This window comes from Electrona antarctica, assembly GCF_951216825.1.
Source record: "Electrona antarctica genome assembly, chromosome: 21".
NCBI classification, from domain to species: domain Eukaryota; kingdom Metazoa; phylum Chordata; class Actinopteri; order Myctophiformes; family Myctophidae; genus Electrona; species Electrona antarctica.
Genome location: NC_136802.1, coordinates 16,443,840 through 16,515,928, shown reverse-complemented (window position 1 = coordinate 16,515,928; position 72,089 = coordinate 16,443,840). Strand labels below are relative to the sequence as shown.

Below are 72,089 nucleotides of genomic sequence, written 5' to 3'. Positions count from 1 at the left end.
CTCTCTCTCCAACCCCCCCCCTCTCTCTCTCTCTTCTCTCTCTCTCTCTCTCTCTCTCTCTCTCTCAAGGTAACAACAGACATGTTAACTCGTGGAGGGAAGGACATTGCGTTTGCAGACTACAGTCCACTGTGGAAGTCTCACCGTAGGCTGGTGCACAACTCCTTCCATCTGTTCGGAGAGGGAACCAGCAAACTGCAGGACATTGGTACAACACATGCACGCACGCAATAGCAAACCCTCTACTCCACTCAGTGATGCTCAAGCCTTTCTAATTTATTTCAAGGACCCCCAATTTGACAAGCATAGACGGCTGTTTCTCAAGTGGTCAAGTGGTGTGTGTGTGTGTGTGTGTGTGTGTGTGTGTGTGTGTGTGTGTGTGTGTGTGTGTGTGTGTGTGTGTGTGTGTGTGTGTGTGTGTGTGTGTTCACGTGCACGCGTGCGGGCGTGCATGTCTCAGTGTTATCAGCAGTGGACAGTCTGTGCAGTGACCTCCTGACCTCCAGGGGGCGTGCTATAGACCCCGCCGCCGCGGTGATGCGGGCCGTCACCAACGTCATCTGCACGCTGGTGTTCAGTTCCACCTATCGCCATGACGACCCCGAGCTGCAGGAGGTGATGCGATACAACGACGGCATCGTGGAAACCATCGCTAGGGGAGGACTGGTGGACATCTACCCCTGGCTCAAAGTATCTATTATTATTATTATTATTATTATTATTAAACCATCGCTAGGGGAGGACTGGTGGACATCTACCCCTGGCTCAAAGTATCTATTATTAGTGAGGTTGCCCAAAGGGCCCAAAGTATCTATTATTAGTGAGGTTGCCCAAAGGGCCCAAAGTATCTATTATTAGTGAGGTTGCCCAAAGGGCCCAAAGTATCTATTATTAGTGAGATTGCCCAAAGGGCCCAAAGGGCCCAAAGTATCTATTATTAGTGAGGTTGCCCAAAGGGCCCAAAGTATCAATTATTAGTGAGGTTGCCCAAAGGGCCCAAAGTATCTATTATTAGTGAGGTTGCCCAAAGGGCCCAAAGTATCTATTATTAGTGAGGTTGCCCAAAGGGCCCAAAGGGCCCAAAGTATCTATTATTAGTGAGGTTGCCCAAAGGGCCCAAAGTATCTATTATTAGTGAGGTTGCCCAAAGGGCCCAAAGTATCTATTATTAGTGAGGTTGCCCAAAGGGCCCAAAGGGCCCAAAGTATCTATTATTAGTGAGGTTGCCCAAAGGGCCCAAAGGGCAACCAACCAGACTATTGTTATTGTGACACTTTTGTTTTCCTCCGGAGTAATCGAATAATCGAACTTCCGCTGTGATTGGCCTTGCTTTGCATAACGTTTGTAGCAGCTATAATTGGCTGTTGTTGGTTACGTAACCAATCTAGTTTTACAATGGTTTAGTAATCTAACTTCCGCTGTGACTGGCCGAGCTTTGCATAACGTTTGTAGTAGCTAATTGGCTATTCCGGAGTAATCTAACTTCCGCTGTGATTGGCCGAGGTTACGTAACCAATCTATGTTTTACAATCGTTTATAAAGACATGAATTCCCTTGAAGGGCAAACTATTCAAGCGTTATAGAAAATTTCAAATTAGTGAGGGCCTATGTAAGCGACTGTGGCAACCACACTTTGCAATTTTTCAAAATTGCGACTTTTCTAGTTATTATTATTGAGCGAAATGTAATTAAAACCGAGGAGCGTCAGACCAATCTCCACAGGGATTTTCTTTTTCCTGTGGCAGATCCGTCTGGTTTCCAGGCTAACTCTGAGTCTCTCTCGTGTGACTGAACTTCTATAGGAGAGTGTGAGGAAACTAATTTCGGCCGCTTGTATCCGCGACATTATTCTTTCGATCATGACCCACACTTCATGACCATAGGTTAATACATTAATTAAAACGCTTTATATGAGGTATGTTTTCAGAAGACATTCTCTCTCTCTCTCTCTCCCTCTCCCAGGTGTTTCCCAGCAGTTCTATGAGGAGATTAAAGGAATGCATCGCAGTGAGAGACAAACTGCTGACCCGCAAGCTAGAGGAACACAAGGTACACCGCACTCACACACACACACACACACACACACACACACACACACACACACACACACACACACACACACACACACACACACACACACACACACACACACACACACACACACACACACACACACACACACACACACACACACAGAGATCAAGTTCAACATCACAAACAGAGCTACCGCTTCAGTCTTGACCTTTCACACCGCACAGGCCTCCCTGAGTGACAGCGGTGCCCCCCGTGACCTTCTGGACGCCCTGCTGCAGGGTCAGAGGTCACAGAGGTCACCACAGGGGTCCGAGGGGGAGGAGCTAACGGATGACCACGTGCTGATGACATCAGCGGAGGCCTTCGGCGCCGGCGTGGAAACCACTTCCACCACGTTGCTATGGATACTGGCCTACCTGCTGCACCACCCTGAGGTACAGTGTGCGTGCATGCGTGCGTGTGTGCGTGTGTGCGTGCGTGTGTGCGTGTGTGTGTGTGCGTGGGCTTGTAGATTGTAGATTGTATTTTTACAATATTTATACTGAATGTGGAACCAATATATCTATGGTGCTTATATGGTGCGAGAATGCAGTATTTCTATATTGTAGTATCGCTACTTTTAGTAACGTTAAAAACGTGAGTATCTCTTCCACCACTGGGTGTCCCTGGTCAAGTGGGGATCGCCTCTTGAAAAGAGCTGTATTTGGCAAGTTTAATGTTTGTCTTTAGTTCAATGTTTGTTTTGTAAACGCCATTGACAATGAAGGGAAAATGTACGTCATAATGTGCCTCATTACGTCATATTGTCTCTTTACTGTTAATGGCGTATAATGTTTGAGTTGGCACCGTTTGTTTTACATCACCATTACATCACCTAATCAACATGAGTTAGACTTTAATATATTAGTGCCCCTCACTTCACACAGGTGTGATTTTTTTTGCAACATGACGTGATTTCCAAAAGCCAGCCGTTGGAGGCAAAGATCTAAGGATTGCAGTTTTACTGACCGTGAATAGTACTAATAATAATATGAATGACCATATATGGTGACGTGTTCCTGGTGCAGGTGCAGGAGCGCGTGCAGAAGGAGCTGGATGAGTGTGTGTGTGGGGGCAGGAGCGTGCACGTGTCGGACCGCGCACACCTACCCTACCTGGAGTGTGTGCTGAACGAAGGCATGAGAATACGACCTGTCAGCCCTGTGCTCATACCCCACACTGCCCTGACGCACAGCAGGTACACACACACACACACACACACACACACACACACACACACACACACACACACACACACACACACACACACACACACACACACACACACACACACACACACACACACACACACACACACACACACACACACACACACTTTAATAATTGAGTTAATTTGCATGTCATACTCAAGTATTCATTGTTTGTCATGTTGAGTTATGAAAGCGAATGAAAACAGACTGCACCCCCCACAATCCCCCATGTTATTATTAAGCCACTGAAAGACAAGTTAACCTGGATATGCAAGGCTTGATTTGGTTTCATGAAAGCAATGCCACACTATTGGAAACCATACCAATACCATGGAAACTAATGCTGTGGACTTTAGCCTGCTCCGGACCAGGCTAACAGCCAGATTTAACCTAATCCTGATGTCTTTACTTTACTGTTCATTAAGCAGTCTGTTGACTGTCAATCTGATCACAAACCAATGATTCTTTCACACACAATTCAATTATTATGGGTTTATATTGCCTTATTTGTATTAGTCTGCATTAAAACATCATATACTGTAGGTACACATTGCCATTAAAGGACTCATTTAAGCCCTATATACAAAATCAAAGAACCAAAATATATTGGCTGCATATCCTCATCATGACAGCTTGTGAGCTTGTAGATCAGATACTTTTGGTGAATGTTCCCCCAGAATTGGTTTGCTGTGGTGCAAGTTGTTAAGAAGAATCAAATACATCCCGTTTTTTTGTAAAAGTGAAAACATTACTAAATGTTACCATTACTCATTGTTATACAACATATTACCATTGTAACATTTCACCCACCAACAGCCAAGAAGTGCATCGCCCCAAGCCAGGATTGAACCCATGACCCACGGTTCACCAGTCTGGGCAACAACCCCTTCACAAAAGGCAGCTCCCTCAGAGGAGGGAGTTATGGCCAAATATCCCAATGCTACAATATCATTATGCCTACAATATTTAGAATTCTGTTACATTTATTATGATGATTTCATTATGAAGTTTTAAGTTAAGAGTAGTGGTAAAATGTAGACTATATTTTTGGGGTAGTTAATCATTCAGTCTATCCACTATTGAGAGTATTTTCTCTATTTTATTACAGCAGCAGTATTTCTTTTAGAAGCTTAAGTCCTTATATCAGTAAGTCTGGAATAGATTAGTAAATATACTGAGATATACAGAAGGGGGCATTAATGCAACTATTAAGGATGCCAACTACCATAATACCCCACAAAGAAGAAGGATCAGTAAATCTGTGTTCCACCGAATGGGTCTAGTGAGGAAAAGCCAGGCTCTGCATTCAGTCAGGCTTTATGATCCTGGCTCGATAAATCCGCACATTCTAAGCCTCGCTTGACTTTAGTGGAACGGAATAAACCAGGCTACGGACCAGGATTAACAAGCCTGGTTTTGGCTTAAATCAGAGTTATTAAGCTATTGAAAACAAACTACAAAACCCAGAATCTTCCTTGTGCACCCGTAGTCACAGCTTCCATAATTGAGCAGTTGAGACGAACAGTCTAAGTCCATAATTTATTCTGACCCCTCCCCGAAAAGGCCTAGCAGTCCTGACCCCTTATCCATAATTTATACGGATATGGATAATTAGTGTGGACTTAGACTGTTATTCGTCTCAACTGTTAACGGTCAGTGTCATTGCAATCACAAGCATTAGTCACCACTGTTGCCATAGCGACCACCTCCACAAGACAGCTTCTTCTACAACTGGTATACCCATGATCTGTTCTGCGGTACAGACAGACAAACAGACAGACAGACAGAGAAGGGGGGAGGGGGGTGTGAGAGAGCAAAACAAATGCTATTCATACCTAAACAGAGACTAAGGGGTATACATCTTGTGCCAACCCTACCCCTTATGCCTAAACATATTTGCCATGTTTTACTATTTTGAAAAAACCTTTTAAAATAGTTGACATTTGAAAATGTTTTTCAAAATATGGCAAATAAGGGGTAAGGAAGGGGTGGCGCAAGATAGGGCCCTCCGTCTGAGATCAGAAAGATTAGGACGTATCCTAATCATCCTGACAGGTTTCATAGTACCTCATATCAAGAACAGATGGTGAGTGATTGGACGCTGTTAACCTTCTAGCTCTGCTATTCACGGCCATTCTCGGCTCTGTGCAACACCATCACGCAGCGGAGCATATCATTTAGCCTTCACTGGGAGGTATAGTATAGCGTGTGCCGTGGAGTGGTCGTTATAGCAATAGTCTCTCAATAAGCCTCCTGAATGCTACATAGAGTCTGGAACTACATCTCCTGAATGCTACATAGAGTCTGGAACTACATCTCCTGAATGCTACATAGAGTCTGGAACTACATCTCCTGGAATGCTACATATGTAGAGTCTGGAACTACATCTCCTGAATGCTACATAGAGTCTGGAACTACACCTCCTGAATGCTACATAGAGTCTGGAACTACACCTCCTGAATGCAAGTACATAGACGGCGGCTGTGGCTCAGGAGGTAGAGCAGGTCGTCCAATGATCCATGGGTCGGCGGTTCGAATCCCGGCTCCTCCTGTCTACATGTCGAAGTGTCCTTGGGCAAGACACTGAACCCCAAATTGCTCCCGATGTGCTGGTTGGTACCTTGCATGGCTTCCGCTGCAATCGGTGTATGAATGTGTGTGTGAATGGGTGAATGTAATGCACAATCTATGTAAAGCGCCTTGGATAAAGGTGCTATATAAATGCACCATTTACCATTTACACCTCCTGAATGCTACATAGAGTCTGGAACTACACCTCCTGAATACTACAATATTGTAACTACACCTCCTGAATGCTACATAGAGTATGTAACTACACCTCCTGAATGCTACATAGAGTCTGGAACTACACCTCCTGAATGCTACATAGAGTCTGGAACTACACCTCCTGAATGCTACATAGAGTCTGGAACTACACCTCCTGAATACTACAATATTGTAAACTACACCTCCTGAATGCTACATAGAGTAGGTAACTACACCTCCTGAATGCTCCATAGTCTGGAACTACACCTCCTGAATGCTACATAGAGTAGGTAACTACACCTCCTGAATGCTCCATAGTCTGGAACTACACCACCAATTATTTACCAATCGTAAATAATGCTGTGGGGAGCACGTTTGCCAAACTGCCACTCAAAGTGACTACTGGGTTGGGTTGCTGGATGCAAAGGGGTTGGCTCTGTATGTCTGGCAGGCTGCCTTGAAGGCTGATATCCCCCGCGTGCGCCCAGTGACAGCTAGGGGAAATAACAAAATGTCCAATAAATTTGAAAAATGACTCTTGTAGTCTCTCTCTCTCTCTCTCTCTCTCTCTCTCTCTGTCTCTACTTATGGATTTCCGGCAGGCTGGATGCCTTGCGGCAACCACAGGTTTGGTGTCTATCAGTATAGGCCTACCTCATTTGGTGTAATTAAATAAGTGCCCCACCAGTGTTCCCTAACCCGTTCACAATAAAGTCCCTCTATGACCCAGACCCAGCGGTTTGAGTTGGCGCAAATCCTTCCCTCAACAATTTATCCAGGTCCTCTCCACTTATGCAAAAATGTACTGCCGGAGCAGACAACCCGCAGCACTCCAGGTTAGAATGAAATCCTTCATGGTGCAAGGCTCGAAGATACAGAATGAAATCAAGAAAATGCCAGCACTCAAAATGACCTTTTCACGTGCATTTATTTATCTCTGACGAGAGTGGACAACGTACGCGTTTCGGCCTTGTTGGCCTTCCTCAGCCTTCCTCTCCACTTATGTCCTCTATCTCGAGGAATCACCTTGCTGCGTCCAAAATCATCATGAGCAGTTTATCACCATGGCGATTAACGCCAAAAACTGCCTCTTGTCCATACAAATGGTTTGCTCCTCTCTCTTCGTCGTTTCCTCCGTTTCTCTTTTTCCAGCCGGCCCTTCATTTCCTTCTCCCTCCATTCTCTTCACTGCTTCTGCATAACTGATGCGATTTTCTACTTTAATCCTATTCACAGTTTCTTCCCTTCTTCTTTTTGGACACTGTCTTGACCCTGAGTAGTGATTTCCTTTGCATTGCATGCACGTCGGTTCCCTCTCCTCACAAGCCCCAGTGCAACTCTCTTCCCCACATCTCCTGCATTTCGTAGCTCCGCAGCATGCCCATATGCATGGCAGCAGAAACACCTGAGAGGACCTCTCTCAAATGGTCTCACTTTGTTGGTGACATACTTCAGGTATATTCTCTCTGGTAAATGTCCATTGAACGTGATGCACACTGCTTGGCTATCCTCTCTTTCACCGTCTCTGAAATGTTTCAGTCTCCTGACTTGACTTACTCCCTCCAGCTCTAGAAATGGGTCCAACTCCATTGAGAGTGGCACGCCACTTACAGTATAACGCCCATCATCTTTGCTCTTTGCCCCAGCTCAAAACACTCCACATGGCAACCATCACATTTCTTTATGCTTCTTATTGCTTTCTTCTTCTGCTCCTCTGATATGCACTCTATCACTACTATCCCACTCCTTGCAATCCGGAACGATTTCACCTGCCCTCCTTTCTTTCCAACAAACAGGGCAACTCTATGCCAATCCTTAAATATCCCGTCTACTTTCAAGACCACTCTTACTTCAACCACATAGTTCTCTTACACTCTTTCCTCGCTTGATTCACTGGTTCCAAAACTTCCAATCCTCCTTTTCTTTTCTTTTCCTCTTGAGTCCTCCTCTTGTTTGCATTTCGTGCATTTCATCCTCGTCTGCCATCCTTCCACTGTCCTCCCTCTCTCTCTTTCTCTCTTTCTCTCTCTCTCTCTCTCTCTCTCTCTCTCTCTCTCTCTCTCGTATCTCAATTTTTTAACATTTTATACTTTGACATTGATAAATGTATATGCTCCTGTGAATCCAGGGGAAAATTAGCAAGTGCATTATCAGGGTGTGCTTCAACAGAGCTGGTATACATTGGTGGGGACAATAATTGTACAGCTGAAGACCTGGACCGCAATCATTTAGAACCCAATGCACAATCTAGGAAAAATATTGAATCGCATTATTGAGACATTTGAACATGCAGATGTGTGGCGCTCAAAACATGGAAACACTAGACAGTATTCATGGGCCCATACTAGAGAAAACTACATCTCATTAGCCAGGCTGGATAGATTTTATGTTTTTGAGCATCAGTTACAAAGTTTTAAATCTTGTTTGTTGTGTCCGGTAGGGTTTTCAGATCACTGCTTGCTAATAGGGAATGTGTTTATAAGTGGGGTGAAACCCAAGAGCGCATAATTGGCATTTCAATACTGTTTTGCTAAACGATGGTCACATTAGAAAATGTATAGATTTTTTCTGGAAACAATGGAAGTTGAAGAAGTGTGAGTTTAGCTCTGTACAGCAATGGCGGAATGTGGGAAAAATACAGATTCAACAATTTTGTAATCAATACAATTTCAATGTCACTAGAGAGCTCACACAATCAATGAAAGATCTAGAGACTGATATAGTGGAACTTGAATGTTTAAGCAGTTCTACAGGAAGTCAAGGCCATATTCAGGCACTTAAAGCTAAAAAAAAAAAACGGCGTTGGCTGATCTGCTGGGGATTAGAGCGCAAGGGGTGCTAGTTCGCTCACGCTTCCAAAATATCAAAGATATGGATGCTCCATCTAAATTATTTTTTAACTAAGAGAAACAGAATGGTCAAAATCAGCTTATTCATTGCATTCGCTCAGCTGACGGAAACGAGCTCACAGAGTCAACTGAGATAAGGAAAAGGCCGGTGGAGTTCTACTCAGAGCTACATAATGCAAGTTCATACAGCACTTCTTAGACTTATATAGCATTTGAAACAGACTTATAGCATGTCATGTAGACAGCACAATAAGTGCATTGTATGTAGTCATAGCACTTCATAGTAAATATGTACAGCATAGTATAGCATATATGTATAGTTTATATGTATAGTGTCATTATATAGATATGTTCTAGTTATAGTTTATATGTATAGTGTCATTATATAGATATGTTCTAGTCACGTTCTTAGCTTACGCATGTTTCGCGATAAATGCATTTTACATATGTGATGTATTCCCATGCTTTTTGTTCTTGCTTAATGTAAGTCGCTCTGGATTAAGAGCGTCTGCTAAATGCCTACATTGTAAATTGTAAATTGCAAGTGAATATAGAGAGGATCCGCAGACGTTCTTGAGTAACTTGCCACAAGTTTCAGCACAAGACAACACAGATTTAGAGCGCCCACTGACACTGCAGGAACTGCAGGAGGCACTGATGAGCATGGAAAATGGAAAATCACCAGGAATAGATGGCCTCCCTGTGGATTTTTACAAATCCTTGTGGTCCACGATAGGGGAGGACCTGCTTGAAGTGATGGGAGGGAAATTACCTCTCAGCTGTCGGAGAGTAGTCATCACTCATCTGCCCCAAGATCTTAGGCTTCGTACACACATATCAGACGAACATGTTCTGTGCTGTCCGTGTTTCATGGCCGCCTCAATGCTTTTCCAATGGAAGTCACGTGGTTTGACCAAACAGTTGTGTGTGATGGGGGGAGGGGGGGCAATCAAACACAAGTGTTTGGTCAAACCATGTGACTTCCATTGGAAAAGCATTGGGGCGGCCATGAAACACAGGCAGAGCACAGCACAGTTGTTCTTTATGTGTGTACGAAGCCTATGTGAATTCAAAAACTGGAGACCAGTGAGTCTGTTGTGTGCTGACTATAAAATCCTCTCAAAAGTATTGGCAAACAAGTTGAGAAAAGTGATGGAGCATATCGTACATGTTGATCAATCTTACTGTATCCCTGGCAGATCAATTGGGGATAATATTTCCCTTGTTCGAGATTATTTGGAAGTCTCTAGTTCATTAGACGAAGAAGATTTGGTCTGATTTCGCTGGACCAACAAAAAGCTTTCGCCCGGGTGGAACAACAATACCTATGGAAGACGTTTGAGGCTTTTGGTTTTTCCTCTGCGTTTGTAAGCATGATTTAGAACTCTCTATGTTGAAATTGAAAGTGTATTGAAGGTTAATGGTGGTTAAGTGCTCCTTCAATCAAGGGTTTGTAATCAAGAGGGGGATTCGGCAAGGTTGTGCTATGTCAGGGATGCTTTATTCGATAGCCTGTGAACCACTGCTACAGTATGTCAGAGGTCCTATTGTAGTTTGTAACTGATTTTTAAAGAATGTAAACAATTTCAAGAATAAAGAAGTTGTTAAAAGTCAAAAGTCTCTCTCTCTCTCATTTTATTAAAATTTCAAAGTAACTGTATTGGCTAAGACATGGAGCATACAGTATGTCGATTAATGGCACATAGCAATGTTTCCATCAAAAGTATTATGTAAATAATTGGTTTTCTCTCTCTCTCTCTCTCTCTCTCTCTCTCTCTCTCTCACTCACTCTCTCTCAGTATTGGAGGTCACTCTATCCGTTGTGGTACCCGGGTGTTGGTCAACATGTGGTCCATCCACCATGACCCAAAGCTCTGGGACAAACCTGACCTCTTTAAACCTGGTAATACACGCACGCACAGCACGCAAACACATTTAATGTGCTTGAATTCATACCAAATTATATGTTTTACTTGTAAACAATTGACTTGCGCTTGTAAGTTGGTTTGTGGTGGTACTTTAAAACATTTTTTTTTGTTTTACTTATGGGTTGGGTTTGTATGCTTGCATGCATGTTGAAGCTGTAAACATGGTTCATTACATTACTTTTACGAGTTAACATTACCTTCTCCATCTTTATTTATTAATTGATGTATCCCAATTACAGTTAAACGGCACTCGCAAGCGTGTCTTATTTGCTAGTTTAAGAAGATGGTTGCTGCCGCTACGCGTTGGAAACCACCTCACACATTAACATTTTGCTAATGGGCTCTAACCTTTTTTGATATTGTCTATCTATTGTCAACCGCAAGGTTACATAGAGCAAAAGAGGAAAATGTTAATATTTGGTCTAACATTGCAGATATAATTCGTTTTTTTCTCATATTACACAGTGGTAAGGAACTTGGCACAGGTATGCTTTTTGTGACATCGTTGGTCCTGGGAGGGAGGGGTCGTTGCAGGGTGGTTTTGTTTGTTTGTTTTTATGTTTCTTATTTTTCTTTTACTATGTAGCCATATACATATTACATATATCCTGTTTTTGTGTTGTTTTCTTTATTCATTCATAATGCCAGTATACTTAATTGTACTGTTTGTGTCATGAATAAAAAACAATTGATAACAAAAAATAATTTGTGAACATAAAGAAATATGACAATTCAGACAATTCACCATCTGCCCACGTACTGATTTTTTTTTCTTCCCCGATTCCGGATGAGAGTCAATGAGATTTTAAGGGATAGTTCACCCACAAAATGACTTATTTCCCTATCAATTACTCACCCCATGGAGCTTTGAATTCATAGAGATTTTAGTTTTTGTCGCATTCCTAAGCCCATAATGTGATGACTGGTAGGAGATTCAATGGAGATGTTTGTTTGTCCTGATTGATTGATTGAAATATGTATTAACAGTTTGCAGAATTACAGTACATTTCAAGCACAAACTCAATACAAAGACTGTTAACTGTGAGTGGACGACCCAATTAAGCATTACACTTGTTTACAAGAGGGTCCACCATGTTCAATTCCTCACACACCTCTTAATCTTTCCCCATCCTTCTACAGAGCGTTTCCTTGACGACCAGGGACGGCGCTTCACCCCTTCCTATTTCCTGCCCTTTGGGGCTGGGCCTCGCGTCTGCGTCGGTGAATCACTGGCCAGGATGGAGCTCTTTCTCTTCCTGTCCTCCCTGCTGCAGCGAATGAGCTTCCGGCTGCCACAGGGAGCTCCGCCCCCGGACCTGCAGGGTCGCCTGGGGGTGGTGCTGCAGCCACTTCCTTATAAGGTGGTGGTTTCCCCTAGGGAGGGGTGGGAGGGGCCCAGAGAATGAGTTTTGAGTTTATTGAAGTACAAATACAAACTGCAATATAGAAATGCTCTGTTACAAGTAAAAGTCCGGAATTAAAAATGTACTTGAGTTGAGGTACAAAAGCATTAATAGCATAAAAATTGAACTACTAAAAGTAAAAGTACTCGTTGTGCAGAATGTCCCATTTCACAAGTTTTCAAATGTATAAAAATCTACAAGAGCTTGAAGATCATCTATTTTCAAACAGCCAAAATGTATAGGTCTGAAGTGGTTTCTGTATGTTTTGTAATAAGAATCCAAATCTACAAAGTAACTAGTAACTAAAGTTTTCAAATAAATGTATAGTGGAGTAATATTTGGATCCGAGATGTAGTGGAGTAGACATACAAATATTGAAAATTGGAAGTACTCAAGTAAAGTGCAAATAGCCTACCTCAAAATTGTACTGAAGTAGGCCTACTTCGTTAGGCTACTTTACATCACTGGCTTTAAGTGAGACGTGAGAGTCAGAAGAGTGATGACATGAAAATAAAAATGCAGGCAAAATTTGGTGACCCACATGGAAATGTATTTTCTGTTTTCTAAAGAGAAGGAGAGACAGGGAGATCGACACCGGCTGTTACTGAACAATCACACCAACGTCTTCAACGTTTTGCAGGCCAATGACCCCTTAACTGAGAGAGAGCTAGATGAAGTAGGGACCCCACACATGTACTACTACACTTGTATATAGACTTCATGGACTTGTTTGACACAATCTAACGGTTGCAACAAATAACTGAAGAACCAATTATAGGTAAATCAATAATCCACAAATGGAAATAAAGTGCTCTTTATCCAGTGGTAGATATCCAATAAGATCTGAATAAGAATATAGCAAGAATATAAGAAAGAATTCCTCTTGCTCCTCAGTCTCTCTCTGTGTTCACCTCCACTGTGGCCTGACAGAGTCACACTCCCCAGGTGCAGGCACAAACATTCTGATTGCCCATCACTCAATCAGGCTAGGTGAGCCTCGACATACTAAATCCAACACAGGTTGTGCTTATAACCACACCCCCGGGCAAGTTAAATTTACTGAGGTTAGGGTTAGGTTTCTGGTTTAAGGACTTCAGTGTTCTGTACCATACAACAACAAATAATGTTTGCTTTCGCCATCTTTGTTGAAGAAGAGTCTGGGAAATTATGTTTTTTAATCTAGTCACCTCATGAGGTTACTGGAGGTCAACTGCTTAATGTGTGATTACCTTTGAGGGGATTAAGCATGTTTATCTACAGTCTACACCCATTGGTGTCAAACCCATTAGTGTCAATATCAGACGATCAGCAGTGATGGTCCATCCATCCATCCATCCATCCAGGCATCCATCCATCCATTCATTCATCCATCCATCCATCCATCCATCCATCCATCCATCCATCCATCCATCCATCCATTCATATTAACAGTTCCAACTACAGTTGAGTTACTATCAGTTTATCGAGTAGAAATGGCACATGGTAACCATGGAGATAGATTTTAGTTCAAGTAAACAAAAAGCATAAATAAACACACCGTCAACCACAACATCAACAAACAACATCGACCACTTCAACTTTCACCTTTGACCTTTGTTTTGTGCCCCGAAGGTTCAAGTCATTAACTCATGTCTAAGAGTGTGTAAAGAACCATTTAAACAATTAAACTTTATTGGAGCACTCACCCCAAAAGTATTGTTTCCCTTAGCAATTACTCAATCCATGAAGCATTGATTTCATGGATAATCGTTTCGTTTTTGTTGCATTCCTCACTGAAGAATCCACAAATGAAGGGTTTTTCTCATATTAATCTTTGGACCCCTATTTCGTTCAATTCACTGCCAAATATTCTTCATGTGTACCTTCATTCAGGAAGGTGACAAAAACTTCTTTACGTGGTGGGTAAATGATAGGGGGTATAGTCATTTTGGGGTGAAATACTCCTTCAACTCAAGTCCTAAAACCAACTGTGTGTGACACTGTTTAACTTTACCTTAAGGCCTTCATTGTTCACACTGCAGGCAAATCTGATTTGTTTCTCAGATCTCAACTTTAGGACTGACTGTCCACACTGTTATTTGCAAGCAATGAGAGTGGAATTGTGTATACAGACAATATAGCTGATCTACAGGCTCACAACTAATCGCAATGATGCATCGTTGTGAGCTTGTAGATCAGTTATTTGGGGCGAGTGACACCAACATACGACAGAGTATAAGACAGGAGTCAGTGTGCGAGTGGCCACACTTAGACCCAAAATTACAAGTCAGATTTTAATCATATTTCTAACCAACTAGGATTAGAAATGCGGTTCTAATCTGACTGACGAAAAACAACAACAATCTGATACCAATCTGGGTAGGCCAAAAAAACCTGACTTGGGCTCACAGTTTGAACACATACCAAACTAAACTGTGTTTCCTTCGTACTGTGGAACAAACCCCAGCCTGGATTTACTGATTTACAAGACTTTTTTCAGATTTGAATTTTGGTTAGTTAGAAAAAACTAAAACAAAACAAAAGGCATTAGGATCACCAATCTGTCATCATAGAATCATCTCTGCTTAATGCAGTTAAAGTCATACTGTGTAACTTTTTTTTCAATTATTTTGATATATAATTTCACAATAACCATTCGACATAAATGTGTTTTTTTGACAACTTCTCTAAACACTATTTATCGCGCCGACACTCATGCCACAACGACACAGGCACTGGAAATGCATTTATTTATGTATTTTTAACATTGCTTTCAAAAAATAACCTGCCATTAAAGATCCTGCAGCATTTGTCTTGGAGCAGTACTTCCATGGTTTTGTTTTGAACTTTTGAATAGCAGTTCTAACATACGTACCATATAAACAGATGAATGGCATGGAGGCGGAGCTATACCAGAGATGTCGCTAAAAAAGGCTACTAAAATTAATGTTACACAGTATGATTTTAACTGCTCGACAGAAAATATGTTTTTGTTTGTTCACTTATAAACTGTCACCAATGCATTTGAAGTGTAAACAGACTCCATGTCATGGCTGTTGGGTGGCAACCTTGTCTGTCCCAACAAGCTGTTACTTTTCAGAAAATCCAGTTAATTAGTCAATGCTCTTGTTAATACTTTGCATTGGTTCAATATGTATACAATTAAAACCCCCACAGACACGCTTATAACCACTTTCCTTTTAAAATGTGTTCAGAATTAGCTAAAATAGCTTCAAACTCAAAAAGCGCCACGTGAGTTTGCAGAGCGGCTATTTTTGCTACTTTTGAGCGACAGTACGACGAAGTTGGGCATTCATTTACAAGAAAAAAACATGAGAAGTTGAAACATGGAGATACAACGTTAATTCTGCCTGACAGCGACGATATGTTTTGTCTTTGTTCAGTTCAGTACATATCAAACACTGTTCAACAAAAATAACACTTTGTGCCACTCAAAAGTTCATCCACAGACTAAAAATAAAAACCTTTGAATGTTAACATCTTTGCGAAAATCTGTCATCACACGTTCGTTCCTATAGCAACTGATGGCTGGAGCGCACTAGCCTCGCGTAGCCAGACAATAGGCTATCACTGCGTGGATATTAGTAATGTATCTTCCCAATCAGAGCAGCGAACAAGTCTCTTACAACGTACGTCACAAGTGATAAGCCCGCCCCATATTTGCATACTGGGCCCTGGTTGGTTATAACCTGGTTCCAGACGAATTTGGTTGGTTCCTCACTACTGCGGAAATAACGCACAATATTGAGCGATGCCAGACGTAATCTGCCTGGGGCAATTTGTTTTACAATGGCAGATTCGTCTGGCTACCCGCGGCTAGGAGTGCACAGCATTGGGGAAGTGACTACAGTGACTCTACATTGGAAATAAACCCTGGTGTCTGCGAGGGGAGACGAGATAAGCTGAAACTAGAAAAAAAAAAAAAAAAAAAGTAGCTAACTGCAATGAAGCTACTTTAAAAAAAATCCCTTCTAAGGTCCTTACACGAAGAACAACAATCCAAAAAATGCATCTGTGAATATGTATATTTATTTATTATATCAGATTATTCATACTAAACCGGTGCCCGGCTGTAGAGCTTGTCTGTCGAGATTTCTGTATCTGTGTCCCTTTATTCCTATGGAGTTCTGTGTCAGGCATGCCCAAATATGGAGTGTTGTGATGTCAGAACAGGCCAGCTCCATATATGGAGCCTGGGCAGGGGCCCTGACCAGAGCCCGGGCAGAGGCCTTTTGTGGCGGTTCTGGACAACCGTGGGTCCGACCGACTCAACACCGGGCACAGCACTCCCTGGAAGTGTGTGGAACGCGTGTGTCAAATTTGAAGGTGGTGGGCGAACGGTTCTCGGGTTGTGTGGATTACAGACGTACTGTATGTACAGAGACTTGGTGCATTTATAGATAGATGGGTGAGGCCTCATTCATACAAATTGAAGCTTTTATTCCCAGTGAAAAATCGACCCAGTTGCGGGAAACAAAATGTGCTTTATGTCATTTCTCTATCGCCATGTATTAGTCACATTCTTTGTGGACAAAGAAGAGTTAAAAAAAATGTTTTGTGAATTAATCACACAAAAAGCACTCCCTGTCACTCTGTAAGGACCTTAATTGTTAAAAAAAGGACATTATTAAAAGTATCATATATGAATTCATGCAGTATTTTACTGCCATTGTATAACCGTTACAAAGTTTGCCGTTTTGTTTGGGGGGCGGGGTGGGGTAACCTACATAGATATTTGCTAGAAATAATAATACCTATTTAAAAGCTGTAGTTTAACTTCCACACTCTAAACTGAAGTTAAACTACTCCCCAACACTGGCCCTCCAACCCATCAATCATCACAAATCAAACATTTTAATCCGTGTCCTCCATTGTTACGAAGCCACAATGTGCCTTCCCATCTCCCATCAGTCTTCCTTCAGTGAGGTCCAACAGACGTTTGTCCTTCTCAAGCACCCATACTGTACACACGTTAAGTACAGTATATGCGACTACTTTGTGTTGGCAAAGATTTACCCACAGTCCCTTGGGGCGAACGGGTTCATAAGAGTGCTTGTATTTTCCATGTTAGTCTGTTAGATAGTATACTGTTTCTCAACGTTGGGCTCGATGACCACCAAGGGTCCAAATAGGTCCTTTTGTGGGTCTGTAACTCTGAGGCCCCTTTTACACCAGAGTTGAACCGGCCCGGTTCTTAGTCCATGAGCCAGAGCTCCAAAAAATTGTGGGCAAAAACATACCTATATTAAATTGTTTATAGGATCAATATAAGTAAATTAATATACTGTATGATAACCCTTCCACAGTATTTTCCTATATAATGCCTAATTTGCATATTTAAATGTACAATTTCAGAAAACTTGTAATACAATAAATCATTGTCTTCGTGTAAGTAATCACCTGGGGAAGTTTCATGGTGATAACTATTAATTCATATTTTACCTATCATACTGTAGGTGAAAATAAGAAAATGTGTGATACTGTAAATATGAAAAAAGCGACTCCTGTGGAAGGGTTATCATTATATTAATTTACTTATATTGATCCTATAAACAATTTAGGTATGGTTTTCCCACTCAATTCACAATTCACTTTTCAATTTTGGGACACTGGCTCATGGACTAAGAACCGGGCCGGCTCAACCCTGGTGGAAAAGGAGCCTGAGAGTGTATTTCTGCATGGACCTTTACTTTTGGGGCTCCGGTATTAGTTTAGTTCAGTGATTCTCAGCATTTCTTTAGTCCATTTGTACACTCTTAGAGTTGCAGACCCGTAACTAGGGTCCATTTGGACCCTGTGCTGGTCCCCGGACCAGACGTTGGGAAACAGTGTGTTAGAATGCAGCATAGAACACAGGGTCGACCAGAGACCATGGCTGAACACACAAAGTACTTCCTGTTGATCAGTTTGATTCCTGTCTCCATATAAGGTCAGTTACAGTAGTTTCCACAGTACTTCCTGTTGAGATATCCGTTTGATTCCTGTCTCCATATAAGGTCAGTTCGTTTCCACAAGGTGATGATGACATCGATGATGTCACTGTGTCCTCCTTCTCTTATTGGTCAAGAGGCTCCAGTCTTTAAAACAATGGCCTCCAGTCCCGCAATGTTTAAAAAAAAGAAAAAACGATTTTACAACACATCTGACAACAAAGGCACACACACACACACACACACACACACACACACACACACACACACACACACACACACACACACACGCCAGTGAACTGTGTAATTTGAGTTTATGAACACACACACACACGTATAAATCTGTCTGTGTGCTAATTTGGGCGTTGCTTGACAACAGGACCTGATCTGCCAGCTAACAATGTGTCATGTCGTGATGCGTTAGCTATAGCTGTAGATTCCAAATCCCATTCCAAAATGTTAACGACTTCAACACACCATCAGGCCTCTGTGCACGCACGCGCGCACACACACACACACACACACACACACACACACACACACACACACACACACACACACACCTGCTGATGAAAATATTGCTGTTCCCATTATATCTAGTTGCAAAGGTGACACAAACATTGTAAACAACCCCCTATCAGCGATTTCTTAAAATAGATATATTAATATTATATTTTTTTTTTACGTTCATATTAATTATCATATCAATAACAGTCATACTGTTAGGTTGTTTACCAGTGGAAAATGTCTTCAAATTCTGTACTGTTAAGACTGGTAAACCTTAAACATTAAAGGAGCAATTGGCCGTTTTCAATTTCTCTTCGTATATTTGTTCCTCAATAATGCTCATAAGCCTGGGTTCGATTCCCGCTGGGGACGCTGTGGGCGTGTTCCCTCCTCCGCGTCATCAGTGCCCATAACCGAGGTGGGCTTGACAAAAGGGCCTTTCTGTGTGGAGTTTGCATGTTCTCCCCGTGTCCCCTAGGGTAGGTACCCTCACAAAAAACATGCAGTAATCCTGGTCTCTAAACTACCTCCCCCTGGCCAGCCGTTATTCCGACCAGAATCTGGTCGGAATAACGTGTTCCTTCAGTTGGCAACAGTTATGTCTACTCACCCTGTGTCTCAGAGGAGGGCTGTGGACAGTTCAGAAACCTGTAGTCACTCTGTGTTTCAAAAGAGGGCTGACGAATATAAACTGCAGACTTTCACTTCCTGAAAAGCTAGCTGAATCTTGTAAAAAACAAAACAATAATGTTTGAAATCTTGTCTACTGATGATGTCACTGGTAGGCAGTGGTTTGTGAACTGAAACACAGCCCTCCCCTGACACTGTGGGAAGACAACACTGGTGACATTTTAAAATGAACATTAATGAAGATCAATTATATGAAGATAGACTGAAAATGGGCAAAGTGCTCGTTTGTCACACATTCCAATCAATCAATCAATCAATCAATCAGTGTTAAGATTAAGAGTTAAGATTGTAGTATGTATGTGTGTGCGTGCATGTGTGCGCGCGTATGTGCATTTGTGCATGTGCAAAGGGTATTTGGGGTAGACGGTAGAGTTTGGAAAGAGAGAAAGGGACAGGCGGGGAGAGAGAGAGAGTAAGAGAGAGAGAGAGAGAGAGAGAGAGACCGGGATGATGTCATTAGTTCTCTGTTCTTTGTGTTTGTGCCTAAAGGTCTCCATTGTTTAATTGTTACATCAAAGTTTCTGAATGCAAACACACACACACACACACACACACACACACACACACACACACACACACACACACACACACACACACACACACACACACACACACACACACACACACACAGTGCGTTTACTGTGGTGAGGATGTTCAGTATTCAGGGTGAATCATCCTTCAATGTGTGTCAATCACACTGATGACTCGTCACAGTTCAGTCCAGTTTAGTTCAGTCCAGTTTAGTCCAGTCCAGTTAACTGTAGTCCACCTCTACTCATTAGTCCAGTTCAGTCCAGTCAACTGTAGTCCATCTCCACTCATCATTAGTCCAGTTCAGTCCAGTTAACTGTAGTCTACCTCTACACAGAGCCAGACTTTCAGAGATCTCGGCCGACTGATAAGTAAAGCTGCATTGCAGAATCAATGCGAAGGAACAGTGGTGTAAAGTACTGTACCTAAGAACAATTTTGAGGTACTTTTACTTTAATTGAGTGTTTACCAATTTCAATACTTTAAATTTTACTCCACTACATCTCAGAGGCAAATATTGTACGTTTTTACAATATCTAAAAATATATATTTTAGACACTTGTGAAACTGGACATTCTGCATAATGAGTAATTTGGTACTTTAAGTATATGTTTGATGCCGATACTTTTACTCAAGTCCATTTGGATTACTTTTACTAACAGACTATATCTACATTGCAGTATTGATTCTTTTACTTAAGTAAAACCTGTGAGTTCGTTCCTAATCGGGGCAGAGGAATTCAGTCGGTGTGGTAAGGGTGTCCATATAATGACTTTACCGTAAATGTATCCAGACAATTGTTAGGTGGAGGTAGGCGGAAATATCTGATCGTCTGGCTATGCTTGACTAATGACTACACTTGACAATTATAGTCCAGTCCAGTTTAGTCCAGTCTCCAGCTCAACTCAGCTCAGATCAGTTTCCAGTCCCATTCTGTTCACTTTTGTCCAGCCCAGCTAACTAGTAGTCCAGTTGACTTTTGTCCCAGATCAAAATGGCCACCATGTGAAAATATGGTCAACTAAATTAAACTCAATTCAAAAATGAATTATTTCTCTGTGCTGGAATCACACACACACACACACACACACACACACACACACACACACACACACACAAGCGAGCTGTGTTCTGAATCTTTCGCCTTTTGTTACGGACAACACAAAAAAAAGTCAATCAAGCGGTCTCCACAACGATGATTACGTCGCAGTCGTCCTCCGCCAATGGCGTAGTGGCGATGGTGGTGGTGCCAGGGGAGGAGTTACGCAGAATGAGCTCCGCCCCCGTGGTGGTGGTCACTAGACCTCGGGCGGGGCAATCAACACTGTCGTGGAGTTCGGCGACGTCACTTCCTCTTTCCTCCGACCTCTGCTCTTCCTCCTCCTCCTCCTCCTCCTCTTCCTCCACCTGACAGCGGCACACCTGTAATGGAGCATTATGAGATCCTTAACAAATTAACTGCCACAGGGTGGCGATAGAGGCCAGTTAGCTGTGCCACGCACAATAGGGCAGATTACCATGTTTTCACATTCAAGTTCCAGGTTCAGGTTCAGGTTCCTCGCTCGCAGACCTCCATTGTAAGAAACGGCTTGTGTTAGCAGTAGCTCACGATGTTTATCTTTCCCCAGAAACGTTAATATGTCGGGAGCGATGCGAAAATCACAAATCACATCCGAACCTCGGATAGATGATGATCATCACGAACAGCGGTCGTAGTTTCAGAGATAATAGCCAAAGAAGATTCTACTTTTAACATTTTATTTTTTTCAATGTCAGCGAACAGCACCATCTTGTGTAAAAACACCGGAGTTGCAGTCCCACAGGAAACGGAACTAGAGGCGATCGCGAAATCACATCCTGATTTATCTCCAGTGTTTTTGAGTGGTGCAACCACTCAATTACGGAGCTATGTGTGTGACTGGCTGGCTGCCTGGGTCTGAGCACTATGTGTGTGCCTGGGTCTGAGCACGAAAACAGCATGGTTGTTTTTCACTGTGCGCAACCTAACACACACACAAACACATCACGCACATATTAACTGTATATATGATGATTTCGGGTGTGCCAGTACAGTACAGTACAGTAGAGGGACCCCCACACGGTAACTCTGTCATTTCTCAACCGTTTCGGAACCGGCCCGGCCCCCCAGGCGCGTTCCTGGGGGTCTGGATGTCCCGGGGAATCCCCGGGGACCCCCACATGGTAACTCTGTCATTTCTCTACCGTTTCGGACGTGGGGCGGCTCGTCGGAACTGGCCCGGCACCCTGGGTGCATTCCTGTGGATACCGATATGGCATTTCTTATGGCCGATTTTGATATGCTACCGATTATATCATGCATCACTAAGCTGAAGTGTGTGCGCTCTGCTCTGTGTCGCAGGAGACAGAGAACATTTTCGCCACCTGTCCCCGCAGATAATGATTACAAGTACAACGTATATGTCTCATTTTAAAACCGAAGGTTAAAGAGATTACCTCGATCCCGGAGTCTCCCGTCAGCCGCCGCCGTCGGTACTGACTCTCGTCCGCTCCCACATCATCGTCGTCGTCATCTTCATGGTCTTCATCGTCATCCTCCCAGGCTGGCGGGCTGGGTTCGAACACGTCCACGCACGGTGAGAACAACGTCTGCTTGGGAGGTGACTGGGTGGAGCGAGGAGAGGGTGACAGGGAGCTGGATGCTCTCTCCGACTGGTTGGGAGAGAGGAGGCAGGAGCCGCGGGGCGGCGTCTCCAATTGGTTTGGAGCCGTGAGCGGGTCCAGAAGGAGGAGGGAGGAGCGTGGAGGAGAGGAGGAGCAGGAGAGGACGGGGTCTGGACTGTGAGGAGAAGGCAGGGAGATGGAGAGAGAACACCCGGCAGGCTGGAGGGTGAAGGCCGGATTCTGGAGCAGGAGACAAACGGACACATCCGAACCCAGGGCAGAACCAGGTTCTACTGGTACAGAACCACAATCTACCGGGACAGTTCCAGCGTCATCTACTGGGGAAATATCAGATTCTTCTGGGACAATTACAGAAACTACTGGGACAATACCAGAATCTACTGGGACAATTCCAGAATCTACTGGGACAATACCAGAATCTAATGGGACAGTACTAGCATCTACTGGACCTGGGACAGAGGTGGTCTGAGAGGAAGCAGATTCTACTGGACCGGAAGAAAGGACTTCCGGTGAGCTAGGAGAACGAGGGACTATATCTGAGCTGGGACACACTTCTGGGATTGAGACTGGGGTGACACTAAGATCAGGGTTATGATCTAGGCCGGTGTTGGGATCGGCGGTCAAGACAGGGACCTCCACTGCGTTTTTTGTCAGGGTAGAAAATCCACTGTCGGGGGATGGAGTCAGGGTAGAGGTTACAGCGCATGCAGGGGTATGAGCAGGAATGGGCCCATCTGGAGGGTTTGTTACTGGAGAAGAGAGGGGTAGGGTGGGAGTAAGAACTGGACAATACGTAGAGTTAGTTAATGGGGAACTGAGGCACAGGGTTGGGGTAAGAACTGAACCACCAGTACAGCTTGTTACTGGGGAACAAAGGGTTGGGGAACTGAAAGGTACTGTTGGAGAACTGAGGGGTACTGTTGGAGAACTCAGGGGAATGGCTGGAGGACCAAGGGATACAATTGGAGAATTTAGGGGTACAGTTGAAGTGAGGAATACGGTTGGAGAACTTAGGGGTATGGCTGGAGAACTTAGGGGTATGGCTTGAGAACTTAGGGGTATGGTTGGAGAACTTAAGGGTATGGCTGGAGAACTTAGGGGTATGGCTGGAGAACTTAGGGGTATGGTTGGAGAACTTAAGGGTATGGTTGGAGAACTTAGGGGTATGGTTGGAGAACTAAGGGGTACAAGTGGAGACTTCAGGGGTAAACTGAGGAGCATGGTCAGAGAACCTAGGGATACGGTTGAAGAACTTAAAGGAATACTTGGAGAGCTGAGTGGTACGGTTGGAGAACTGAGTGGTACGGTTGGAGAACGAAGGGGTAGAGTTGGAGAATGGAGGGGTAGAGTTGGATAACGGAGGGGTAGAGTTGGAGAACGAAGGGGTAGAGTTGGAGAACTGAGGTATAGGGATGTAGAACTGAGGGGTACGGTTGGAGAATGGAGGGGTACGGTTGGAGAATGGAGGGGTATAGTTGGAGAATGGAGGGGTAGAGTTGGAGAATGGAGGGGTAGAGTTGGAGAACGGAGGGGTAGAGTTGGAGAACTGAGGTATAGGGATGTAGAACAGAGGGGTAGGGTTAGGGAACTGGGTGAAAGAGTTGGGTAAGATATAAGTCCCTGATCTGTAGTTATTAGATTTGAAGGGACTGGAGTTGTAACAGTAGAAGGACTACAGGTTGCATTTGGAATGCAAACCTTATTTAAGGTGCTGGCATTTTGACAAGGGACTGTATTCAGGGCACTGGGGCTAATTATTGGGGTATAGCTGTTAAATGGAGCCTGATCAAGAATAGACCTTTCCTGTTGCATTGTGGGGGATGTAGCTTCAACAGGAAGTGTTGGAGAGGACGAAGTCTGGGGGGAGGCTTCTCCGCTAACGACTGCCACGGTAACCATCTGCTCAGCGACCGATGACGACGCAGTGACTATGCCCGCCACTCTGTGTTCGTCGCTAGGGGTCGAAGCTTCTTGCGAATCAACGGTCAGATCGATGGTGGCCGAAGAAAACGTAGCGGCCTCTGCCCCCACTGTGGGCGTCTCCTGGCAGGTTGCCGTGGCAGCAAACGTCTCCATGGTGACGTCCAAGGCTAGGGGCGTGGCCTCGCTGGGCGTGGAGGCGTGGCTTGTGTCGGTCTCGTAGGTAACGGGAGCGGAGAGGGAGAAACTACAGGGAGAGGAGGGGCAGCAGGAGTCACAGGAACAGCTGGAGCTACAGGAGAGAAAACACACACACACACACACACACACACACACACACACACACACACACACACACACACACACACACACACACACACATACACATACACACACACACACACACACACACACACAAACAGTATTTCTATATTTGTGAGGATATCAACATTTTAGGATGATGATTTTATAAATGCCATTTTTTGTCAGCCATTATTCAGTGTGCATATAGCCCATTGGAAGTGATGACACAAAGAAATGAGCAGACAACATTGGAAATGGAACACTTGCATTTGAAGCTGATACAGTAAATGGGTTCTACCCACCTGAAAACATTTTCTGTACTGAAGTGATAAATTCCAAATATTATTAAAGTATTCTGTGGCACCCCTGGACTTGTGTCAAGGCACACTTTGAGTAGCTTGTGTGAGTTTTGGTCTAGAGGGGCGGATTAAAATTTGCCGGCCAAAACAGCCGGTGGATCTTTTTTTAGGGCTGTCAAATGATTACAATTTTTAATCCGATTTTTAATCACAGCTTCAAAATTAATGAATCATGATTAATCACCATTCGAACTATGTCCAAAATATGCCATGTTTTCCTGTATATTGTTGTGGAAATGGAAATATAAATTACAGAAAGCGGATATACATTTGTTTTTTTAATGTTTTTTGTTTTCTAATGCATTTAGTATATGATGTGATGTGAGCATTTGTAGGCCTAGCCTACACTTTGAGTTAAATGAACACTGGCTTTTGGCCATGTAGACTGGGGTCCCCCAGGAGGAAGTCCCTAATGTTGCTCTAGAGAGGGAGCTGTTGCCCCCGTGACAGCACCCGCATTTTCAAACTGTCCACAAGTTGCGACGGACCCGACGGTAGGCCACTATAAAACATGTTGTGAGTGATTCTTGCAGCGCGCTGCGTCTGAGCCCGATAGCTACACACTAGTAGGCTAGTGTGCGTGTGTGCATGCGTGCGGAGGAGGGAGGAGGAAGACTGGAGGAGGTGTGTGTGTGCGTGTATGTGTGACTGTGTAGCCTAATGAATGATGATGCAAAGGGGAATTACAGAATCAAACCACTTGGAAACCCAACTACAATACACAAACTATCTCTGGTGTTGTTCAATCATGACTGTGCGCTGCACAGTGACAGATTTGTTATGCGCTGGACATTCCTGAGCCACACGCACGGGCGCACGTTAGGGGGAACACTGCACATGCGTTAATTGCGTTATTTTAACGCAATTAATTAACTAAATTAATTAACGCTGTTAACGCAATCATTTTGACAGCCTTAATTTTGTTTTTAAAGATTAGCGTTACTGTTACCTGTTGTCAGAGCTGAGAGAGGAGGGGCCATCGCTGTGTCCACAGTGCAGCAAGAGCTCGCGGTGGTTAGGGCCAGAGTGGAGGTGGGCGGAGTCCGTGTGGAGGTGGGGATGGGGCGTGCGGGGGGGCTGTGGGAAGCGGGGGGTGGTAAACACAGAGCTGTACGGCGGAGGAGGGGTGGAGGGCTGAGCCGCGACCTCCTCATAGGAGGGAAGCTTCAACGATGCTAGGAAACCTAGTGAGAGACAGAGGCAGAAAGACAGAGAGAGAGAGTTCAGAAAGTTTGAAACAAAGCTGTGTAGCACTGCTCCGAAAGTAGCGCCGTGGATATTTTAGAAATCAATAACGTTGTAAAAAACGATATTACATTCTACATTTCTGGTAGGCTACCTGCGCAGTTTTGGTGCGAGTGTGGGTGGCGACATTCGCATACTAAGATAGTATTTAGATGAGTTTTATAACTTTTGTTTACCGGTAATTGAAAAAAGTCACACATTAAAAAAATAACATATGTTACATATATCAGTGATCAAGGACCGCCAAATTGTTATACTTGGCCGTGGACCCCCATCTGAAAAAGAAGATTTGTGTTAAAAAAACAAAAACTCGAAACTATTTTTACACTTTCAAAAGATTTTCAAAAATGTTCCAAAAAAGCCATCTATTATCTATTTTTGAATCGCTAAAATCTAAAATGACACAGATGCTTCCAGATTTTAATGGGTTAACTATAACAACCTTCACACACACACGCACACACACACACACACACACACACACACACACACACACACACACACACACACACACACACACACACAACACACACACACACACACGTACTGAGGTCCAGCATGGAGGAGGGATAAGACGAGGCTCCGTGGTAGGCCAGCAGACCGATGTCTCTCTGTCTCTGCTGCTGCTGGACCCTCAGCTTGGCCCGCCGGTGTCGGTACGCACAGCAGCAGCTGAACAGGATCAGCGCCGTCCACAACAACCAGAACCCTGCGTAGCGTGCATGGAGGAGGAATGGAATACACATCAGTGTTGGTTTTTGTCGACTAAAGGCAGTGGTGGAAAAAGCACTCACATTTTTAGTGTGAGTAAAGTAAAAGTATCAATACTGCCACGTAGAAATACTCCGTTAGCAATTAAAAGTCCGGAATTAGGCCTCACTCACACGGTCGCAACAGATTGCTGTATGCTTGTTGTATACAAAGGGTGTGACACAGCTTGCCCCAATGCATTTCCAATGGGAGTCACATGGTTTGACACAACATTTGTGTTGTATGAGGGGGAGGGGCGCAGTCGAAACACAGCCGAAAGCCATACAACAGCTTGCAGTCCAAAATGTGGACTACAAACCATGTGACTTCCATTGGAAATGCATTGGGGCGGCCATGACACTCACAACATTCATACAACAAGCATGCATCAATGTTTTAAAGGTCTGAGTGAGGCCGTAGAAATGTACTTGAGTAAAAGTATTGGTATCAAAATGTGCTTACCGTACCAAAAGTAAAATGACAAATTGTGCAGTACGTCCCATTTAAAGTTTGCAAATGTATAATAATCTCTCTGGATTTACAATACACCGTTTCGGTGGTCACTTTATCAGCTAAAACTGGAATATGAATAGGCCTTAAGACTTTAACGAAACATGTTCGTCGACTACTTCACTGACGAAAGCGGAATAAAAACTAAACTATGATGACTAAAACTATGACTAAATATAATTGACAATTTCGTCAACAAAAAACACTAGACTAAAATGTTAGGGAGGGACTAGAAGAGAACTAAAAGACAAGCCATTTTATGTTTGGTTGCGCTCTGAAAATGTGTGTTCCAAAAATAAACAAATGATCCTGGCTAGGGATGGGAATTATCGATTAATGCATTAATAGTTAATTTTGATAAGCTTATCGATTGATTAAGCGGTTAGTTGATAAGCGCCGTTTAAAAAAATTGGAGAATCTTAATTTCTCTCAATGTCTAACATAAAAATGTACACTTTGATGATATACAGAAAGAATACAAAAGGCATAATATATTCCTTAATCAAAAAGTAATTTGACCATTTGCGATACAGGGCCAGGCAATGGCATCTTTGTATGAGAAATAGAATCAAATGAAAAGTGTACTGTCTTGTCTGTCACATCACATGCAAAAGCAGAGACGTTTTGATTAATAGTAATAGTTATTAACTGTCATATGGATATGAAGAATCAACTGACTGTGAGAAATTGCTAATGTTAATGCCACCAAATTAGGTACAGTTTTGCTAGAAACAGACTGTATCTGTTTCTAGCAAAACGATACAGAGCACTTCTGTGGCTCGTAAACGATACAGAGACACCTCAATACAATATTGCCAAGACAGTTTGTTTATTTTTGGACCACAATGCTTATATGAAAATATTTTAAGGAACCCAATGTTATTCTCGGTATCGGTAGCTATTGGCTATACTTTTCTGTTTAACAGGAGGTTTTACTCCATGGTGTTTGTGATATGTAATGTATAAGCTTACCATACTCACAGTTAACATTATCATGTCATATTCAAGGGCTTGTTTTTAACTCCAGTCACTTTCAGTTCAGCACAGTTAAGGTGTGTGCGTATGTGTGTGTGTGTGTGTGTGTGTGTGTGTGTGTGTGTGTGTGTGTGTGTGTGTGTGTGTGTGTGTGTTTGTCACTTTCCAGCTGACGCACGTTGACACTCATTAATGTTACTTGCATCAAGGCAATTATGTTGTGTTTCTGCAGATTCTGAACAGTTATTTCTTATAATGAAGAAGATGTATTTGTTTCCCTGGCACAAAAGGGGGCAATAATAACCCAAAAAAATAAATAATATATCGGTACGGGTTTCAGTATCGGCTAGATCGTTATTTTAAACAGCATCGGCATCGGTATTGGCCATTCATTTCCATATTGGTGCATCCCTAGTAGTAGTTGTTACTTACACCATAGTTCGTAGTAGTAGGTGCAGCATCCAGTCTCTCCACAGCAGTGTCCAGTCTCACAGAGGTATCCTCCGTTAGCGTTTCCGTTGACGTTAGTTCCGGGGCAGTATCGAGGTCTCCCCAGCAGGGGCAGGCTACCACCAGAGTGGTACTCCATCTCGCCCCTGCTCTGCCCCGCACTAGCCCTGCGCCACCGCTACCTGGATGCTAGCCTTTACCTGCTAGCTGCGTGGTGCTAGCCTGCTAACTAGCTAATCTAGCCGTTAGCTGCTGGCAAACATAAAAAAAAGGTATATGATTTGGAGTCCAGCTACATTTTTGAAGTAGGTTCGGGAGAGGGGCTTCGATTTTACAGCCCACCCTCCAAATTCATTTGAACAAAATATATTAAAAAATATATAAATATATATTTATTGACACTTAAAATATTGAACACCACAATATTACTCTAACACTGTTGATGCTAGTACATCTGTTGGAGACACTGCTGCTGGCTGTTGAATGAAGGTGGACTCCAGGTTCTACAAGCTGCTTCGCTGTTGAGGAGAGAGAGGCAGAGAGAGAGAGAGAGAGAGAGAGAGAGAGAGAGAGAGAGAGAGAGAGAGAGAGAGAGAGAGAGAGAGTAATATTGTAACTGTTACATATCAATAAAGCCATTTGATTTGAATTGAAAGTAATTTATACAATTCATTTGAATTGAACTGAATAGAATTGAACTGAATAGAATTCAATTGAATAGAATTGAGAAACAGTGTCAGAGAGACAGAGAGTGTGAGAGGGACCGACAGACAAACGGACAGACGGAGAGAGAGAGAGAGAGAAGAATAAAAACAATTGTTTACTGATGAACATGCGGGCGCATGCGCATACACATACAGAACTCACTGACCACTATTTGATATGCATCGCAGCACAGACTTAAACCACAAACCAACACAATGTCTGTCTGTGTGTGTCTCTCACACTGTCTCGCCATCTGTCTTGTCTGTCTGTCTGTCCGTCTGTCTCTCTCTCTCACACACACACACACACACACACACACACACACACACACACACACACACTCTAAGTGACCTTTCCTTAAACTTAAAGGGTCACTTCACCCTTTTTGCAAAACAATATATGTTAATGACGTTTAGAAGATTTAGAACACTTTCCTGGGGGTATGTGTGTAATATGTGGTAGATTTTAGCAGTGAGCCCAGTGACTCTGCCATGTACACTGGGCTCACTTCCTTCCTGGACTACAATTCCCATAATGCTTTGGTGCACTGGTCCTCCTTGTGGATATGGGTATTCAGTATTTAAGTCCGACGTCATTTTGTAGTGCTACGTTACGTCCAAGTAGCACCAGCTCCCGTCCGCATCTCATTGTAATCTAAACGCGTGAATCTTTTTACAATGACGTTATTTTTCAGAAAGGAAGCCATTGAGGGTTAAAATGGGTCTTAATGCTTCCAACTCGAGTAGAATTATTAATGTTTTGTACAAGTGTCCATGACGAAAAAAATACATGATGTGGAGACAATAAAGACTATTGAAGGTGGTAACAGTCCATTTGCTCAGTAAAATATTTCGGGGGCATATTTAGAATGTTTGCAGGCTTGAGTATGTTGAATTTAGTTTGCATTAATGAGGATTTAGTTGACACAATGAAATAAAATGGCGATAGTATTCAGTGTGGGGCAGACGGCCTGTCACAGCCAGATTTGGGAGAGCAGCGCAGCTTTGTTGTTGCGAGGAAAGCGGTAAAATGAGACATTCGTGGTTGTTTTCGTCTCAGATTTAGTCCGACGGAGCGTCACAGTATAACTCTATGGGGACACAAAAGCGACACAAAAGTAGGACCCGGAAGTATCTCAGGAGGGGGCGCTCACGTCACAGCTAAAATACTGAATAGGGCTGTCTTATTGAGACAACATGTAGTCCAGGAAGTAAGTGGGCCCAGTGTCCATGACATCAGAAACACTGGGCTCACTGCCAAAATCTAAAATATCGAAAACCCCATATTACACACACAAGACCCCCAGGAAAGTGTTCTAAATCTTCTAAACGTTATTAATTTAAAAAAAATTGCAAAAAGGGTGAAGTGTCCCTTCAAGTAAAACATGTGAATACTTTTTCCACCACTGCCCAAAACAGTGACACCGCAGGTTACGCCCAAATGACTACCCCCCCCCCCCCTCCTCTCCTATCAGTAACTCAACACATGAAGCACAGTTTTGCTGTTATTAAGCCTGTATCCAATTAATCAAATATTCTCTTCATGAATGCAACAAAAACAACAAAATAAAAATCGATGCATGTGCGTATGCCCAATTCTGTATAGTGTATAGTATAGATCTGCCATTTTCACTATTTTTTAAACGTTTGCTTATATATAAAATAGGGATAGATTATTTATTTATTAAAGGGTTTGTTCAGATTTTTGGACATGAAGCTGTAGGAAATACTTGCCATTAATATAGTAAATGGTAAATGGTGCATTTATATAGCGCCTTTACCCAAGGCGCTTTACATAGATTGTGCATTACATTCACCCACACATTCATACACCGATGGCGGCGGAAACCATGCAAGGCACCAACCAGCACATCAGGAGCAATTAGGGGTTCAGTGTCTTGCTCAAGGACACTTCGACACTAACTCTGGGGGAGCCCGGGTTCGAGCTGGCAACCTTGCGGTTCCCATCTAGCCACTCTACCCCTGAGCCACCGCCGCCCAAGTGGTTGCAAAGGTATTAATTGATTGCCTGGGTCCCATGGTGGGAGTTCTGGTATATGGTTTTGGTGAATATTGAGTAGTTCCGCTCATTTGGTGGGGGTCTGGGCCCATTCAAATAAATTAATCCTCTCCCCATGTCCCCTAGGCCTAGGGTACGTAGATAGAGGGTATACCCTCACAAAAAAACTTTCATTAATCCTGCTCTCTATAGCCTACTGACTCCCCTGCAGCCGGGGCGCCTGATGGAGGGGAAAGGAACTGGTTGGAATAATGTGTTCGTGCCACGCACTACGTGACCGCCAAACCGGGGAAACTCCCCCCTGTCAGGTGAAAAGAATTAAGCGTCATGGACTCCTCATGCAGTGAAGGAAGCATGAGGTCAGTTCGTTGCTCTCCCCAGGTTGGCAGAAGGAGTGTAGCGCCCAGGATTAGCTACATTATATAATTGGCACGTGAAAAAAGTGTTACAAAAATAGTGGGATAAAAATTTAAGAAAATAATTATAATCCACAAAACTAGCGTCGTTTTGACCTATTTCTACCAGAGCAATTTCTATAGAGCAACTTTTGTCCCCAGGATCACTACGCCAGCAGCAGAACAAAACTATAGGTCCATGTGACAAGAGGAGTCAAAGTTGATCTAAAGTTGCGCTATAGAAATACTGGTAGGTCAATACAAATGACGCTTGTTTTGTGGATTAATACTTTTTTAATGAGTGGCCCCCAGATAACCCCCGATGTCCCGACCATTGTCGATTGTTTTTAATTGATTAAACTGATCGGTTTGATTGCCTAATGTTGCACTGCTCAGTTTAATGGATGAATGGACTTTGGCAGCCCTGTAGACCAGGGGTTTTCAACCTTTTTATACCAAGTACCACCACAGAAAATATCTGGCACTCCAAGTACCGCCATAATAACTGAGCGTAGACCTGCTCCATCCTATTCAGCTATATTAACACAGGAGGAAAATGTAATTTATTCTTTGAATTGTTTTGTATTTGTTCCATAAGCCAATTTTGCTGCCACTCTGACAAAACTCTGTCTAATCAGCACAAATGATAATATTTCTAATGTGATTAATGAATCCATTCTCAAATCTTCAATCAACAGCTAGGTGTGCTGTCATGCTCATTTCAGCACGGCTGGCTGGAGAGCCTTATTTCAACCTTGGTCAGAAGAACTACCTGTAGTAATATCAATATTTCATTTCGACTTTTGTCTTTTTTTCTCCTTTTTTGGGCGACTCCTCTGTGTACCACCAGAGGGGAGCTCAAGTACTGTAGCACCAGTACCAGTGGTTGGGAACCCCTGCTGTAGACATTACGTGTAGGTGAGCTAAAGTTCAATGTTAGATTACCATATAATTTTAATTCCATAAACAACTGAGATGAAAAAGGATCAAATCAAATGGATTCCTGGAAGGAAAAAAATAATTTGCTGTAATGAGAAGCACCCACGCACGCACGCGCACACACGCAGCAGTGTTGCACCGCTCTCTGTGTGTGTGTGCGTGCGTGCGTGCGTGTGTGTGTGTGTGTGTGTGCGCGCGCGTGCGTGCGTGACAGCAGATACTGTCCCACACAGAAAGATGCCGGCCGGGGACCTAAACACACTCTCGCACACACAGCCAGGCCAAGTTATGCTGCTGCAATGCTGCATGCACGCACGTAAACACGCGCACGCACACGCGCGCGCAAACACAAGAACACACAGCTCGCGCTGGCTACATTAGAATCGTCTAACGTAGTAACGTTGCAGCAGGCTGTAAAGCGTGTTTGATTCATAAAGGCGTCGCGTCTGATATCATCGGAGGTATATTGTATTGTACGTATAGCGTCGATTAACCGTACAGCACCGACGAGTCAGAACTGACGGAATCGCGTCGATGATAATGATAAACAACAACAGAATTTACAGAACGGTACCTTTCTCATCATTGATCCTCTAGCATGGATGGATGGATGGCTATGGAGGCCCCCGCTGTCTGTCTATAGATTAGCCTACGTCGTCTGTCTGTCAGCCTGGCTGTCTGAATGTCAGTCAGTCACTCAGTCAGTCAGTCAGTGCCAGTCTGTCTGTCTGCCTGTCGGTCCCCTGTGTGTGATCCAGGGTCCCTCGTCTCTCTCATCTTGTCCCCTCTCCTCCTCCTAGCCTCGGCTCGGTGTCGGTGTTGCGACCCTCCTCGCCAGCCCCCCTCAGTCTCCTCTCTCTCTCTCTCTCTCTCTCTCTCTCTCTCTCGCTCTCTCTCTCTCTCTCTCTCTCACCATGCATGAACAGCAGCAGAACGCAGTGTCAAGTCACCCCGCAAACCCCCGCCCGCATCAGTACTGATGCCTGATCCCTTCGAAATAAACTTCACACTATTAAAGTAAAACATTTGAGTAGGCCTATACCTTTTCCACCACTGGCATTTATTAGTGAGGAACAATTATAAGAAGATACGTTGAAAATGGATGAACATAAGTTAAAGGTATCCATATCATCTATATTCCATATGCTTCCAATTGTGTCGTTGATTTTATTGTGAAAGCTCGGCGGAAGTTGTGATGGTGGGTGTGTGTGTGTGTGTGTGTGTGTGCGTGCGTGTGTGTGTGTGTGTGTGCGTGTGTGTATGTACACATCAGTCTGACAGACCTACCGTCTCTGACAGCAACAAATCGACGTTTTCTGTTGAAAATACAAACCACTTGTAGAGGGGGAAAGAACTGACTTCATACTGATGATGATCACAACATGCGTTTACTGTAAATCATACTTAAGCAGCCTTTTATGTATTTTAGATAGCCCGTCATTTGTGGTAAGTTTTAATAAATTAACCTAGGCTATTATAATTGATTAGGTTATAAAGTATAGGCCTACAAAACCAACAGTTTTTCCACATTTGGCATATTAGGCATACTGCCAATAAATCTAGTTTTATATTGAAAAAAAGAAACTTATATATATGTAAGGGGGGGGGGGGGGGGGTATACACTGGGACGTGATTGGCCTGAGGTGACGTGCTGTCAACCAATCAGACGGCGAGTTTGAATACGCGCTGCGGGAGGCTGCGGCTCCTAGCAACAAGAGACCAGACCAGTTATATATTTATTTTCTCTCTGCACTGTCTGCAGAATTGATTATCACTGCATTTTGCAGAATTAAAGCATTGGAACATGATATAAATAATATCTTTAATCTAAACTGATGAGTCTTACCAATCTGTATTGACTTTGAGATGTAAAATGATGAAACTCAATAGTCAATTTTGACAATTAATACACCATTGACAATATGTTGTGCCATATAGCCTACTTTCAAAATGTTTTGAAAATAGCCGGTCATATACAATCCAGCACACAAGTCATTAACGCATGGGATTTTAAAGAAAAGCTTTCCCCATAGCCTATAGGACCTGGATGTTGCATGGGGTTTAAGTGGTTACATAAAATGTATTGTGTATTGTCCCAAATTGTCACGCATGGACCCTGAACTAACATCACCAGTTTGAAGTTCAATCCACACACCCCTCCCCTCTGCACTGTCAGAGGGGAGGGGTTGTACTGGTCAGCTCCCAGTAGCCTACAACGGGAGAAGACTGTGGTTGTATAATACTGCGGTCAGCTTCCAGTACAACAGGAGAGGACTGTGGTTGTACTGGTCAGCTCCCAGTACAACGGAAGATGACTGTGGTTGTACTGGTCAGCTCCCAGTACAACAGAAGATGACTGTGGTTGTACTGGTCAGCTCCCAGTACAACATAAGATGACTGTGGTTGTATGGGTCAGCTTTCAGTACAACAGGAGAACACTGTGGTTGTACTGGTCAGCTCCCATGAGTATACAACCGGAGAAGACTGTGGTTGTACTGTCAGCTCCCATGCAGTGACCAACAGGACTGGTACTGGTTAGCTGCCAGAGGTGACCAGTAGTTGACGATAACTATTGACTGCAGAATACAAATGAATAGTGCCCATAATATACTGCTCTCCAACATTCATTCACAAGTAGCAATAAATAACAAAAACACATTTCTGACCATAGGAAACACTTAATAGTTATACTGACTCAAACTCATTGAATACATCAATATTATTGATCAATCATTGAGATGCGACATTTTCTAAGCTTGTAGAATAGATTGAGCTAGCTGCCTTTTTGGTTTTTAGCATTTGGCAATGGATTTTGGCAATCGATTATTCACACGTATACAGACAAGTGTGCATCATTCCCGTATCCGCGCGCTCTAGAGTCTAGAATCCAGACCGGATCAGCAAAGCAACGCCATCCCAACCCAGTATACCATTATAAACACTCACCACCAAGGCTTGTGAAAATAGTAACTAATACTTTTGGAAAATAGTAACTGTAATAGGCTATTATTACTCAAAATGTTAAAGTAATTAGTTATATTAGGCTATACTAGTTCATGGAAAAGGTTAATATTATTACTTTAAGTAATAAGTTACTTTAGTTACTTTCCAACACTGCCAGAGGCAGTCTCCTTCTTTGTTAACAGGAGGGCTATCAGGACATTAGCTGGAGCTCTTATTCAGCCCTTGTTTACTTTGACTATATGCTTGCACCTCCTGGCACAAAAAACTAAGCTCCAGACATCCCAAAACAAACAAATCCAACTTCTTCTAGTCAAAATGTGTTACAAAAAGGTCAGTAGGGCCTAGTGATCTGGTGCCACCCACTTTTGGAACAAATATGGGTAAATTCACCTTCCACAACACTGCCACTCAGGTGTGGAATGCCTTGCCCCCTTCCCTCAAAACTAGCAAATTACTGGTTTCCTTTAACAAAGGACTGAAAATTCACCTGTCACTATCATCCAGTCAATAGAAGAGATGATTGCCCCACAACTCTACCCCCCCCCCCCCCCCCAACACACACACACACACTTCCTCAAATTCATTTCTATTCCAATCTGTACATAGATTTAATGTTTTTGGAAATATTTAAATTGTTATTGTTATTGTGAATGAATGCATGGGACGCAAATGGAAACAAGACCGCAATGTCTTTCTTCGGTGCTGTCCTTTTGGACCAAATGTGCTTTACTGTACCCTGTACTGTCTTATTGTCTAATAAAATCGTCAATCAATCAAAAGGCTATTGGTATTTGGTGAAGTCTGGAAACTCCTGTTGCAGTGAACTGAATCCAGTCCAGAATTGTTAAGATTCCCAGCACCTGGATTTACAATATTTAAGTTAATTAATGTTTAGTTATATAACATATAACAAAGTAAATGTTTTGCAATTTCACATAATGTAAAATGAATATCTGATATCACAATAGAGCATTGTTTCCCCCATAAAAAAACGAAACACAGTTATTTGTAGAATAACGTTTTAAAATATACTGTACAATACAAGAGGGATAGGGGTGCCATCTGGTGGCTCAACCAGTTAGTGCAATGTCTACTCTCCTATCATTAAAACTGACATCCTGCAGCAAAAATGGCAAGTAATAATAATAATAATAATAATAATAAATACATGAATAGAAAACAATCTGAACATGAAATAACAGGAAATGTTAAAAGAATATAGAACATTTTACAGAAAGAAAATATAAATAAGTATCAAAAATAGCTAAGAGACAGTAATAACAACACATATGATAAATGATAAATATGAAGTTATATCTGAGATGAATAAATATTGTCATAAAACGCCTGCGGTCCCCGAGGCTAACACTGTCAAAGCTTGAAGCAGTTGTTAAAGCTTAAAGCAGTAGTCCACCCAAAAAATTACTTATTTTCAGTCAATTGCACACCCCATGAAGCCTTGCATTCTTGCAGATTATTTTGGTGTTGTCGCATTCCTGAGCCAATCATTTGATGACCGAGACTCTTTGGTTCCCTCATTACCGGACAGAGAAGTCATCAAATTATTGACTCAAGAATTCGACAAAAACAAAACAATCTCTGTGAATTCAAGGCTTCATGTAGTGTGAAATTGATAGAAAGTAATAAGTCATGTTATGGGTGGATTACTCCTTCAAGTACAGGTCAGATCTATGTTCTGACCAGCAAGATGTTATGAAGTCATTGACACAAATGTACAAATGTAATGTAATTCTGCAAACTGTTAATAAATATTTCAATCAATCAATCAAAACAGTACTTTACTTACGTACTGTACTTAAGTACAACTATGAGTTATTTTTATTTTACTTGAGTTTTTTCCAATACTTTATACTTCTACTCCATCCTACTCCATGCTAACTTTAGTCACTTTGCAGATACACTAACAAACTAAGGCGCGATTCATACTCCTATTTTAGAGCCGAATAAAAGTCGTTTCGGCTCTGTAGAGCCTATAATGTGACGTCATTTGAGGTTCGGGGGGGCGGGTACCGTCCTAAAGTCGGCTCTTCGGTGCTACTGAAATTTTCTGACGAGCCGAAATCATTTCGGCACTACAGCGCCGAAACAGCGATAAAATAGGAGTATGAATCGGCCCTAAGCCTGATTTATACTTCATTTACTCTAAACTAGCCGATATACAAGCTCACGTGTTGATTTGTGAGCTTGTAGATATGCTACTTTCAAAACAGTCTGACATTCTGCATGACTACTTTTGGTACTTTTGAGTACTGCATATTGTTTTTACTCAAATAAACATTTGAATACAGGACTTTTACTAGTAACAGATCAGTATTATTGTGCTATTGCTACTTTAGTTTTACTTGAGTAAGAAAGTACTTCTTTACACCACTGAAAATGTGTATATTCTTTCAATGGAATTGTCTGCATTATAATAGTTTTTTCCTCTTCTAGAATAAACTGAATGCTTTGTGTAGAAATCTCATTTTTCTATGACAGCTGTTTTTATGATTGCCTTCATACGTAAATAGCATTTCACCACTAGCCTGGCTAATAAGCCAGACCGAATCAGCCGTTGGCAAAAAACAAAATTGCCTGCCGGCGGATTGCGGTCTGGAGAGGCTCAATTGTACGCCCATTTCCTACACCAGAGAACTGGTGTGGCCAATCGGGACACGGTATGCAATATGGGCGGGCTTTGGTACAGTGACGTTCAATGCTTGAGACTTTTGACTGACAGTAGCTCTGACCAATTGCGTCAAAGAGAAAATGTTTGAACCCGCCCCCCGGGAAACAAGATCCATACACAGCATCTCCAGACTAAAATACCACACGACAGTGTGATTTGAGCCTGGCTAATATCACCACTGCCGGGTGGAAACCTCAAACAAAAGCATTACTTTACCATAAACTGTATGGTAGATGTGACTTTACCATAAACTGTATGGTAGATATGACTTTACCATAAACTGTATGGTAGATGGTTAATACAATGTGACTTATACAATTTGGGTGGTTGTATTTAGTCTCCCTGCTCTTCTATTCCGTCTCCCTCTCGTGTCACAGGATCTGACACAACATTTGACCAGAAGGTCAAGATTCCATTCAGCCCCTAGCATACCATTAGCTCAATGGTATGAAAAAACAGCTCTTGCACAGGAAACAAAGGTTTTAAAGGAGCATTCAGTGATTTGGGTGATTTGGAAAAAACCCCGGTCCACCCAGTAACAAGATGTGCACATGCACACGTTCTACAGTGGGAGAAGTACAACAGACCAACAGCACGTGCACCAAGGCCCGCCCCACTCGATCATGATTGGAGGAAGGCCCCTCTCATCCTGATTGGATGATGGCTTTGCCACCCAAAGCCCAAACCGAAACTAGGGTTTTTTGACCCCAGGGGCTCACTGGGGACAGGGAGGAACTCCTTATATGGTCAGCACACTTTATAGTAGGGAGGATTATCCAAAAAAATAAGAAAAAATAAGTGATATTTGAATTAAGTGAAATCACTGAATATACCTTTAAGGTTATTACGAAACTTCCAAGTTCATGCAGACTAGATGGGGTCCACCACGCAATGCTTCATCATACAGTCTGGACCAAACGGAAGAGCTATCATGCGTAAGCGATAAAGCCTCCTCCCCACTTCCGTTTTGTCTTTACAGTCGTGCAAATTTATTCGAATATAAATATAAATCATCTAAGCATATACAGCTTTCTGCTAAGCTTGTTGCTTAGCAGAAAAGAAAATACAAAAATAAAATGTAAAGATATTTTAAAATATATTTTCGTGAACGGAAATGGCAGCTTCCGTACTCAGCTCATGGGGGCTATAGTTCCAGACTCTATATAGCATTCGGAGATTGTGGAATAGTTGTCTGGCTACGCAAGACTAGGACAGTGTGGGAAAAACTCTGGAACTCTTTGACCACGGATCTAAAACTAGAGACTGATGGCAATGCGTCAAATCATGGTAAAAATCAAATAAACAGTGCTCACATGAATAGATTCCGGCTGGCTATTGGTATGATTATGTTGATTGTGTTACATAGTTCATGCATTGTGTTTCAATGATTGGTTTGTATTTCATTGGTTTTTAGATTAGTGCTATTCTAGAAAAGCCTCCTGTGGACGGGTGTTTTAACACTCAAACAACTCAAACACATCTGTTTTGTCCAACTGAATTGTGATGTTAAAGTCACAATTCATAACATAACAATGTTTTAACGAGTAAAAAAAGTAACGACAGTAACGATATTCACATTACTACAAGATATTTTTGAGGGGCGCTAGTCCCTCCTATATACAGGTTTAATGTTTGTCTTTAGTTCAATGTTTGTTTTGTAAACTTCACGTCATAATGTGTCTCATTTGTCTCTTTATTGTTAATGACGTTTAATGTTTGTGTTGGCACCGTTTGACATGAGTCAACATGAGTTAGACTTATATTAGCGCCCCTCACTTCACACAGGTGTGATTTCTTTTGCCTTTTTCTGCCTTTATTGATAGGTGAAAGTATACTGACAGGAAATGGGGAGAGAGATGGGGTGGAAGACACACGACAAAGGCTGTCGGTATCGGGAGTCGAACCCACGGCATGCCATCAGGCTGGCTCAGCAGCCTAGGTGCCCGGACGGTTGAGCAAACCGCCCGGGACAATATTCACATTACTTTCTACGCGGAGAGCAGACTGCTTGTTTCTTCTATTTTTTCATGAATTTATATTGATAACTGATGATAATTTTAAATGGGTTACCGCAAAAATACATTTGCGATCAAATAAACTGCTGGGGCTTCTGGGTAGTAGCAGTGGGTGAAGTCTGAGGCTTGGACTTATCTGAGGAGTCCCCCTGGTCGCCGAGGAGATGTGAGGGGGGCTGGCCTGTGGAGGGGAGGGGAGGGGAAGACACGAGGAGAGGAGTAAAGTTATACCATTATCTCTACACTATTAGATTTATTATTATTATTATGAGTGGTGGAAAAAGTACTCACATTTGTTACTTAAGTAAAAGTTTCAATACTGCAAGCAATATATAGATAATATATAAAATAAATACTCTGTTACAAGTAAAAGTCCAGAATTCAAAATGAAATTGAGTAAAAAGTATTGGCATTTTAGTAAAAGTATCAATACTGAAATATAGAACTACTAGTTTTGTAAGAGCCATTATGACTTTGACAATGTTAATTGATGGTCACAATGGGGCATGGTCAAGGCCATGGTTGCCTTGGTTACAGAAGGTATTTAGCCCTGTCCCTGATTAGGCACAGGTGTTGCTGATGGGCAGAGGCACACTGTTTAAACTGTTAGGCTGTCTCAGTTAGACTGAAGTATAGGACTTTGGACTTTCAATAAATATGATTTAATACCAACTGCATGGGAACGTTTTGAACATCAGTTCTTCTACACACTCTTCTACACTCATGCAAAATGCAGCCGCTCGCTTCCTCACTGGTACGAGGAGGCGTGGTCATATCACTCCTCACTGGTACGAGGAGGCGTGATCATATCACTCCCGTCCTTGCCTTACTCCACTGGCTACCCGTTAAATTCAGAATTGATTTTAAGATTTTATTATTTGTTTTTAAAGCCCTAAATGGTTTGCCCTCCTGTATTTAATCGGTCCTCATGGACCCATACACCCCAGCCAGGGCCCTGAGGTCAGCTGACCAGCTGCTCCTGACTGTGCCCAATTCCAATTACAGGTCCAGAGGCGACCGTGCTTTTTCAGTGGCCGGCCCCAAACGCTGGAACTGTCTGCCCCTACATATTAAGTCTGCCCGCTCCTTAGAGGCCTTTAACTCTTTACTTAAAACCCATTTCTTCTCCCTGGCTTTCAATGATGTTTGACCTAATTAACCTGTGTAATATTTGTGTTGCTTTGATGTTGTTTTACTATGCTATTTGTGTTGATTGTATGCTTGTTTTATGATCGTGTACAGCACTTTGGTTGACCTTCTGGTCTTTGTAAATGTGCTCTAGAAATAAATTATTTTGATTTGATACACACGTCTGAACAACCTCCTAGCCATCAGTAACCTAACCAGTAGTGCCAGAAGTATAGGACTTTGGGCACACTAAGGGGTGACTCATACGTGCACTACAGATTGATGTATGATTGTTGTATGAGATGTATAGCTGATGCAAGCTCGCAATGCATTTCCAATGGGAGTCACATGGTTTGACACAACATTTGTGTTGTATGAGGGGGAGGGGGCAGTCGAAACACAGCCGAAAGCCATACAACAGCTTGTAGTCCAAAATGTTGTATCAAACCATGTGACTTCCATTGGAAATGCATTGGGGCGGCCATGACACTTACATCTTGCTTACATCTAGCATGCATCAATGTTGTATGCTAGATGTAAAGGTGTGAGTCGCCCCTAAGTCTGTTACAAGTAAAAGTCCGGAATTCAAAATGTAATTGAGAGTAAAAGTAAAAAGGTATTGGCAATTTGGCATTAAAATGTACAAAAGTAAAAGTAGGCCCTACTCATTATACAGAATGTCCCATTTCAAGTTTAAAAATGTAATAAAAACAAAATATTTTGAAAAAAGCAGCTCATAATGTGTTTTGCGGTGTGACGCATTGTGAGCTTGTAGATCTGCTATTTTTAAATGGTCAAATTTTGCATAGGGCTCAAGTGGTTAATGTATGTTTTGTAATAATAATCCAAATCTACAAAGTAACTAGTAGTAGTGGAGTAAAAGTACAATAATTGTCTCTGAGATATACTGTAGTGGAGTAGAAGTATTGGAAATTGGAATTACTCAAGTAAAGTACAAATACCTATTATATTATACTTAAGTACAGTACTTGAGTACATGTACTTAGTTACTTTACATCACTGGTCCCCACAGTACAAGAGTCAAAATGTAAACTGCAGAGCTGTGGAGTAGAGCCCTGCACGGGAGTGTTTTATTAATCCCACTCCCGCCCGCCCCCGTTGGATTTCTGACCACACCCACCCGCACCGGTTCCAATTTTTGACCGCCCACAATGACCGCCTGTCCACTGCTCCTGCCCGCAACAACAAATTAAGTCTCATTCAATCCCCCAGGGTTGTTAATTTGTGAGGAGTTGCCACCAGATAGAGGGAAAGTGTTTATATATTGCGAAGGGACATAAGTAGGCCTATCAATTATATTGTGACACGGACAGGGGGCAGCGTGAGAATGAGAGAGAGAGAGAGAGAGACTGAGTTCACGTGCGATGTGCAGCACAGTAGGGGAAATTACGTTCTCCTCTCTTAAATGTTTCTTTTTTTTGTGGCTTTCGCCTTTATTTTATATTTTTTATGGAGGGACAAGACAGTAGGCTGACAGGAAATGGGGAGAGAGATGGGGGGAAGACATGCAGTAAAGGCCGTCGGGATCGGGAGTCGAACCCGCGGCACACTGCCAGACTGGATTACCAGCCAAGGTGCCTGGACCACTGAGCCATGGCCCAGGCCTGTTCTCCTCTCTTGAGTCCTCAGACATTCATATCTTCCTAAAATGTATATAAGGTCTGTATCAGGTTAATTGCGGGAGGATGCGTGCCGTGTACCTACTGCTCTACTGTGGAGTTTTGATTCAAGTGCCTTCCATGCAATACCTCTTTTCAGCCAGAAGGTGTCCTACCAGACCATGGGATCTAAATGTCTCAATAGAACTAAGAGTAGATAGTTCACCTCCAACTACTGCAGCTGTGTTGGTTATATAGTCTACCATACAGAATGGTTAAAATAACACTTTATTCACTTTAACCCATTTAGACCCGAGGACGATTCTACAAATGCCTTTTAAATCCTGACAGTTTTCTATGTCAAGGTTCTCAAAGTTTTTCTTTCCTGAAGGTGACACCCTTCTCTCATTCTACTGACTGATTTCAACCTACTAGTATCTAGTGCTGCGTGTGTGTGTGTGTGTGTGTGTGTGTGTGTGTGTGTGTGTGTGTGTGTCATACTGTGCATTTTGGATAGGGCGTGCTCGAGTCCCTTCATGGCTTTAGTCTGATTACTTCTGAACCTAGCCAGACCAAACTCCTGGTAGATAGACAAACAGAGAGAGAGAGGGGGGGGGGGGGGGGGGGGGGGTCAAAGACAGACAAATGACAGTGATCTAATAATTCAACAGATAAATGAAGTGTCAATAAATGTGTGTATTTGCAGGGTCCGAAAATAAGGCATGTCCGAATGCCTGACATTACCTGCAGGGCGAGTATGAAAAAACCTTAACGTCGGACCCTGTGACCCTATGTGTGTGTGTGTGTGTGTGTGTGTGTGTGTGTGTGTGTGTGTGTGTGTGTGTGTGCGTGTGTGTGTACCTGTATAGGTCTAGCCAGTCCATAGACACCTGATGAGATCCAGGCTTCGCTTCTGAGTCTGGTCCAACATGGTCGCTCCGTGTGCATCTCGAATAAACACCTCTCTATGATAGTCTGAATAGAATGACATCATTGTAAATATTGAAATTCAATGTGCTTCATTAACATGAATCATTCTGCCCAACAAAGGATTGCACTGTCAAATGTGTGAACGTGTGGATGAGCCAATTAATAACGTTAACTGTGTGATCAATATGTACTATTGATCATTAGCTATTATTATATGACCCTTTTCTCTCATGGTTATTTTATCTGACAGGTGCAGTGCTTCTAAGGAAGTACAAAATAAAAGTACATGTCGTCATGGTTAATCATTTACTAATCATCTAACTATTGTACCCTATATAAGCTAAAACATAAATATACATTGTATTTGTCAATTCTGGTTATTTGAAGAGTTCATCCAACTCTCTCCAGCTGTCTAATCCCCCATCCCCCCATACCGCGAGCAGGTGCCTACCTCGTATTGGCTATGTCCTAATCATAGAGTTCCTGGCTCCGCACCTGGTCCGCGACCCACAAATGGGTCCCCGACCCAGTGGACTATTTAGCCTACTTAAAGGTCTGTGTGTGTGTGTGTGTGTGTGTGTGTGTATGTTACCATCAGTGTGTTATGGTTGATATTAAACGTCTTGGTGATGAGTGTTCGTGTTTGCGGGTCGACGATGGAATCTTCCAGAATGTAGACGTTCCGGGACAGTTGGGCGGGGAACACACGCTCTGCCCATCGAGGGAGACGATTGGTCTTCGTCAGCAGTCGCCGCGACAATAGCCTGTTGCTAGGGGTGACCTCGCGATACAGTACGTCCTCAGTGAGAACGTGGGTACTGTGGACACACACACACACACACACACACACACACACACACACACACACACACACACACACACACACACACACACACACACACACACACACACACACACACACACACACACACACACACACACACACACACGTTAGAAGCCTTGTATCTCCATATTTCTTTTTTTCCATATATTTCTTTTATTATTTATTCTACTAAAGGTTGCATTTTTCATGTCCGAAATCCAGGAAAAAAAAGTCACGTGCACACATCCTTGCACACTGAGTGCGATGCGTATTATATATATTCGTAGCAATGTTTTCGCAGAACGAAATGGAGTTGAGCAACAGCAGTGAGGACTGAGGATGTTCCCTGATCCGATCATTATTTTGAAAGTTGAATGTACATAATGGGTCCCTACTTGTTGATTAGATGCAAATGCAATGTCACTGTGTTTTTCTATCTCTCTCTCCCCCCTCTCTGTTTCTCTCGCTCTGCATTCTTACACTGCTTCGTGTGTGTGTGTGTGTGTGTGTGTGTGTGTGTGTGTGTGTGCCTGCCTATTTTCACACCCACTCAGGCTTTTCATGAAGTACTTTGTGCTCTTCAACGAGATGATCAACTTCTCAGCAGAGATCATGTTGGTCCGGAAGGACACAGCACTGCTCAAATGGTGAATGACCATGTCTAGCTATGTGAAAGACAGCTGCGAAAACGGTTAAATTCGAACCCAGTCCGAAAACGTGATATTACTTGAGGTTGATTTTTTTTTCATGCACCGCCATCCCCTCTGATATTCGGCCCGAAAAACGCATTCTATGTCCAAACACCTTAAAGCCTTATAGTTATAGAAAGTCCAGGCAGAGGGACCAAAACGTGGTCAGTGTTTGAATAAACTTGATGCTGCTGAGCAAGAGCAGTGTGTGTGTATGTGTTCCAATGGATCCAATGTAGTTATTATGAATTAGTCACAAGCTCTTGTTAATTCTTTTCAGTGGTTCAATATTTATAAATAAAAAATGTGTTGTGATGCGCTGGTTTCTGTTGTGTGTCCAATAAAGAGGACTTTGTCAGACAAAAAAAGAACACTTTGCAGGTAAGCGTGCTGCCTGCTGCGTGCATATTATGCACTTGTGTGCCTGCATACCTGAAGGGATTAGGGTAGCGTTGCCAGTAGGCAGACAGGACATGCTGCCAGGGACTCCTGATGTCCGTCTCACTGTGGATATACCTGGCCATGTTCACAGACACACGCGCAGTCACATACACCCACACACACGCGCGCACATACACCCCGATAACTACGGGATGCTGAGGTTCCTCAAGGCACCTTCATCCAGGACCTACTGTACGGAGGAGAGGCAGAGACAGACAGACAGACAGAGTTTGTAGCAGGGCTCTCCCCGTCTCTCCAGCTACTTAGTTAACGGAACATTTTCAGAAGCAGTGTTGATCCCGTCGACTAAAACTATGACGACAAATGTCCGTCGACTACCTTTTTTCACTGATGAAATCCAAACAAAAACGAAATGAAAACTAAGCTATGCTTTTGGGAGGGAGTAGTAGTGGAGAAGAGCTCCAGTAGCAATAGACAAGTAAAAACAAAAAGCAAAAAATAAATCAACTATAGGTGCTCAGTGGAGGTGCAAAAGTATAACAAAGTATGGTTGGTGCTTCAAGGATAAAAGGGACTATAGCACAAGAAAGAGGGGCGATCTGAGCACTCAAAAAAGTTTAAAGTGTGTGTGTGTGTGTGTGTGTATATTTCCTGTTTTTTGATCCATCAAAACCAATCATCCCCAAAGTGTATTTAGGCTATATTATATAGCACGTTTGATATACATCAAGTGCAGTTTTGCTTCACAGACTAGGTTTATCAAAAAAAGAAAGAAACAAAGAAAGAAAAAAAAAGGATGACAGAGACAGGAGAGATCAGCTGGACCATTCTGTTTACATCCTAGCTACTGTTAGCATCCATTAGCTAACGCCATAGTAACAGGGGTTAAAGTTAGCCGCTAAGCTTATGCCATAGAAACACACACAGGTTAATTAGCCGCTAAACTATAGTACCGCCTATATATGACAACCCGGGTTAGTTTAGCTGATCAGCACAACGACCATCTCACACTCACACAACGTTACACATCATCACCACCACGCGCACCATCATCATACCTGGGTTGGGTTTGGTCCCCAACAACGAGCCCAGCATCCATGATGACCGTTTACTCTGTACTGTGCGTGTGCGTGTACTAACACCTTCATGCCACCAGGGGTCGTCTTCGACCCATTTAACAAGAGCTTACTGGTCACTCACTCGTGAATGAATAATCATGGACTTCTGTAAAGGAAGTATTGTAAAAAAAAATATATATAAATGTAGTACATATGGGCTATTCAATTAACCACACATGTATCGAAACAATAACCGACGACCGACGTAATCTATCTAGCTGAGGCTATAGCTCATGTTGGTTATTGAATACAGGTGCGCTGTCCACCACAGGCTAGCACCACCACCACGGATGGCCGGAGGGAAACCGGGCAGGGAGGGTGGGCTAGGGCCGCACTTGCCTCAGCAAGGAGTCAAGGACTGACCCAGTATACTGACCCAGGCCAGCTCTATGGGTCAGTTGAGTTATTGAGTATACTCATAGTAGCCCAAAGACGGACTCGAAGGACTGAGGCTGCTCCTCCACATCCTCATAGACTAGTGGGGGCTCCTCATGGCAGCAGGTGAGTCAGTATAGGTTTAATAAGTAGCCTAGACGTAGGCTATAATGTAGGCCCGTGTGGCATGCAAAATTAGCGAAAATCGCCGAACTAGCTCACAACAATAAAAAGTGAGCTACAGCTCACAAGACATTGCATTGCGACATGTGAGCATGTAGATCTGCTATTTTTCTTCTTTTTTTAAGCGTTCATTTAAAAGTTTGAAAAATACACAATAGGCCTATTGATTTGAAGTTATATCACAGCCCCACAATTGTGCATATGGATGTATTTGGAGCCATAATCCATAATGCTACCCAGAAGAATTAAGCAGCAAGCAAGCCCTTCTGAGTTGTAAGGCATGTGTTGGTGAAGAAAGAGGTCTGTTGACATTTTTTATCATACATGATTTATTTTACATACTATTAATTACAAAAAGGTTCAAGTGATTGAGTAAATCAGTGGTTTTAAACCCTTTTCATATCAAGGTCCATTATTTATTTGGCATTTGAGCCACGGACCACCATTTGATGAGATTATGCCTCTCAGACCCAAAACTTAGAATATTGTTCTATCGTTGGATCATACAATTTTGTCAACAATTCCATGCTGTATTGATGTGGTAGCCGACCATAGGAGAGATAACAGTCAAATGTTGAACAAAATAACAATTCTTCTGGGCTACATTCTCTAATTGTGTAGACTTCTTGTTCGTGTCAGTTAAGTAATGCAGATGTTTAACAATAATTTAACTCGAAAAAATGAAACTAAATGGACCCGTACAGGTCCATTTGGCAATGATACACTCTCAAGAGTTAATCATTTAATAAGGGGCCATGTGGTTAACAATTGTCCATCATTTAGCTGGGGACAACCTGGAAACCCCTCAAGGGTGTGTCTGTCCTATGTATTCTGTTTGAGTACGACCTTTGACCCTTGCAAATCATTGGGGTTGCATTCCGGTGCTGATAGGGGTAAGGTCACACACACACACACACACACACACACACACACACACACACACACACACACACACACATGCCAGCAGGAAGGAGGGGTCATTACAACTCGTGCTTAACCTACACACTGTTGGCAGTGGTGACTTGCGTGGGACTTGTCAGCAGTCGGGCGTCACGATGAAATCGTCATGATGCCAAGAAAGAAGGTTTATGTTGTTGTGACGCAGCGTTAAAAACTAGCATGCCATCGTTGGACATCATGCTTAGCAGGGCATGGTTTCGATCCATCGACCTCTGGGTTATGGGCCCATGCAGCACACTGCCGCTGTGCCACTCTGCTTTACACTACCCTGCATGGGATCTGAACACATGTATCCATTAGGCCTCTGGGACTATGTAACAAAGTCATACAATATGCACAAGGTTGAATATTTAGAAAGTATTTAACCTACAGTTACAGTGTTGGCAGTGGTGGCATTTGACTCGAGGCCACAACTCTGTAAAGACATAAACTACATTGTGTGGTATTTGCCATCAATCGGGCCACATCATGAAAACGGCACGATGGCAAGACAGCAGGTTGATGTTGTGATGAGCAAGTGCTGAATTCAGGACTAAATAGATATAGCAGAGGATGGTTTCAATCCATCGACCTCTGGGTTATGGGCACAGCACACTTTCGCTGCAACACTCTGCTCCGATATATGCAAGATGGAAATTTAACCTACAATATCTATGGATTAGGGTTTTATGCACTGTGGGTATAATTAGCCTAATTATACAGTACATAGTCAAGTAAAACCTGAGCATTGACCTCCATAATGAGCAAACTGATTTTACAGTAAATTCATCTCCAGAGATTAGTGACTTTCTGACTAGCTCTCAGGCATCTGCAGAAGACACAGACGTGTGAAAGCAAGGTTTGTAAATGCATGTTTGTGCCAGTGGTGGGATTTGAACCCACGGCTCCAGAGAGACTGGAGCCTTAATCCAGAACCTTAGGGGAATTTTTGCGAGGAAATGAGGAAATGCGATTTGTGTTTCCAGAGTGGTATACAGGCATAGCAGAGGATAGATTAGGTGCATCAACCCATAGATATATATAAACTCTAGATAGCTCACCCGCACTGTTGGCCAATGGAGAGCGACGTCGTTACGTGGCGGCCATCTTACCTCAACATAACATTGTGTCTATGGGGCATGTACTCTTAAATGACCATAACTTGCTCAATTTTCAACCGATTTTCAAACGGTTTGGTTTGTTATAAACGTCAGAGACATCCGCATACTTATATGCTTTTATACGACGTTCATATCAAAAAAATAAATTAAGCAGATAAGCGTCCTGAATCATAGCCACGTTGACAACGTTTGTAATAAACCAACCCGTTTGTAAATCCGTCAAGATTTGAGCGAGTTATGACTGTTTCTGTTTGAGCTGCCATTGAACATACTGTACTGTAGCCCCGAAGTAAGATGGCTGCCAGGTGAACGACGTCAGAAACTCCGCCTTGAGCCATCTAGAGTTTATATATATCTATGCATCAACCTACTGGTCAAGGTCCCAGCATGCTTCTAATTAGGCATCTCTGCTGAACAACACCACAGATGGGGTTCAAACCCACATTCCCTGGTTTAGGAGGCCAGTGCCTTCTCCATTAGGCCACTGGGGCTCTGGAAAACAGGCACAGAATATGGACCTAGTTCGATCGTATAGAAACAGATGAACAGAAAGCATTGGCAGTGGTTGGATTTGAACCAACACCTCCAGAGAGAATGGAGCCTAAATCCAGCATCAAGCCACACTACCTGTGAACGTTGTACGTCGATGATGCCTACTTTGCTCTTAACTCAAAGCAGGTGTGAAGATCAAAGTGGGCAAGGCCACAAGTGAGGAAATACGATTTGTATTCCCAGAGTTCAACTCTTCAGAAGGAACAGTAGGTGGTCTACAGGCTTAGCAGAGGATTGATTAGGTACATTAACCTAGGGGTCAAGGTCCCGGTATGCATCTCTGCTGAACAACACCCCATGGCCAGATGGGATTCGAACACATACGTAATCCCTGTTTTAGAAGGCCAGTGCCACATTTGGACCCCTGGTGGTCACCACACTCCACATTGAGAACCAGTGTCATAAAGTGAGGGATATCACGTGTTGTGAGGGGTGCAGTAGACAGTTAGACAGTTTTTGGTTTAGACTAGTCATTGGTTAGACCAGTCATTAGTCCTACAACTATCTCAAACCCTCACCCTAAACCTAACCTCCCACGGGGCAGCACACCTAAACCTAACCTTAACCCATGTCTAACCAATGACTAGTCTAAACTAAGTATGCACCCCGTTGTGAGCTTGTAGATCAGATCCTCTATATTATATTGGCTGCTGCTGGACAGACTGACAGAGAGAGAGAGAGAGAGAGAGAGAGAGAGAGAGAGAGAGAGAGAGAGAAGCAGTCAAATGCTAGTGTCTGACAGACTGAATCATTGCATAATGACTCTCCAGAGAGGCGAGCAGGAAGAGAGTTAAAGACGGAGACAGGCAGGCACTGCCAGGCAGGCAGGCAGGCAGGCAGGCAGGCACAGGCAGGCAGGCAGGCAGGCAGGCAGGCAGGCAGGCAGGCAGGCAGGCAGACAGACAGGCAGGCAGGCAGGCAGGCAGACAGACAGACAGACAGACAGACAGACAGACAGACAGACAGACAGACACACAGACAGACAGACAGACAGACAGACAGACAGACAGACAGACAGACAGACAGACAGACAGACAGACAGACAGACAGACAGACAGACAAATAATTGAATGATCTGAATTGAATTGAAAATTGAGACAGAGAGAGATACAGTACAGACTAGAGTAAAAGAGATTATCTGAATTGATTGAATTGAAAATGAGACAGTGAGAGACAGACAGACAGGTCAGCCTATCTTTTCACAGAGAGACAGACCAGTCGTACTATTCACAGACAGACAGACAGACCAGCCGATCTTTGCAGCGACAGACGGACAGAGAGGGAGAGGGAGCTCCAACTAATTAAGACAATCACGGTCGAATTAAATGACAGTTATTCACACCCCACGCACGCAGGCACGCACCCAGGCGCGTTCGCGCGCACACACACACACAGGGCAGTGGCTCAGAAGAGTAACCGCTGTGGAACTGAAAGGTCCTTAAGCTAAATGAATGAATTAAATACACCAAACCCATGTCTAAATGGGTGGGTGGGGAGGGGGGTGACAGAACTCATTTGGGGTGTTCTGTGCCTCTGAGATGTTGTGACTATAGCCAAACTGGATCAGCTATCTTACTGGTTCGGGGAGCCCGACTTTGGTTGTTCTGGTGTATGCAGCATGCACGCCTTAAGGGGCCATGTGGTTCCTAAACACTGTATAAGGGACACCCTGGAACCCCCTAAACTTTAGGGGGTTCCAGAGACCCCCAGGGGTCATTTAGCCTTTAGGGCCTAAAGGCTAAATGACCCCTGGGGGTCTCTGAACCCCACTTTGAGGGTCACCGGCCTGGGGATTGATCACCACCTCTAGGCGACGATGTCTGATGTTGAAAGACCCCAAACAATTCAATTCAATTCAATTCAATTCAATTCAATTCAATTCAATTCAATTCAAACGCGGTTGGTGCCTTGCATGGTTTCCTCCGCTATCGGTGCATTTCATGCCCCTTTTGATAATGATATATAGACATCAATTTGTACTTTTAGAAGAAATAATGATATCTGCTCATTCGACTAATATCCTTCAAAATAGTATTATAGAAACACTATATATTCCTCTCTCTCTAATTCTGTCTTGTGCTCACTCGAGCACTCGATACTGTATATCTCTCTCCATAAATGGTGCATTTATATAGCACCTTTATCCAAGGCGCTTTACATAGATTGTGCATTACATTCACCCATTCACACACACATGCACACACCGATGGCAGCGGAAATCATGCAAGGCACCAACCAGCACATCAGGAACAATTAGGGGTTCAGAGTCTTGCTCAAGGACACTTCGACACTAGCACTGGGGGAGCCCGGGTTCGAACTGGCAACCTTACGGTCGGTTACCATCCAGCCACTCTACCCCTGAGCCACCGCCGCCCCCCATCACATCTGTCCCTACAGTAGGCCTATGTCTCTCCATCATGGCCCGTAGAACTTGCCCTACCCCAACGACCTTACAGGCATATGCAAAGTGTAACTTAGATAGCAGTTTATGTAGACTTAGCACTATAAAGTATATATGCATTTCATTATATAGATATTCCACTGTTACGTTCTTCTTAGCTTACGTTTGATTCATGATAACTACTTTTTTATGTATGTGATGTATTGCCATGCTTTTTGTTCTTGCTTAATGTAAATCACTCTGGATTAAGAGCGTCTGCTAAATGCCTAAATTGTAAATTGTCTCTCTCTCTCCATGGTCGTATTGTCTAGGTCTCTCTAACCCTCTCTCCATCATATTGTCTAGGTCTCTCTCTACCCTTCTCTCTCCATTATATTGTCTACAGTAGGTCTCTTACCCCTCTCTCTCCCCATTATATTGTCTAGGTCTCTCTACCCCTCTCTCTCCACTATATGCCTGTGTTTCACTAGATCTCTACATCATATTCTCTAGGTCTCTACCTTTTTCTCGACTAGGTCTCTCTACCCCTCTCTCCATCATATTGTCTAGGTCTCTCTACCCCTCTCTCCATCATATTGTCTAGGTCTCTCTACCTCTCTCTCTCCATCATATTGTCTAGGTCTCTCTACCCCTCTCTCCATCATATTGTCTAGGTCTCTCTACCCCTCTCTCCATCATATTGTCTAGGTCTCTCTACCTCTCTCTCTCCATCATATTGTCTAGGTCTCTCTACCCCTCTCTCCATCATATTGTCTAGGTCTCTCTACCTCTCTCTCTCCATCATATTGTCTAGGACTCTCTTTCTCTCTCTCTCCATCTTGTTGTCTAGGCCTCTCTTTCTCTCCATCATATTGTCTAGGTATCTCTCTCTCTCTCTCTCTCTCTCCCCATCACATTATCTATGTCTCTCTACCTCTCTCTCTCCATATTGTCTAGGTCTCTCTTTCTCTCTCTCCATCATATTGTCTAGGTATCTCTACCTCTCTTTCTCCCTCTCTCTCCATCACATTGCCTATGTCTCTCTACCTCCCTATTGTCTATGTCACTCTTCTCCCTCTCTCTCCATGAAATGGTCTATGGTCTCTCTACCTTTCTCTCTCTCCATCACATTGTCTAGGTCTCTCTACCTCTCTCTCTCCATCTATTATCTGTGTCCCTCTACCTCTCTCTCCCCATCATATTCTCTCTCTCTCTCTCTCTCTCTCTCTCTCTCTCTCTCTCTCTCTCTCTCTCTCTCTCTCTCTGCTGGCAGCCAATGATGTGCGGGGTCTCGCGCCTCCTCTCGTGTTTTCCTCGCCTCGCCTGGCGCCAATCAGCCCCGCTGCGCACGCTGCGTGGTGCGGCGCGGGCCGACAACAGACGTGAGGGGGGGGGGGGGGGGGGGGGGGGCAACGAGGATGAACGAGAGCACGCAGCGGCAGAACCCCGGGGGGGCGCGCCCACACACACACACATACACGCACACTCACACGCACGCACGCACACACACACACACACACACACACACACACACACACACACACACACACACACACACGCACACACACACACACACACACACACACACACACACACACACACACACACACGCAAGCGTGCAACTCGCACATAAATCACACAAAAGCCCCCGGGAGGAGCTCAACCCCTCCTCCTCCTTTCCTCTCCGTTACCGAACATCAACGTCCCCCCTCCCCCGCCCCCTCCTCCCTCCCTCCCACCCCCCGCTCCCAGTGTTGCCATGTCCGCTTATTATAAGCGACTTTGGGCTTGTTTTTTTCCAGTGAAATTGCTTAAATATTTGTATAGGGTTGCATGTGTTTTTTTGGGCTTGTTGTTGTTTAAACCAGTGTTTCATTTTCAAGACAAGGACCCCTAAATTAATATATATTTGTCTGCGGACCCCCAAATGAAAACATCTTGCAGCATGCAGCAGGGGACCTCCACACGAGATTAGTATTGTTGAAAGTGTTAAAATATTCGAAATCGTTAAAAATTTCGTCAGGATAATTTTTTTGAAAATATTAGATCGTCTATTTTCACACAGCCTGTGTATGTATACGTTTAAAGGTAAAGGATGCAGGGCTCGCTTCTCTTGGGCTTGTTTTCATAGACCATGGTTGCTTGTTTCTCTCGTAAAACCTGGCAACACTGCCACCCCCCCCCCCCCCCCCCCCCCATCCTCCCTTCACTCACGGCTCCTCTGTTGCGAGAGGAGGAGGAACGGCGGCGCACGGCGGAGGCGCACGTATCCGTTCATAACCTCCGCCATTATTCATTACAAGACCGGCCGAGGGGGGGGGGGGGGGGGGGTTATACGTCGGCGCGTGACGGTGTCGCGCGCCAAAGAAAGAAAGAGAGGGGAAAACATAAATAGCCGATGTACAAGCTCACAAGGAGTCTGTCCGCGGACATATTGTGAGCTTGTATGTCGGCTATTTGTTTGTACGCACCACCGCTGTACGGTGAAGTATAAATGAAGCATTAGCCCCCCTCCTCCTCCTGCGTTTTTTTCTCCTTTCCTCGAGCTGCTCTTTAACACCCCCCCTCCGTCTCTCTCTCTCTCTCCATCTCTCTCTCCCCTCTGCTTCTTCCCCTCTGCTTTATTTTAGCATCTCTCTCTCTCTCTCTCTCTCTCTCTCTCTCATTTTCCCGCCTACAGCGCGGCGTCTTGTGCCAAGCCCGGGTGATTATCTATCCATCCATCCGTTAACCCCCCCTCCCCGCCACCCAACCACCTCCCACCACCTCCCACCTCGCCGCTATACCGACAAATCCCTCCCGGTGCCCCTCTCTCTCTCTCTCTCTCTCTCTCTGGCTCCCCCCTTCCTTTTCCTCTCCTTCTCTGTCTCTATCTCTCCTTCTCTTCCTTACACCCTTCCTTCCTTCCTCCCTCCCTTCCTTCCTTCCCGCCAGGCAGGCAGTCATGCTCCGTGGCGGGATAATTCCCAGTCGGTCTCCTTGTCATCACCCTCTTCCTCCTCCTCGCGGCCCCGGCGGTAAGTAGCAGCACGCGCCGTCCATCTTCTCTCCTCCTCCTCTCCCCTCCTCCTCCTCCTCCTCTCCCCCCCTCTCTCCCTCCCTCTCCTTCTCTCTCTCTCTCTCTCTCCCCCTCTCTCTCTGCATGCTGTGTTTAGGCTTTTATCGCTTGTTATCGTGGAGGCGGTGGTGCTGTGTTTTTTTATCTGCTTTCTCTCTCCCGGCTGACCGACCGACCTCCCCCCCGTGGGGCGCGAGCCAGGCGGGGGATAAGCGGGGAGGGAGGGGGGGTTATTTAATGTGTCGCGTGGGAGAGTTTGTGTCTCCCCTCGTGGCCAGTGTGACCTTCTGTCGGAGCGCCGCTTGACCAGACGGGGTAATTAGTTACGCCTCGGGGGAGGATAGGCGCGCACGCACACGCACACACACACACACACACTCCCTTGCACACTCAACCACACACACACACACACTCACACGAATGTGTGCGTGCACACAGTCACACTCTCAACCACACGCACGCGTGCACACTGGCAGGAGCTTGATAGGACACACATACACACATTCTTACACACAGACCACAGACATTCTCTCTCTCTCTCTCTCTCACGCACGCACACACGCACACACACGCACGCACGCACGCACGCACGCACGCACGCACGCACGCACGCACACACACACACACACACACTAGATTCACTCACATTCTCTCACACACATGCTTATACACACATCCTCTTGCTCGCACGCACGCACGCACGCACGCACGCACGCACGCACGCACCCACGCACTTTGTTGAAATCTATCTGTCTGAAGGATCATGTTAGTCCATTACTCTGTGTGTGTGTGTGTGTGTGTGTGTGTGTGTGTGTGTGTGTGTGTGTGTGTGTGTGTGTGTGTGTGTGTGTGTGTGTGTGTGTGTGTGCGTGCGTGCGTGTGTGCGTGCGTGTGTATACCTTGTTGAAACCCAACACTCAGACTGAGAAAAAGTCCAGTAATAGGAAAGAGAGAGAGAGAGACAGACAGACAGACAGACAGACAGACAGACAGACAGACAGACAGACAGACAGACAGACAGACAGACAGACAGACAGACAGACAGACAGACAGACAGACAGACAGACAGACAGACAGACAGACAGACAGGCAGGCAGGCAGGCGCAGGCAGGCAGGCAGGCAGGCAGGCAGGCAGGCAGACAGACAGAGGGGGAGAGAGAGAGAGAGAGAGAGAGAGAGGGGGGAGAGGCAGGTTAGAGTGAATGAGAGTGGGAGAATAGGCTACAATCTATTTGACTCCAGTCTATTTTTTTATGGAGAGTGGGTGGTCCACCAACTTTTATGTAACAGCTGAGAGAGAGAGAGAGAGAAAGACAATGAGAAATCTGAAGGGGAGACGAAGTAGGAGAGACAGAGTAGGAACAATGAAATGGAGTCAGCGTAAGAGGTATGTTTTGAGGTACATTAGGAGTGTGGATATTGTGCACACATGCGCATATATAAATGGTACCAGTCCAGTACCTTTTTTCAATTTAGAGAGTACACTGTCCGTCCAGCCAGGTGGAAATTATTCATGAAAGGTACTAACTACAGCATGTACAGTAAGGGCTCCATTTCCGTCACCGCTAAACCCCTTATCTCTAAACTTATTTTTTTACTATTTTGCAAAACATTTTTGAATAGTTAAAATGGCAAGTCTACAAGCTCACAATGTGTCAATGTAGATTGGCTATAGTTGAACTATTCAAAAATGTTTTTCAAAATAGTAAAAAAGGCAAAGAAGTTTAAGGGATAAGGGGTTTAGCGGTGACGAAAATGGAGCCCTAAGCCTCCACCGAGCGCTTGTAGCTTACATCCATGTATGTCTGTTCAGACTCATAGTACAAGTGGATGTATTAATGAGTGTTAAAGCTGCACTATGTAACTTTCCTCTTCTACCCTGGACTTGAACTTGACTTGTCTCACGCACATGCTGATATGCAGCACCTCCGCCAGCTTGAGCTGAAGGTCAACGTTTGTGTCAAACCAGAAACACCATCGTGTGAAAGGTCATGTCATGTCCAAACTATAGACACAAGAGCAGGGAGACCAAAATACTGTCCATCCAACCCAAATGGTTAGGTTATATTTATAACCATGCAGATTGGACAATATAACGTATTATTCACCCCCAAAAGTGGCTTAGCCCATCAAGACCTGAAGTCGATTAACAAAAAATGTCTATTAAAAATCCAAAAGAAACGTATTTTGTATGTTGTCAGTGGTACTCAAACTTTTTCATGTCAACGACCCAGAAGATTTGCCCCCCAGAAGCAAAGATTTGAGTGAATTTGTTTTTCACTTTAAACAATATATTCAAAGAATAGATTTGCGGGTTCACGATTTTTCTCAAAAATAGCAGATCTAGCTCACAGTGCTGCACAGTGATGCGCTGTGAGCTTGTAGATCTGCTATTTTTAAAGTATAAAATAATGATTAAAGTGGTTAAAAGCTAAAATGACACGGACGCTTTCCCAGGTTTTAATGGGTCCATACAGGTTTAAATGCAAATTTCTTAATAAGACATCACTATAATGACCTGCCACTTTAATCCTCGAGGCCAGGTGGAGGTTTGTGTCCGATGTGATAACATTTCCTCCAGGCACTTCGATACGCCTTCATGAGAATGTGATGGTTGATTTTCATTGAATACTTTATAAATGGTTTGCAAATAGTACAGTGGTACAATTATACAACGGCGTTAATTGGGTGGCTGCATTTCGAAACTGGCCCCAGTAAAAGTAAAAGTCCCCCCTTTACTGTACATTGATTTCAAACCGTATGTAGTTGTTGTTGTTTTTTGCATAGTACTGTACTGAATATTTGTAAGTGATTAAATGTTCTGCATGATTAATTGAAAATGGTTTTTTTAGGGGCTATCTATGCTCAGCTTTCCATGTTTGTGTAAACACAAACTTTGAAGACAAAAGTGAAGACGGAAAAGTGAGGACGCATATTGTGATTGGACAGAATGAGATGATGTATGATGATAAGAGCGCCCCTCACTTCACACGGGTGTGATTTTTATCCTCTTAGAAGACCTTGTATTCAACTACTGCTTATTCTACAAATTGTTAATAAAGTTTTCAATCAATCAATCAATCAAGGACAACACATTTCCATTGTGGTCCAGTGACCTTGACATTTGACCTTTAACTACCAAACGCAGTACATTGTTAAATCCTAATAGATACAAATTTGTGTGAGCAATTACCATATGGATTATTGAGTTATGCGTAAAAACAAAGGTGTTTGAGGTAACAGTGACCTTGATCGTTGTACCATTATCGTGTCCACGAGAATGGGACCCATGGGCGTATATACCAGTAAAGACAACCCGGAAACATAATGCCTCATAACAAACGCACACAAACTGTGCTTCTTTAATGTTCGGGCCGAACAATAGGTGAAAATAGCCGAAATACAAGTTCACAACACGTTGACCTGTTGTGATGCGCTTTGAGCTCGTAAATCAGCTATTTTCGGCGAAGAGATGCGTGGTGTAGAGTAGATGTCTAGCAAAGTCTAGCCCGGGAGCCAATCGTGGGACAAGCGAGGGCAGATTTTCCTAAAAAATGTACTAACCAGTATAATATTTAAACATTTCCTAATGTTGACGTTTCTGAACAGAGACGTGAAGGCTCTGTTCCATTTAGTGTAGCAGAGCCTGTCCAGTGAGCGAACATGCACAGTATATCAGCACCCTGACTCTGTTTCACCCGAATGAAACACAACCTTAACTAGAAAAAGTGCTCCTCGGAGCACAGGTCTCCACCAGGTCAGGAACGTTTGTGATGTTTTGGACACAATGTGTAGGAGTAATATAAACATGTGTTCTTTTTTGCAAAAATGTGCCTCCTGGTGACGCTCTAATAGGGCAATGTTAAAAGGGTGGTGTAGCTCATAGCCACAGCCAGCTGATGGCCTCAAAGCCCAGTCCATAGGGATATCCCTTTGGTCTTGTGGTTAAGATGTTGGACTTTCATACAGGAGACCTGATTCCAGTGGCGTGCACAGACATTTAGAGGGGCAGGTGCTCAAGTGAAAAAAGGGCACCTTGTGCAGCGCGTGGAACCGGCCGGTTGCCTTAATAGTGTGAGATTTATAGATTGTGGGGCCTAAATAATATATTAGAAGCTTTTTATCAAGAATTGATCAATGTCACCATGGTTCACATACTGTACATGGTCCCAGCACCCCCTAGTGTCTATCTGTGCACGCCACTGCCTGATTCTAATCCCGGGCGTTACAGTGGCTACATTGAAGGGACATTTCACCACTGGAAGAAACTGCAGTCACTCAATGTTAATAGTATTTGTAGTAGATAACAGTAGCACAATCTGAAAAATATATGAAGTCTGTGTTTGACTGGATTACTGAATTCCTACAATGCCCATAATGCTTTAGTGAACTTCCCCTCCTTGTGGAGAGGGGGGAGGCTGCATGGAGGTGTGACTTTGTACTGGTTTTTGGTTATGAAGATAACCATTACCAAAATATTTAAAAAAAAAAACATATTAGACACATAACAAAACCCAGGAAAGTGTTTCTTGTGTCCTAAACATGATTAAAACTAGAAAAAGTGCCCTTCTGGGCACAGGTCTCCACCAGGAGGATAGGACTGTGTGAGATGTTTAGGATTAATATAAACATGTTTTTGAGGCATTTTGTTCCAAAAATGTGTTTTGCAAAAATCAACCTGTTGGTGGCGCTATAACAGGCCAATGTGAAAAGGGTGGGATATATTCCTCAGCCTAGTAAGAAAATGTGTGAAAGATTTCACGTAAATTGCATGCTGCGTTCATGATTTGAGGCTTTTGTTCAAAACGGGGCAATCTTGCAAATTGTGAAAGCTAATTATAGCCAATTAGGATGGAATATGAAACCATAGAGATAGTGTGTAACGATTTGTGAGATTTTTGGACAGAATCTGGAGGAGTAATATCAAAAAATGTGTTTTCAAAAGTCGGCCTCCTGGTGGCGCTATAAAAGGCAGATGCGGAAAATGCAGGTCAACGGTTTGTCCTTGGCCTCTAGGGAGTGTGCATGCAACGTTTCACGCAGATCGGTGCAGTTTTAGGTAAAACATTTGAAAAGCTGCCTCATGGTGGCGCTATAACAGGCCATTCTGGAAAATGTGGGGCAGAGGTTCATCGTTGGCATCCAGGGAGTGTGTGTGCAAAGTTTGGCATCGACCGGGTTAACGGTGCCGGAGATTAGCTGGTAACAGACGGACGGAAGGACGGACACACACACACACACACACACGGACACACACACACACACACACACACACACACACACACACACACACACACACACACACACACACACACACACACACACACACACACACACACACACACACACACACGGACGGACGGAGTGCAAAACATACTCTCTCCCCATGCCTTCGGCCTGGTGGAGACAATAAGCTCTGGTTGCAAAAGGGTTTCACAGCAATTGTACACTGCATTCATGATTTGAGGGCCACACCTGCAAACGTTACATGTCAATCTTAGCCAAAAAAAGAATCTGACAGATCAGTCTTGATCACATGACTAAAGATCATTTGGATACAATCTGAAGGACTAATATAACAAAAACAAAAAACGCATCCGTGTGAAGTGAGAGGCGCTCTTATCATCATACATCATTATGACATAAAATAGACACTGAGCAGCGCATGTTCGCCAACCTTAGCGCATGTTCGCCCCTCAAAAATGTGTTTCACATAAGTCAGTGGTCCAAATTTGAAAAATGCAGGGTGGATGTTTTTTCCTTGGCCTCTAGGGAGTGTGCATACAACGCAGATCGGTGCAGTTCTAGGTAAAGACACCTGAAGGAAGGAGGAAGTGGCCCTAGTTTTCTGTCAATACGGCTGCTGTTAACACTGCATAGCCTATTGGCTGGTCAACTGACTAAATGATACTCTGATCAATTGATTGATATCTGTGTTTTACAGCGCAAACAGCAACGAGAGAGAGTTAACCCAACCACTACCCTCCAACCTCGATCACTCTGTGTGTGTGCGTGCGTGCGTGTGTGTGTATGAGTGTGTGAGTGTGTGTTTGGGTGTGTGTTGTCATGTCTGGGATGACAAGTGGTGTGTGTGTGGACAGTGATCTGTCCTCCATGCTACAGAGAGGAACCGCCCCCTCCCACCACCACCCAAATCACCATGGTTACGGCGGACAAGGACAGGTGAATCACCTATTTTTTTTTTTTTTTCAGGAGACGGTATAGGAGAGACAGACAATAGGAAAGCTGAGGGAGACAGAGACAGACAGCAGGACAGCTGAGACGGAGACAGTGTAGGAGAGAAAGACAGCAAGACAGCTGAAAGACAGTGTACAGTAGGAGAGACAGACAGTAGGAAAGCTGAGAGGGAGACAGTGTAGGAGAGACAGACAGTAGGAAAGCTGAGAGGGAGACAGTGTAGGAGAGACAGACAGCCTCTCCTAGAGACAGACATACTGTGAAGAAAGTTGAGAGGAAGACAGCTTGTTGGGATGTGATTCCAGAGCAGCACAATGAACACATTCACTGTCAGTCATGTTGAGAATGTGAACAGAAAGATGTGTAAAACAGAGACCCCTTTTCCACCTAGTTGGTTCCCAATGGGAACCGGTTCAGTTCTTCTTGGTTCTTAGTGCATGAGCCAGAGCTCCAAAATTGGAACGTTAATTATGAATTGAGTGTGCAAAACCATACCTATATTAGATTGTTATCACCATGAAACGTCCCCATTTGACTACTTACACGAAGCCAATGATTTATTGTATTACAAATTAAATAAATGCAAACGAGGCATTATATAGGAAAATATGCAAAAAATAGAAAAGATGAAAAAGGTACTACTGTGGAAGAGTTATATATTAATTTACTGATATTGATCCTATAAACAATTTTATATAGGTATAGTTTGCCCACTCAATTCATAATTAATGTTCCAATAGCCCTGGATGGAGTCTACACAAGAATGCTACGAATGGCACTAGGTGTCACATGGACGGACCGCATCAGAAATGTGGACCTCTATGGGGACCTACCACGCGTCACGGACAAAGTCAGAGAGAGGATGAAGCCAACCCAGGGCAAAGCCAGGAGGGGAAAGAAGCGTACCACCTATGTAGACGTGCTGCGGCGCCACAGCTTGGCTGACAACACTGCAGAGCTCAAGAACCTGATGTTGGATAGGAATTTGTGGAGGGCAGCGATCCAGGAATCCTGAGTTGGTGTTGGCTATACCTCACTCTCGCAGCAACTAACTAATGTTCCAATTTTGGATCTCTGGCTCATGGACTAAGAACCAAAAAGAACTGAACTGATTCCCATTGGGAACCAACCGGTGGAAAATGGGTCACAGTGATAATACGGGTGAATATATGGCGAAGAAAAAAGAAAGAAAAAAGAAAACCAAGAGCTGGGATAAGTTGCTAGGGTGGTGGTGGAGGTTATAGATTTGTATAATATTTGATATTGGAGTACAGTAATCAATAATGTTTATATGCTAATATTGGTGTATGTATACAGTAAACTACATAGTATTTATATTTCATATCGCAGGTCGGTACCCTGGGACCGTCCATGTTGGAGTACAGCGCAGAGATGGACCGCTATCGCAACTCCATCGCCAACTTCTACAAGAGCAACGTGAACATGAGCATGAACGTGAGCATGCCGGCGTTCACGCAGCAGTCCGCCAAGCTCGCCGCTCGCCTGGCCGCGGCCACGCCCATCTTCCCGCCCGCCGCCGCCAGGCTGGGCGCCATGGCGACCGGCCCCTGGGGTTGCCACGACAACATGAACATGGGCCACCCGGCGGCCGTGTTCTGGGGGCGGCCCAAGCCCGTGGCCACGCCCACTCACCACCACCACCACCAACAACCCCCCGCCGCCGCGGGGTCTGGTCACGTGACCTCCTCGCACCCCCACAGGACCGGCATGCACCAGGGCAGTGGGGGAGGCACCGGGGGAGGAGCTAATGAAGGGGGAGGAGCCACCAAACAGGGACACGCCTCCTCATCCTCCTCCTCCACCGCACTTTCCGGCGGACAGGAATCGCATCACCACCACCCCATGGCGGCGGCGGCTCACAGCAACGGAAACTTCCTTGCCACGTACGGCGGCTCCATCGGGGACTGTGGCGTGGCGAACAAGCAGGGACCCCCCGCCCACCCGGACATGATGGGCCTATCGGAGGGCGGGAGCTGCAACGGGGGCGGGGTCATGGGCGGGAGCTTTCTCGGGGGCCTGGGCCTGCCCCCCGGGGTCATCGTCATGGCCATGGGGTCGGCCGGAGGCGGGATGGACGCGAGCAGCGCCTTCCAGATGACGGCCAACCAGAGAGGCCCGTCGGACTGCCAGCAGCACTCTAACTCCTCCCCCTGCCCGTCCACCTCCCCCTCGTCGTCGGGGGTGGCGGGCTGCGGCGGAGGGGCTTCGTCGGGCGGGACGGTCGCCAAGAGGAAGAGGAAGCGCTGTGGCGTGTGTGGACCCTGTCGACGGCTCATCAACTGTGGCGTGTGCTCGTCCTGTCGGAACAGGAAGACGGGTCATCAGATCTGTAAGTTCAGGAAGTGCGAAGAGCTGAAGAAAAAGCCTGGAGGGGGCGCTATGGAGGTAAGCCTTTTGACCTTTAAAGTCATACTGGCTAATGTTTTCAATTACAACAAAAGCTATTAAACAATTATGCCATTATACCACTATGAGAGAGAGAAAGAGAGAGAGAGAGAGAGAGAGAGAGAGAGAGAATCAAAGTGTGTGCCAGTGTGCGCGTGCGTGTGAGTGTGTTGGCAGCCAGCCAAGCCACAGCAGGCAGAGGGCTTTCTCAGCTCACCACCCACCATCTGCACAACCACACACAGGGATAGATTTATTTTCGGAATAACACTGTGTGCACGACGTGTGCGTGCGTGTGTGTGTGTGTGGGCGCGCGTGCATGCCCGTGTGCATGTGTGAGACATTGTAAATCAATAGTCTATTGACGTTAACATTAGACCCCAGTGATTACTTTACTACTTCTATCCTTTACCTTTACTAATCCATCCATGTCTACCGGACTACACCTGTGTCCGTCTACCTGTATGCAGTGCCACCGGGGGGAGCGTGGGACCCGTACCATTTCCGGGTTTGTGATCCGCTTGATAGCGGAAATAACTCACGTCACCAGAATTACGCCAAAATAATTCCCAGCGATCAACGTCATCATCATGTTATGGCCTACCCAATAAAAGGCTTGATGTGGTGTAGTTTAGCTCATATACCAGGGTAGTTTGTTTGGTATATCCATCTTCTATTATATTCCAAACTGAGACTAAACTAGCGTTCTACTCGATTCAGCATTTAAATGGGTATTGTGGGAGCCAAAACAAAGCCAAAGAATCATACGGGTCCATTTGGAACCAATACCAGGCTTTCCTCCGAGGTGGAAAGTCTGGTCCGCACACACATTAACTGAGCTTGCAGTGACCAGTGAGGGGAACCCCAACCCTATGCAACTTACCCAAACACATCACATCCGGGTTTAACACTTTTGTGTGTGTGTGTGTGTGTGTGTGTGTGTGTGTGTGTGTGTGTGTGCAGGCATGTGTAGATAGATGTGCATTTGTGTGTGCGCGAACGTGCATGCTTGCATGTGTGTGTGTGTGCGTGTGAGAGTGAGAGAGTATCCCAGTAGGCCTAGAGAGACAGAATGAACAAGGAACACTAATCTACTGCAATTACACTCTAATTGGAACCAGGGTGCATAACTGCATGTGACACCATTGTGTGTGCGAGTGTGTGTGTGTGTGTGTGTGTGTGTGTGTGTGTGTGCGCGTGCATGATGTGTGTCAGGAGGTTGCAGACTGTTGCCTCATGGAGCATGCTCTCTCCTCCTCTTTCTCCTGTTTGATGAGTGTCTGACAACCCCTTGTCAGAAAGTGTCGCTGCAATGCCCCCTGGGTATTGCAGTTTTTTTTAAACAACAAAGTGTCTAGTGTCACTCAGTCGTTCATTACGTACTAGGAAAGGGGATTCCAAACTGCATCCATATTTGTTTCACAATCGAACTTCGCTGGAAGCAATATGATCCTTATATTTCCTTCAGAGGTCTTACCCAGGGGTCATCAATATCTCCGTACATTTGTAGACTTTGTCTTATCCATGGCAAATTTTAGGTTTTAGTTTTACACACCATTATAATGTTCTTATTTTGATCATAATACCCAATTACTGAATGTCTCCAGGTTTTCTTCAGAATGCGTAGGACACTACACATTACACTACACCCTACCCTGCTTAATGTTACCCCTGGATTAAGAGCGTCTGCTAAATGCCTAAATTGTAAATTGTAGTAGCCGGTAGAATGGCCTGATGGGAACCGTGAGTTTCCCAGTTCGATCCCGGGTTCCCCCAGAGTTAGTGTCAAAGTAGCCTCGGAAACCCAGACGTTTTATTAGTGTCAAATTTTCCTTTAGCAAAACTCTGAACCCTATTGCTCCTGATGTGCAGCTTGGTGCCTTCATCGGTTTATGAATGGGTGAATGTAATGCACAATATATCATGTAAGTGCTTTGGATAAAAAACTAAAACGCTATATAAATGCACCATTTACCATTTACACTGATTTACTATGATGCTATGGCATAATATGGAGTACTAGTTGTTCTCAAATGTTTCATTTGCCAAGGACCCCCATATAGTCAGGGAATATTATCAGAATGTCAAATCTGGGAATACATTTCTTTACCAAGAATTTTCTTCACCAATGTGTTTGTAAAGGTGTCTACTAACAGATCCCACATGTTCTATTCAACCACCCTAGCGTAATTTTTGACAGCTGCTGAAAGTTGGGGTACATCAAACATTATAAGGCAAAATGTTCTACATTCTTGTGACATGTCAAAAAAGGGGGTTTTCATGATTCTGAATCCATTCCAAGCATTAGTTTGCCCAAATGTGCTGACCTCATCTCGTTTCTGATGACAGCTATGGCGGTTTTTAGCCTAAGGAGTGTTTTTTGTGCAGAACTAAAGCTTGGAATGGGTTCAGAATCATGAAAACCCCCTAGTTTGACCCCTAGTTTGGCCATAGACCCCCTAGTTTGGCCATAGCCCAACTGTGCTGACCTCATCACATTTGTGATGACGGCCATGGCCGTTTTTAGCACAAGTGTTTTTCATGCAAAATGAATGCTTGGAATGAAATTTAGAACATTTTGCCTTATAATGGTTGTTGATGGTACCCCAACCTTTAGCAGCTGTCAAAAATTCCCCTAGGGTGGTTGAATAGAAAACAAAGTTGGATATGTTAGTAGACACCCTTACAAACACATTGGTGAAGACAATTCTTGGTAAGAAATCTATTCCCAGATTGTATTAATATCCTCTGACTAATAACTCTGTCTCTGAGAGTGTACATGGAACCAACGTACCCGTAAGAGACTAAAGGTAGTTGCACAATGGACGCGTTTTTCGGAAAACCGATGGAGAAACGCTGCTAAAAATCAGAAAACCGCGCTCAGTGTGCAGGGACCTTTAGAGTCCATTTGGTGTACACTCTCAGTTACACACCCGTGTGCGTGGCCATTTGGAACCCACTCAAGGACACTTTGAGACCCACTGGTGTAGCAGCCAACATGCACAATAGTGGCACCATGAATCTGTTTGACCAGAATGGAACAGAGCCTTCATTAGTAAGTAAGGAAGAAAAATGTTCACCACTCTCTCTTTTTATCTCCCTCTAGCGCCCCCCATCTGTCCCGACTGCTGAGGCTTTCCGTTGGTTCTTCTAGAACTTTGCCTCCACCAATCAGATCACGTCAACTGGGAAGTGCGTATGGGACTACAATAACCGGGACAAAGGACTACAGTATTTGCTGGTCCTCTTGGGACTAAGAGTGTTGAAATGACATTGTCCCACATCTTGGGGTCAGGCGATGCTGCAGGAAGAAGGGAAAAGGGGACCGGTTTGTCACTGTGTTGGAGCATTCATCCTGTTGATATCCAGTCCTGCGTTCCATTACCGCAGGTTTCCCAACCCGTGGGCTCGGGGCCTACTGGTGGGCCGTGAGTGGTGATATTGCAAATTGTGCCCCCAAATAATTGGCAAAGCACCAACATTTTATTGAAAATAGCATTTGTATAAAAAAAGGTAATGTAAGAAAAGAAATCCTGATAGTTTTTCTTTCAAACCTTGAATAATGTGTTTTCATTGTGATGAATAGGAACATAAAGCATACTATGTTGGTTCCATTGATCCAGGCCACAACACAATCGATTGATTGATTGATCACAAGTCGTCCATCAACCCATCCATGACCCAAAACGGCATTATTTATAAAACAAAAATGCCAGACACACGCAGAGGGTTAAAATAAACATGCATCTGAAAAGGGCAAGTAAGTGACCCGTCAGACGGGCACGCGCTTCAAGTGGGCCCTCATCCAGAGACGTTTGGGAAGCACTGAGAGAAGTTTGGGAAGCACTGAGAGAAGCTTGGGAAGCACTGCATTGCCTCCCACCTGGGAACAGTTTTTAATAAAACTGGCTTTTAAAAGTTCATTTTCAGTAACATGACGGTGCCGTTTGCCTGAGCTGGTTTTCAAGTTAACAACTTGTTGTCGGCAAGCAACACTTTTGTGCGAGTGTAAATTCGCCGTTCGACAGGAGTTCCTAGTTGGGAGCTCGGGTATATTTTCTCAAAGCGCAAATCTGAATGCAAGTCATACTGTGTAACTTTGGGTAACAAACGTTATTTTTGATATAATCTTTCACTGGTCTATTTTTCACAATAACTTCTCTAACCACTATTTTAGTACATTTAGTACTGGTAAACAACCCCGACAATATAGGACCCTGCAGCATTTGTTTTGGAGCAGTACTTCCATGGTTTTTGTTTTTTTCCCCAAACTGAACGCTGGGAATCGTAGTTCTAACCGAACATGGACAAAGCAGATTTCTTGTTACACAGTATGACTTCAGTACTAGGCTCTGTGCATAACTGTAGTTCCCTTATCCACAAGGTGTTTTTTATCACACAGTAGCTTCATTTTGATAGGCTTGTTGGCCCATTTGAAAATGAAATTAAATGATTACTATATTTACCCAGGGTATCTGGGCTAAGCTCAAGAACTTGTTTCCAGCCAGGCCCTGCTCATAGAACATTTCATCGTAGTGGTTCAATGCCTTGTTCAAGGGCACTTCAGCGGTGGTAATTTTAACGTGTCGGACCGCTGATTCGAACTGGCGACCTTCCGGTATCAAGACCGCTCCGCAATCCGTTCGGCCACCGCTGCCATGAACCGGTCATACAGATGAGGTGTGTTTCTGCTGCTGAACCAAACAAATTAAGCTATGAGGTACTGGCCCGGAACAGGAAATGTGAACTGCAGTTATGCACATAGTCTATTATTGCCATCATATCGTTGCTGTCGGGAGGAAACCTCCTAACTCCATTTTTCTTCATAAATCAGTGCTATTGAACACCCTTTACGTCTGTGTGTTGTTTAGAAAATATTGAACCAATGGAAAGTAGTAAAAAACGCTTTGGACATTGGACCCTCAAACTGTCTGCTAAAGCAACTAACTCCACCACCGCTCCCCATCTCATGCAAGTAATTGACAATATATAAACTCACAACACCAACTTTGATGAGGCAGTATTTCTTTGTTTTCAAAATATATGTTTTTCTTAATTTCCTGAAAAACGTATATTTTTCATTTCCTGAAGCATTAACATTTTGGAGTTAGGTGGTTTCTTCCCGACAGCAGAGATATCAACATTGTTGCGCACACATCAACAGTAGATCATGTTACTTTTGCTGGAATTTATGCTTTTAGAAACAGTTTTTAGTTTGACTTTTGGCATGGTATGCTTTTAGATTTAAAAAAAAAAGCATTAGCTGGTTTAATCTATACAAAACTAAATATAACGTTACTGGTGTTCATAAGGAACTGCAAAACCCACACTTGCCTGCAGGGGCTTTCCCTGCGTTTCCACCTCGGTAGCTCAAACATGGGTGGGTCGATTGTGAAACACACTCCACACCGCATTATAAACAATTGTAGCAGCATTGTAGCTCCCAAATTAACATTATAAAGTTAATAGTTCTAAAGTCTTGACCCAAATATCCCCAAGATGTAGTTCAGAAGTCAAAGCAACATGGCGGAGCAAACTGTGAACTGTTATTCGTTTTTTTTACGTGCTTATGACTATGTTTAATGTATTATGCAGCGAATTGACGCTTGCAAAATAGATCATTGTTTAGTAATAACAGTTACTTACATCGTATCTGCTTTGTCGAGTAACGTTATGCAAATGGTTGGTAACTCTAACACTAGCTACAGTGCAGGGATTGGTTGGATGAATGTCTACACCGTTGGAACAGCAGACCGTGACTGCTGCTCAGACATTCCAACTATAGGAACTCCGTGTCGTGTCTGGAACACAGCATTAATGGTGGTAATAGCATCATGCATGCTAACGCACACGGAGCTGTGTTGTCGTACCATGATACAGTCACGTAACATGTCACAGTGACAATACAAATCAACAGCATCATTAACAACAACATGACAACTGAAACTTTAACATTTGGTTCAGACTGATGATCTAGAAATACTGGTTGGATGGAATCTAAGGCCCAATCTCAATGTCTCAATGTAGGACGTGATGCGCGTCCTGATGCGTCCGCGATGGCTCAGTGTGTGAGGGCCCTCCAAGCCTGCATGGGCCAGACTTTCGGAGCTCTTCATGCCTACTCTCTGTCAGTGTTGGAAAGTAACTAAAGTAACGTATTACTTAAAGTAATAATTATTACCGTTTTCCAGTAAACTAGTAATATAACTAATTACTTTCACATTTTGAGTAATAATATTACTAATATGTTACCATTTTTCCAAAAGTAACTTGTTAATATTCTCACCAGCCTTGGTGGTACTGTGGGCTTGAGTGTTTACAGTATTAATGGTAGACTGGGTTGGGATGGAGTTGCTTTGCAGGCTGCTGATCCGTCTGGATCTAGACTCCGTAGCGGATACGGCTACGATGCACACTTGTCTGTACTCGGATGTGGGTGGGCCTTAAACCATCCGGAACAAACTGGGTAGTGTCAGACTTTTGGGGACAAAAGATGCAATTACTGGGGGCGATAAAGTACAGTAATAAGTAAATAAGTTACTTTTGGCAGGGAGTAATACATAATGTAATAATATAACTTTTTTTAAGTAACTAGTAATAGATAATATATTACAGTTTTTGAGTAACTTTTCCAACACTGCTCTCCGTGAGTCTGTTGCAGACATTGCTAGAGGCAATAGCCCACAGTACAACTCAAATCATTGAGCTACTGTATTACAACCAGTGCATGACAGTGGAGAGCTGAAAGAAGACTTTACACACCGTGTCGTTGTTTATGATAACAATAGTTTATTTTATTTTAGGTAATTAAAATAAACTAAACCAAACTATTGTTATCATCAACAACTACACGGTGCTGTGTGGAAAAAACTCTTCTTCCAGCTCTCCACCGTAAGAAGACTTTACACACACAACAATAGGACAACGTCATCAATGTAGCAACGTCACAATGTGCTTCATATTCTTAAGGTTTTGAGCACCTTGCTTGCACCCTCTTGCTGGTGACATTGAATAGATCAGGTGCAGGTTCCGGGCAAAGCGCAGACATTGAGATTGGGCACAAGTGAATTGCCCTCGAACATGACCGATAGCTAAATTGAGCCCACGTTAACACTGAGCATATTGTGCAATAGCTGTGATGATGATGGCGTTGGGCCCCTCGTTCCTTCTTCTCCTCAGACAGTCGCCAGGAACAAGGTTACAAAGAGCAAATTGCCACGGATGTCATCAGCATGCGACCAATGTGAGCACAAACTGCTTATTTGATACTTATCAGAGAGAGAGAGAGTTGTGTCACTAGCATAGACTCCCATTGTAAGCGGTGGTGGAAAAGGTATGCAAATGTTTTAAAAGTATCAATACTGCAATATAGAAATAC

At 43.8% G+C, this 72,089-nt stretch overlaps 3 protein-coding genes across 3 annotated transcripts in view; 2 read left to right on the top strand and 1 right to left on the bottom strand.

The window, feature by feature from the left end:
• Positions 1-12,233, top strand: part of cyp17a2 (cytochrome P450, family 17, subfamily A, polypeptide 2) — a gene marked incomplete at its 3' end in the record, with an annotated part of 16,380 nt that extends 4,147 nt beyond the window's left edge. The window contains exons 4-10 of the mRNA XM_079491225.1: positions 70-208; positions 461-690; positions 1,963-2,049; positions 2,259-2,468; positions 3,102-3,271; positions 10,699-10,802; positions 11,968-12,233. Coding sequence (XP_079347351.1) covers positions 70-208; positions 461-690; positions 1,963-2,049; positions 2,259-2,468; positions 3,102-3,271; positions 10,699-10,802; positions 11,968-12,233 — 1,206 coding nt within the window. The remainder of the gene's footprint in view (positions 1-69; positions 209-460; positions 691-1,962; positions 2,050-2,258; positions 2,469-3,101; positions 3,272-10,698; positions 10,803-11,967) is intronic.
• A 28,545-nt stretch (positions 12,234-40,778) lies between these two features.
• Positions 40,779-47,481, bottom strand: prelid1b (PRELI domain containing 1b). The gene is made up of 6 exons (XM_079490930.1): positions 47,440-47,481; positions 46,412-46,610; positions 45,060-45,285; positions 44,399-44,512; positions 44,039-44,117; positions 40,779-40,971 (listed from the first exon to the last, which is right to left on the bottom strand). The coding sequence occupies exons 2-6, from the start codon at positions 46,501-46,503 to the stop codon at positions 40,865-40,867; spliced, it is 618 nt and encodes a 205-aa protein (XP_079347056.1). The 5' UTR covers positions 46,504-46,610; positions 47,440-47,481; the 3' UTR covers positions 40,779-40,864.
• A 14,692-nt stretch (positions 47,482-62,173) lies between these two features.
• LOC306913920 (uncharacterized protein) lies at positions 62,174-67,938 on the top strand (the record flags this gene model as incomplete). The annotated part of the gene is made up of 3 exons (XM_079490755.1): positions 62,174-62,290; positions 63,656-64,711; positions 67,818-67,938. 3 exons carry the CDS (start codon positions 62,174-62,176, stop codon positions 67,863-67,865), a joined length of 1,221 nt encoding a protein of 406 aa, XP_079346881.1. The 3' UTR covers positions 67,866-67,938.
• Between the last annotated feature and the right edge of the window lie 4,151 nt (positions 67,939-72,089).

Excerpts from the sequence above, each read along its gene's own strand:
- prelid1b (XM_079490930.1), bottom strand. The coding sequence starts at position 46,503 with ATGGCCAGGTATATCCACAGTGAGACGGACATCAGGAGTCCCTGGCAG. Across the intron at positions 44,118-44,398 it reads GACTGGCTAGACCTATACAG|GAGTTTGGTCTGGCTAGGTT; the intron begins GTACACACACAC and ends TCTATCTACCAG. Across the intron at positions 40,972-44,038 it reads CGCCCTATCCAAAATGCACA|GCCAGCCCCCCTCACATCTC; the intron begins GTATGACACACA and ends TCCCCTCCACAG.